Raw genomic sequence first — 72,089 nt, 5'->3', positions numbered from 1 at the left:
AACTTAATTATTAAAAATAATTAGGGACCAGGCCACCTCAGTGGCTCCGACTTTCTGGGTACCAGGTGCTTATTTATACAGGCTTCTCTGAACAGAAAAACAGGGTAACAGTTATCCAAGTGGTACAGATTACATGTTTTATTTTTCATTACACATGTCCAGAGTTCCCAGTTCAGTCACGATCGAAAAGATACACAGAACAGAAACTTTCTGAAGAGAGGAAGATATGATACTTATGTGGGGGTAGTTACCTCCCTCAGTTATTCAAACTCAAATTTTAAAATGGATGAATTCATATGTTTGTAAATAATCCACAACAAAGCTCTTAAAAATGAAGCTACTAAAAGTCTAAAAAGTGCCCTGACAGCCCAAACCTACTCTTTGGTGAAAGGTTCCAGGAAGCAGCAGAAATGAAACCCAGACAGGTTGAATTCACAGCAAGACTGAACAAAGAACTCTTGGCTCTGGGTGAACGCTATCCTTGCCTGTCCCCTGGTGGTCAGCGTGGGACAATGCAGGTACTTCATTTTCAACCCAGAGGTCGTGGTGCTCAGTGCCCAGCAACGGTATGAAAGAAGGGGAAACTTTACCAACCTGAGAAAACGGATGCCCAAAAAAGGCAGGACGGCCAGGCAGGTGGATGGGAAAGCCCCAGAGTCTGTATGATGAGGGTTAAGCCCTCCAAGAGATGGAAAAGAACACAGAGGCACAGTGCTATCCTCACACAATGAGAAGAGATACAAGGTAAGGCTAGTGAGTGGTACTTGCCTCATCTCTTTGGGGAGAGGAAGAAGTTGAAGGGTAAAGGAGAATAAAATCACTCAAGAGAAGGTTAGGGGACGCTTAAGGTCTGGAGACTGTAAGGGTTGTGAAAGGCGGGACGCCGTCTTTCTGCTCCCAGAGGCTCCCACGGAGCCAAGGTTACAACTTGGCTCCTGGATTCCAGCGACGCAGTTCGATATCCAAGATAACTTCCTTGTCAATGGGCAGTGATGGTGCAAGTGTGACAGTTACATTTTCTACAGGCCCAGAGAGGCATAGTGCCCGGACATGTGGATACTTCAGGCTGACCCCACTTGCATTCAGGTCTACATCCCTAACCAACACAAGCCACTATAATGTCACAGGGATTTACTGGGATGAGGACCATAAAGTGGGCACCAGGTACCCAATAAAGATTTTCATAGGACACCACAGATATCACTTGAGACCTATATCTTTGAGCTTTGCCCCAGGCATCAGGACTCCGTTCCAGATGTACTTGCTTTGAAAATGTGCTACTTGGGAGTGCTGGGGTCCACCGATAAAGTCCCCATCCTCTGCTTGGATGATCTGTGGTCTTCAGTGTCTCCAATGTATTCCAGCATCAATAGGTTACCAAACTCAGGAGGCAACATCTAACCTAATGGGATTAAAGAGAGGCTGGTTAGACAGGGTGGGAAAGCCTTGGGGTAGAGTCTGGGATGGGAAAAGATAAGAGAGAGGGAGAGAGAGGAGAGAGAGGAGAGAGGGGAGAAAGCTAAGTTCTAGGGTGACCTCACATACAGAAAGAATCATGGTTCAGGCCGTGTTTGCTTATTGGTAGGACATCTGGTGGTGATTTCTTTATTATTCACAGTTCCCAAGATCCTCCCCATCCTTTCTGTTATGTTCTATAGAACAGCTCTCAGGGTCTCTCTTTCTCTTTACTTCAGTGGTATCTATGTTCTAGGTGGCAAGGAAAGAGTTTCAAATTGGGGGTGGTGAATGAACCTGGGCTCACAAAGCCTTACCATCCTACCAGGGCTTCCAAGACATCAGAGGTAGAGATAGACTTCATCTTTTGGACTTATTTTATTTTTAATTATGTAACACACATACGTGTGAGTGTGGTGGTTTGAACAGTTGTCATGTTTGGGGTGTCTGTAGAACCCCACTGACAAAGAACTTGAAGAGAGGTAACCCTATATCCTTAGCACTGGAGTTTTGTTTGTCAGGCTGTGTTGTCTGGGAGAGGCATCAGCTCTCCATTTGTTCAGCTCCCATGTTTATGAAGCTTCTACGGTGGTGGCTTTTCATGTGTCACTTTCAAAGGTCTTTATTGTCAGGTATGCCACCCCCACTCACTCCTGCATCCTGCCCTTCCTCACCCCGTCTAACCATTTCTGTTCCATTCCCCCCTTTTCTCCTTTTTACCATCTGTGCTCTCTTCCTTCCCTTGACATTGTCCCACACGGTCCCCTACTAGTTTTCAGTTTGCTATGGTCACTCTAACTTAAATGTGTCTAAAGATCCAAAGCTAGCAAAGTAAGCGGTGGCATGCCACATTTATCTTTCTTTGGGTTATCTCTCTCAAATAAACTATTTCTGGCTCCATATGCTTACTTGAGAATTTTATAATTTAATTTTTCTTTCCGCTGAATAGTATTTCTCTATGTACACAGGCCACCCTTTCATTATCCACTCATCAGTCGGGGGAAATCTAGGCTGTTCCCACTCACTGGGTGTCGTGGCCAGAGCAGCAGTGAACACTCTGGCAAGCATCTCTCTAGTCTGACATAGAGTTTGCCGGGAATATGCACATGAATGGTTTAACTGGATCCTGTTTACGGCAGTTCTATTTCTAGCTTTTAAAAGACAGTGTCTCACGGTGTATCCTTGGCTGGTCTGGAGCTTACCATGTAAGCCAGGATGGCTTGACCTCACAGAGATCTGCCTGCTTCTGCAGCTCAAGTGAGTGCTAAGATCAAAGGTGTGTGCCACATTGCCTGCTCTTAGATTCATACTATTTTAAGCATTAAGTTTGAGTTTAATTTTATGCATGTGGGTGTTTTGCCTGCATGTATGTCTGAGCAGCACTTTCATGCTTGTGGTGCCTACAGAAGCTAGATGAGGGTATTAGATCTCCCCGAAATGGATCACGCGGGTGCTGGGAATCGAACCTAGGTACCCTGGGAGAGAAGCCAGAGCTCTTAATTCACGAGTCGTCATTCTATTCCTTATTTCTAGATTTTAAAAATTAATTAATTAATTAATTAATTAATTAATCAATTGAAGCTGTGTGTATGGGTGCTCTACCTTTACGGCTGTGTACCATATGCATGCAGTACCGCTGGACGCCAGAAGAGGGCACTGTGTCCCTTGGGACTGGAACTACAGACTATTGCTGCCATGTGGGTACTGGGTCAAACACCAGTCCTCTGGGAGAGCAGCCAGTGCTTTTAACTGCTGAGCCATCTCCCTAGCCTCCATTTTTAACTCTATGAGAAATTTCTACACTAGTTTTCATAGTGGGTGGAAACCACTATGTTTGCACTCCCACACGTACTGTATTCTCTCTCTCTTTTTGTCTTTCTCTCTTAAACTGATCTTCATTTTGATTTTGATAAGATGAAATCTCAAGGAACTTTAAATTTGCATTTCCCTGATGGCTAAGGGTGTTGAACATTAATATATATTTGTATTTCTTGGGTGTTTGTATTTCTTCTGCTTCTCTCTGTTTAATCCTAGGCTCTAACTTTTAACTAGGTTGCTTGTTTTCTTGTTGTTTAGTTGTTTTTGAGTTCTTTGTATGTTCTAGATACCAGCTCTCTGTCAGAGGTATAGCCTATTCTTTAGGCAGCCTCTTTATTCAAAGGATGGCACCTTTGCTATACAGAAGGCTTAATTTCACGAAGTTTCGTTTGGCAAATGCTGGTCTTAAGCCTGCACTATCAGGGTCCTGTTGAGGAATTTTTTTCCTGTGTCTCTAAGTACAAGTGTGTTCCTCTATCAGATTGAGGGTATCAGGTCTCATGTTGAGGTCTAGAGGAATTTATTGAAAATGCTGTCTTTTCTTCAATGTGTATTTTGTCCTTTGTCAAAATTCAGGGGGCTCTATGGGCATGGGTTTATATGTGGGTCCTCAATTCTATTATATTGATCAATGTGTCTATTTTTATGCCAGGACCATGCTTATTTTTATTACCATAGCTTTGCAGTATAACTTAGAACTAGGAATTATGATGTCCAGTAGTGTTTTTATTTATTACCATAACTCTGCAGTATAACTTAGAACTAGGAATTATGATGTCCAGCAGTGTTTTTATTGTTTAATATTGTTTGAGCTATCCTGGGTCTTTTCATGTGTCCATAGACATTTGAGATTGTTTTTGGTAGGTCATATGTATCTATAAATTCATCCATTAGTCTAGTGGAGTTTTGAGTGTAAAAATGCAGAAAGAAGAAGTCACAGGAACATTTAATTTATTATTTATGTGCATGTGTGTGTATGTGTACACATAAGCATGCATGAATGTAGGTGTGGAGGTCAGAGGACAATTATTTTGAACTTACCTCTTCTCTTGTAGGTTCCAGGAATTGAACTCATATCATCAGGCTTGTGTAGGAGGTGCCTTTACCTGCTGAGCCAGCTCACCAGCCCTTCCAAGAGCATTTCTCTGTGTATATCTGTGCATGCTTACATCCTTACATACATGTTCACACACATACACATACAGTATACACACACGTGTGTTTGGGTGCTATACATTCTTTTGGTTTGAATTTGAAGGTCCCTGTAAAGTTTTGAAAATATGTTTAGAACACTTGGCCTCCAGCTTGGGACCCTATTTCGAAGGCATCTGGACACCTTAGAAGGTAGAGTGTTATTCTTTAAGGAAAACATTCATATACATAAAGCAATTAAGTCTTAAAAAGTAGCCAAATCATGGGGAGAGGGGATAGAGTAAAGCTTGCTGAACAAATAAGTAACTGGTTTCAGATCCATTGCACTCATATGAAAGCCAAGCATAAGCCAGGCATGGCAGTGGGAACATGTAACCTCAGTGGGGACAGGCAGAGCCTGGTGCTAATGTGATAGCCAGCTTAGGTAGCTCTGTGAGACCCAGGTTCAGTCTGAGATCCTGTCTCAAAAAGTAAGTGGAGAAATAATTGAGGAAGACATCCTAGCATCAACCTTTGGTCCTAACTCATGCCTGCAAGAGTTAGTACACATGTTCATGCACACATGGGGGTGGGGGTGGTAGTGGTAGTGGGATGGGGTGGGGGCTAGTCAAACAAGAAAGGGATGGAGGTGTGGGTAGAGGGAAAAGGAATATTTAGGGACAGCGATGTGGTGTTACTCACATTGATGCCCTCACAGTGGAAGATAGTCACATGGTCAGATGGTCCAGAGGTTTCAGGGGTACTGTGAAGGGCATAAAGATACCTCTCTGATGAATAGGCCCCTTTGGAGTCAGGGGGTGGAACCTCTGTTCCTTGATGTGTCTGTATCTTCTGTTTCTCACCAGAACTCTACATCCAAGAAGGGTCTCCCAGATGACTCTCTCTGTAGATGTGCAATGGTCAAGTGTCTGCACGGTGTCTCATAGTGTCTGCAGACTTAATCACACCGGAGTAATGGCAAAAGACAGGACACAAGAAACCTGCCTGGGCCTTATTCATGCTCACCTGCAGAGTGGTTCAGGAATCAGCATCCTGTGTGCATGCCTAAAATTGCAACTTATTAAAATGAATCTAATCACTACTTTGGACAGAAATAGAAGAAGATAGATTTCCATATTTATTTATTTGGAGTCAGTGTTTGATATGTCACCAAGCTGACCTGGGATGGTGATCTTCCTGCCTACTTTCCTCAGTGCAAGGGTTACAGTTACAAGTGTATACCACACTGAAAATGAAGGGTATATTGCTTTAAGTGCCAATGGCAGATGGCATTCAACCTTCAGGGACAATAGAGAAAGCCTGTACCCTTTACATTCCCCGTAATTAGTGACCACAGTGCCTGTGGTCTCTGCCCTCATTACTAAGTGCAAACACAACCTCCACTATTATGGCATTAAGAGGGGTGTCTTAGTTAGGGTTACTATTGGTGCAACAAAACACCACAGCCAAAGCAACTTGGGGAGGAAAGGGTTTATTTGGCTTACACTTCCACATCACTGTTCATCATAGAAGGAAGTCAGAGCAGGAACTCAAACAGGTCATGAATTTGGAGGCCTCTGGAGCAGATGCTGCTGACTTGTTTGCTCTTCATAGCTTGCTCAACCTGCTTTCTTATAGAGCCCAGCCCAAAGGTGGCACCACCCTCCATGGGCTGGGCCCACCCCATCAATCACTAATTAAAAAAATACCCTCCAGCAGCATCCTCTGTGGGTATCTTCTCAGTTGAGATTTCCACCTTTTAGGTAACTCCTAGCTTGTGTTAGGTTGACATGAAACCAGCACAGAGGAGTCTGTGAGAGGTGAGCCCCACAAGGGAAGAATCCTCAGGAATGGAACTGGTACCATGCTTACGATTAGCTGATGCACGTTCTGCCCAGGCTCATGTGCTAGAGAGGCTTTATCCCATCTCGGGGGTGGCGAGAAGTGACGATTCTCTCCAAGGTGGGGTCTGGTGGCATCAATTAGTCCTGGAGTCACTGTTCTTCACAGGGATTAGCGCAGTTCCAATACACGCTGGGGTCAGGTTGTTAAACAGCAGGGAGAACCCGTGCGTTTCTCCCTTCCTGAACCATTTCCCTGTCTGATATCTGCTATGCTGTGAGGCAGTCCAGTGACCCAGAAAGCGAGGGCATCCAAATCTTAAGAGTTTTCTGCCTTAAAACAGTTTAAAAATATTTTTTTTTAAAAAAATGATTGTTTGGTCTTTTAACATCTATTTGAATGTGTGTGTGTGTGTGTGTGTGTGTGTGTGTGTGTGTGTGTGTGTGCATGCCCACAGAACCATGGAGCACGTGTGAAGGTCAGAGGGCAACCTGGGAAGTCAGTTGTCTCCTTCTACCATGTGGATCTTGGGGATCAGATGTGAGGCTTGCTGACATGCATCCTTAGTTGCTGAGCTGTTTTGTTAGCTCGGAAACTCTCTTTGTCTATGTTATAGATCTGTTGTTGTTACAAGAGAAGTTGGGCTCATATGAATTGTGCCTGTGGGAGCTTGTCTGCTGGTTTGTGGTGGGAGGAGAACGTTGGTGCACCATCACCAGAACTTGCAGCTTCCAGAACACATTGCAGAAAGACAAAACAAAACAAAAATCTGTTGTGTTGGAGCCACCCCATTGTGATAACTGGGTGATGGACCTAGAATTAACTCTGGTGGGCTTTAGTTTCTGATTTTTAAGTTCGTCCCTCTCTATTAGAATATAGGAGGATATAGAGGTGTGAAAAACAGATTCCATTAGCAAGGTTAGTGAGGGTCTCCCCAGGGACAGCGCTAATAGTCGAGGACCCGAGGAGAGGAGAGGAGGTGGGTAGAAGGGAGAGAGGAAGGGAGGTACTGTGTCTACTGTAGCCTGGAGGAAGATATTGTCTTTTGGGACTCACCTATCCATAGTCTCTTGTATGTTTATTGTGTGTAACAGAAGTGACTCATGTCAGGCTTAGCAAGGAACATACATCCTGTAGGGGAAATGTCATAATGGTCGAGTGTATGATCCTAATGACTATGTAAAAGTGTAGATCCCATGTCTCTTTTTAAGGTGTTTGGAAAGTTCAGAATAAGCCCCACTCCCTGCACTCAGGACCAACTACAATGCAATTCAGGGTGCTACAACTCTGTATGTCTATCCTCAATAGTTTTTAACTCCCGCATCTTTTCAGGGAGAGTCTTGGTCCAGAACTGCAGCCTTCTGGCCTTCAGGGCTCGGCCCACAGCAGGCTTGGTGTCCAGCTGCAGATACTGCTCATCACGGTCAAATGCAGGCCAGTAGGGTAGACCCTCACTGTTGGGGTTCCTGTGGATACATCTCCCAACAGGGAGAACAAAGGTTACTTTAGGCCCCACTGAACTCGGATCATATGGACTAAACAGTTAAGGAATTATGGGAACTTAGAGGCAGATGTATTGATGTAGGCAAACATAAAGATCTTATTCTATTGTCTTGTTCCCACAAGGCAAGCCCTATAGGTTAAGGAAGGGGAGTGCTCTCACCCGTGCCGTGCAAAGTTGGCCCAGTACTTCATCATCCTCCTGCTCAGCAGCTTCTCCTCCTCAGTGAGGTCAACTGCAGAGAGGAAGAAATTAAGGGTCCAGACTCTGGCTTCTCATGCAACTGTTCACTCCACCATCCCAGCAGCCTAGGCATGGCCCCTTCCCTTCACTTCTCCTCCCTTCCCCTCCCTTCCCTTCTCCTCTCCTTCCCTTCCCTTTCTTCTCCTCTTTATCCTTCTCTTCCCTCCCCTTCTCTTCTTTCCCCTTTCCCTTCCCTCCCTTTCCCGTTCATTCTCTTTTATCCCCCTCCCTTCCCTTCCTTCCCCTCTCCACCCTTCCCTTCCCTACCTTTCTACTCCCTCCCTTTCCCCTTCATTCTCTTTTATCCCCCTCCCTTCCCTTCCTTCCCCTCTCCACCCTTCCCTCCCCCACCTTTCTACTCCCTTCCTTTCCCCCCCCCCCACTACCTAGAATCCACTCCCTGCACCTGCACATTCGGTCTCACTCATCCCTGCCTCCAATTTCTACTCCCTCTGGCTCATTCATGCCCCAGAATGTCTTCCTTCCTTCTGACAAAAGGAAGTTATCTAAGGAGCAACCATGCCTTTAGAATACCCTTCTCATACTGGAGGTCACAGTGCTTGTCTCTAATGTCAGCACTCAGAAGACTGAGACAGGAGAACTCTGATTCATAACGGATTACACAGGGCAAACTTGTCTCAAAAAGTCAAAACAAGCAAATAAGAACTGTAAAATCACCACGCCTGATTCCCTGGCCCTCACAGGAAGGGCTAGCTGGAGGAAACAGTCAAGAGTGGGAAGGGCCTGAGTTTCTAATCTCACATCAGCCTTTTGTGATACACCATGATATACAAACCATAATAATGTCTTTACTCTCTGAACCTCAGTTTTCCCATCAGAACATGTCTGAGGGGCTTAGATCCTGGGGAATAAGGATCACTAACCTTGGGTGCCTCCCCAAAATGATCTGAAGATAAAGAGAATCTCATCACCATGGTCAGCCTTCACATGGGGTGGCTTGGAGTTCTTGAAGAAGTTGGGTCGATGTTGGAACTCATAGAAGTAGACAGGGGCGTGAGAACCTGGAGGCAAGGACAGGCTGCAGAAGAAGACTCTCGCCTGGGGATGCCCTTCCTCAACTCCGATGATAAGACAGCTAGCTGCATCTGGGGCCAAAGCTGGATAGAGTCTGAGTAGTGGAATGTGAAACTCCAGGCTGGACATGGGTCAAGGAAGGGGCTTGGTTAAATCACGATCTTGGAAATCTTGGCTATATGGTCTTATGATGTCATTGCCACCTGCTTTCTATATCAGTAAAGTCTGGAAGCCTTCCATATCTTAGACAAGTCCCTAGAATTTACTTAGACAGGGACACTAAGTGCCTGCTCTTGGAGGCCCAATATAGAGACATGGGTAGGGGTATAGACACCCTAGAGCTCAACTGGGCACCACAGAGATGAGCTATCCCCAGGCATCAGGTCTCAGTTCCAGATAAACTCACATTGGAAATGTGCCACTTGCAGTGCAGGGACCACAAAGGTGAAGTCTTCCATCATCTCCTTGAACTGCACTTGGAGAAACTGAGGGTCCTCATTGTCCCCCATGTATTCCTCCAGCAGCAGGTCACTAAATTCAGGAGGCCACATCTGGCCCAGGGGTGGGGGGGATGAGAGAGAGAGAGAGAGAGAAAGAGAGAGAGAGAGAGAGATATATGTTAGACGGGGCCTGGGGACAGTGAGGACACAGCCTCAGGATAAAGAGTAGAGCCTGGCACAGAATAAGTTAAATCAATAGAGGGCCGGGTTCTGGGGACACTCAATGCACAAGCATTACAGTTCAGCCTTTGTTCCTGCAGTTCAGTGCGAGATACCCTGAAGCTGCCCTCTGCATACAGTACCCCGGAAGCCTCACCATCTGGGCTAGCCTCCTCTGTAGGATAGCTTGTATCATCTGTCTGTCCATTTCCTTCTTGGAGTCAGTGGTGCTCATGCTCTGAGTGGGAAGAGGACAGTCTGTGTTGTGGCCAAGATCACATGGAAGGAGAGGATAGGCTTCCTGGAGACCAAAGGCCTCACTTGGACCCGGGGCCTCACCGAGGGGATGATCCAGCCATACTCATCATTGTTGACACCAATAATGCTGGGGACAGGGTGGAAGTCAGCTGAGGCCAGCAGCTCCTTGGGATGTCTGGGTAGGAAGATACCATCCACTATGCCAGGGATGATCTTGAAGGCCTGAAGGGACATTGATTGTTAGGGAAGAAGGTCAGGTCCTTGACAATTCTGACGTCAGGCCAAGTTTCCCACTCTCGACTGTCTCATCCGAGGATTGTCATACCCACCCTATGAGATCCTACAGCTGGTTTACCATGTCCTGGTCTTCAGCTCTCTACCTGGGCTCTGGGTTGTGAAGGTTGGAATGAAATCAGTGTCCAGGGGAGTTGAAGGCTACCTAGAGCAGGCTACCTTAGACTCTATTGCCCCTCTATTGTACCACCCAGTCTTACCTTGTTAATACCCATAATCTCTTCCTCGCTCTTGCCTCGTAGGCAGTTCACCAGGGCCTTGGAGTCCACCGGCTCACATCTAGACAAGTTGGCCACTGTCTATAAAAGCATCAGGTGGGGGATGACTCACCCTTCCAGCCAGGAAAGGGTTTGTTCTAAGGCCCCCACTTGGGTTCAGATATTTCTCAAATCTCATAAGGTACATAGGCAGGTAGATTATGACTGGTGTGATATTGTTTCTGTTTCCTTCAATCAAGCCTGATGACATACTTTTGTTTATAATGTTTCAAATCCTTCACACAGCTTTATGGGCTACAAAGACAGTATAAAGCAGAGAGGGGGTAGATTCTAACCTTTAGTCCTTTGGAAATTCTTGTACAGGAGGCAGTTGCCTGGTTACCTCCACAGTCCTTGTACACACTGGTCAGATGGAGAACCAGAGTTTCTAAGGATGAGAGCTGAGGTGGCAGCTTAGGGTTGGGGTGGTAGGGAACACTCACTCTATAGACTAGGTCAGAAGATTTTGAGATGAGGCTCGACATCAGGGCCACCCCACTCTCCATGATGGCACCGTGGAAGAGTCCTTGGGACATAGGGGACACAACATGTGAAGACACACTTGTGCCACCTGCTGACTCGCCAAAAATAGTGACACGGTCAGGGTTGCCCCCAAAGTGGGCGATGTTCTGTTGGACCCAGCGTAGGGCAGCCACTTGGTCCAGGTATCCCCAGTTGCCGCTGGCGTGCTGGTCTCCAGTGCTGAGAAGTGGAAGGGACAGGAATCACAGGGCTGCCCTTATTCTACCCCACAGCCAAGCATAGCTGTAGACTTACCTGAAGAAGCCCAGGACACCTAGCCGGTACTGGATAGTGACCACCACCACATTCTCCATGGCAGCCAGCATAGACCCATCATACAATGAAGCCATGCCTATAACCAGAGACCCTCCATGGATCCATACCATCACCTGAAGAAATCAAGACAAGTGTCATGTGTGTCCCACATAGCCCATCTGGGCTTCCCTTCAGAGTCAGTACAACTTAGGCAACTGTCTGCACAGACAAATGCTATGAATGAGGTGTTCTGCTGCAGTCACGGACACAACATAAGTGTTCTCTGTTTGGAGTCCTCTCAAGTGTCAAAGCCTGACTTTACTATCCTCAGAAACATTTGAGGGGAAAATAATAGGGATATTTTCTTCATTATGTCACATGAAAATTAATAAAAAAAGTTACTAAGTCTCATCGATTAAATGAACAATAATGGCTAGGTCTTTGGTGACTTCAAAGGGCAGCCATTGTGCACCTGATGGATCTTCTAGACACCATTTGGTATGTATGTTGGATTTCAGAAAGAGACTTCTCCTTAAGGTTCATGGCATCTGATCTTTTAGTATTTCTCTAGAAGAAATGCTTTCTTACCCCTGAATGAGCATGGCTTGACACTCACAGGCAGGTTGGAACCCTCGTGGGCATGTTCTGGTGTATAGATGTTGAGATACAGGCAGTCCTCGGACATAGGGATGGGAGGCAAGGTCAGCTTCAACAGCTTAAAAGCCTGCATATTCATTGCAGTGATGTCCTGTAGACACCTGGGGATCAACCATGCAGACAGTCAACTCAGGGACATAGGGTGCCCAGCAACAGATGCTCAGGCTAAATATGCTTTCAATTATGCACAGACACTTCCCTTCCACGATCCTCCTCTAAGTTCCTGACCATCAAGGCACAGACTGTGCAGAAGCTGAGATGGAGCCCAGATTTCCAGTAAAGCCTCAGGGTTATTGAGGAGCTTAGATCCTATACCTCCTGAAGATAGGGAATGATGATCTTTAGGAATCCTTTTGACAACCTTAGACTGCAGATGTTGACAATAACCATGTTTTCTTTTAGCTAACCAGTTCTGCAAGAGGACAGCTATGTCACACTGGAGTTCATGAATGAGTGAAGTCTAGTTTCCCACAGGGTACTGAGAACCTCTCTAATTCCAAGTCCAGATTCTTGGGGTCCTCATTTCTTTCATAATCTCTGGTTAGAAGCACATTGTGTGACATCTTGAATGTCAACTTGATGAGATTTAGAATCACTGTGGAAACCAACCTCTAGACTTGTTTGTGAGTGGGTTTTGAGGTTAGGTTACTTGAGATAGGAAGATGTAGCTTAGAAGCAGAAAGTACTGTTCCATTGGCTGGGGCCCTGAACTAAGCAGGAAAAGATAGTAAGTTGAGTATCAGCATTTCTCTCTCTCTCTCTCCCTTTCTGCTTCCTGGTGGGTCAGGCCAGAATGTGACAAACCACCCCAAGTACCTACTTCCACGACTTCCCCACCATGATGGGAATTACCATTGAATTATATACCAAAACAAACTCTTCCTCATTAAATTGCTTCTGCCATGAATTTTGTCTCAGCAATGAGAAAAGTACCTGATATACATAAATACTTATTTCTTGTCCAATGACATCTAGCCCCATAGAGCACAGTGGTAATGGAATATGAAGTTTTCATGGAGTTGTTCTCTTCAAGGGTCTAGTTTCTGATGCTGCTAGTTGAGGATCTTACAGGTTCTGGGAGTCAACTGAAACCTCTTCTAGAGACCCTCTTTTGATGTTAGAGAACACTAGAAAGAGCTTGATTCATGCCAAATCCTGAACAAAGAGGTTAGCAGAATTTTTCTACTCTCTTAATATTATAATTTTTTAAAAAATGAAACTACTCTCAGGAGTCCCCCTGTACCGTGGAAAAGTGCTGTGAAGTTGAGATGAGGAACCATGGAAGTTTGGCTCAGAGTTTACCACACTCATTCACCCCAGGGACTCAGAAGAACTTACATGGCTGGATGTGAGGTCCCATCTCTCACACCACTCCACGGTTCAGGTGGCTCAGGCGGTACAAAGCGCAGTGGTCCTACAGGTGGCTTGGCAAAGGGAATTCCCAGGAAAGAGTGGACACCCACATCAAGGTCCTTCATATGGATGAGGCTGCCCAATATCTTGCCTGTGTGTGTGGTCCTGATGGGACTGTTTGAGTGTTGGCCTGTGGATAAAGAGGTGACATCAGGGTTGGGTCTGTGTAATTAGCTGCCACCACAGTAAGGTTTTCCCACCAACTTTCTTGTTACCCTCAGCCCAGCCTTTCCCAAAGAGCAAGGTCGGCAAATGTTAGTTTCACACAGGGACCTCACCTTATCCCTGGTCATGACTTTATTGATTTGAATTTGAAACATGAAAGAGGGGCTCTGGAATACTGAGTGCTCAGATTTGGGGATACATCGGGAGAATTCTGCATACTGAAAAACCGCTGAAGTGAACTTTGAAATGGAGAGGATAGTTATGGTATTTTAACTACATCTCAGAAGCTGTGATACAATAACAACAAAAAGCCTAAAGAAAATCACAAGCACACATACAAGACAAAATATTTGAAAAGAGAATTGATTACTGTGAGAATCAGCTGTTGGCAAAACATCTAAATCTATGTATGTATGTATGTATGTATGTATGTATGTATGTATCTACCTACCTACCTACCTACCTATCTACTATCTGTCATCTATATCTATCTATCTATCTATCTATCTATCTATCTATCTATCTATCTATCTATCTATCTATCTATCTATCTATCTATTTATCTATCTATCTATCTATCTATCTATTTATCTACCTACCTACCTACCTATCTACTATCTGTCATCTATATCTATCTATCTATCTATCTATCTATCTATCTATCTATCTATCTATCTATCTATCTACCTACCTACCTACCTACCTACCTATCCATCCATCCATCCATCCATCTATATATCTATCAATCAATCATCTATCTATCTATCCATCTATCAACCATCTATGTTGTCTGTCAGTTTTCCTTCTCCTTCTCTGTCTTTGCAGAGAATATTACCAAATGTGAGAACTGAAGTTTGCATCCAACAATGGCACAAAGAGCAGAATGGATGCAGTCCAAGCACCTCTAGGCTGTGCAGGATCTGAAATTGATTTTGGGGCCCTGTTGCTGCATTAAATATTTCTTCTGGTTCTAGGGAATCTCATTTCTTCATGCCGTGCAGGCCTCAGGCAGCCCAGCCCCCTCTGTGCTTCATGGCAGGAGGGTGTATCCAGTGAGGGAGCCTCCCTTGCTGTTGCCTTCTAATTCTCTCACTTCTCTTGCATCTTCTGCCCTGTTTCCTGCTTCATCTGTATAGATCTGGCTGGTCTAAGTCAAGCTTTACTGGAAAAACAAGAACCCAGAGAGCTATTCCTAGACTACCCACCATGATACCACATGGACCAACCAGTTTCCAGTCACCTGCTACAGGAAAGGTCAGAGAGGGCAAGCTATTACTGTCTCTCTGTGTGGTCTGGAGTTTGCCAGATGTGGCAGTGCTGAGGCGGCAGATCTGTAGACAGGTAGGAGAGTGGGTGGTGATTGGTTCATGGCTGCCCAGGAAAAGGCGTTATCCTGGTCTTTTGCAGTTGATTTAATCTCACAGGAGTGGGCTACTTTCTTTGAGGTTGGCAGCAGCTGTAACCACAGAGAAAGCGTGTCCCCTCTCCACTCTCTTGTTTGATCCATGTCCACATTGTTCATCTATAAAGTGTTATTTCCATGTTTTGACAGAACTCCAAGAACACCGCTCATCATAAATTTCTTGATAGCCTTTGTTGCTATGAATGAAAGAAGCGATGTTTTTTTTATACATTATCCAGTGTTGGCTATTTTGACACAGCATTACAAAGCAAACTCAGAAAACTGGTACCAAGCGTGAGGTTGCTTCATAATAATCCCTGAAGATGTATGAAATGGGATTGGAAGACAATAGTGGACAAAGACTGGAAGGGTTTGGAGGGACAACCTGTAAGAGTCCTGTAAAGAGTCGCTGTAAGGAGGACATTGTGAGCTGTTACGGTGAGGGCTCTGATGACAAGACACTAGGGAGGATCTTAGACTTCATAGATGGTTTACACGGTTGTGTTCAGAATGCCAATAGCAGTGCTAACTGTAAAGACATATTAAGAAAGTTACATATAATAAAGGACCACCAGTCCAGGGGAGGCGTAATGAGCCGGACTCTCCCACATTAATTATTAATCAAGAAAATGCTCCAACAGACTTGCCCACAGGGTTTCTTAGTTTAGATTCCTTCCTCCCAGATACCCCCAGGATTGCGGCAGGCTGACAAAAACCAACTGCCACAAAGTATGCTTACTCCGCGTCTGTTTCAACATTAATTTTTAAACTGTCAAACTTGTTTTTTAAAAAAGACTCCCAGCTAGAAGGAATTTTCTTTGATTTTCAGATGGGACTTAGGACTCTGGAATCAAGTCCAAAGGATTGAAGGGACTGATAGTATGTTATGGTCTTATTTTGTACTTTGAGAAGGACATGGACCTGGGGGTTGGGACAGAATGCTGAGATGTGGGTCTGTTCTGTCTCTCAAGGGTTCATAGACTGGATGCTTACCATAGGGTGCTGCTGTTGAGGTAGCAGGGCCTTTAAGAAATAGTGTCTAGTGGGAGGTGCCTGAGTCATGGTGTCATCATACAGGGATTACTGCTGGAGTTTTAAAGCAGGTTAGGTCTTGCAGTGAGAGAGAGAAAGAGGAGAGAGGGGAGAGGTGGGGAGAGAGGGTAGAGAGAGGAGAGAGAGGAGAGAGGGGGAGAGAGAGAGAGAGAGGAGAGAGAGGAGAGAGGAGAGAGAGAGGAAGAGAGGGAGAGGGAGAGAGAGAGGGAGAGAGAGAGAGAGAGAGAGAGGAGAGAGAGAGAGAGAGAGAGAGAGAGAGAGAGGGAGAGGGAAGGAGGGAGGGAGGGAGGGAGGGAGGGAGAGAGAGAGGGAGAGAGAGAGAGAGAGAGAGAGAGAGAGAGAGAGAGAGAGAGAGAGAGAGAGCAGACAAGAATGACTCCAGCCGTTCCCGGGTGCATTGTTTCTTTCACCGTGCGTGCTCTCTTCCACACGCCCCTATTGTGAAATGCCATCTGCATGTTGTGACATAGAAGACCTCCACATAGCTTCACTGGAGTGAGTCACCTTTCATGGATTTTCAAACCCTGACCTGCAATCTAAACAAACTGCCTCCTTGACCATTATGAGGCTTCAGGTATTTTGGCACAGCTATCCAACTTGCTGAGATTTCTATGTGAAAAGGCACATGGCCCTTCCCTGTAACATGCTGACCACACAGGGTTTCTTGTGGAATGAGATTTAAATCCATTTACCAGCCACTGGGGTCTCATGCTGTGCTTGTTACATCAATAGATAAGAATATGCAACAATATCCATGGCCTTAGACTTGTCGCATTAACTAATTATTTTTAGAATGAAGCATTGTGTGGTATTAGGGAAATCTAACTTGCAGTACTGTGAGGTGATCTCTGGGTTAGGCAATGTTAAATTGTGGTGACAGAAACGAGAGGATCTGTACTTATTCAGGTTGTAATAAGGACCAGATTCTTAGATAAACTTCTGAGCCTTGTGTGCAAGTCCCAGAGACCTTGTTATCCTCTGCAGAAGAACCAGGAACAGATGAGACAGAAAAGGGCAGGATCCACATTTGTGTTCTCCTAAGACTCTCTAATAATGCTTTCTGATATGGGCTCAAGCCAAGGACCATTTAAAAGCGGAGCCATTAGAGAGGCTGAGCATATCTCTTGCCTGGAGGTGACTTCTGAGAACTGTATCAAATCATATGAGGGAAAAGGTCACTGGAGGTAAGGCGTGAAGGATAGACAAATGGCCTTCCTCCTGGGCAAAGTGGGAATGGGTGACAAGAACTAAGGCCTTCAGGAGCAGCCCTTGAGGGGAGAGGATAGGAATTGAAGGACATGCTCAGAATTTCTGCCCACTTAACTCCAAATAAAGTGGAAACTGGGAGGCACCCTTATAAGCTGAGTCACACCACTGCCTCAGTCAGGCCAGACATTTGATGCAAAAGGCATCCGGTAACCTCTCAGCTCCAATTTTAGCTGCAGAACTGGGTTCCTTTATTCCCCAAGAGTAAGTATTCTTACTCAAGTACCTCTTAGAAAGCCATGTTAATGCTCTGGCCAGGGAAATGATACATCAGAGTCAAATGGCCATGAGGGGGTATTATCATGTTGTTTAGTACCTGTGTATAGCTTTAGCTACAGGGAATGTCCTGACTCCCCATCTCAAGACTGCTGTCTGGTCTTGTTTATCTGCCATTCCTCAAAACCCTAAGGTAGGCATCCTTAGGTAGCCACATGCTCTTAGCTTCAGGTGGCCCACCTTGACACTTGTGGGGCATCATACAAGTGAGCAATGAACTCCACCATTTTAGCCCTTTCGTGCCCATTTCCTCCCTTACTCTCCCTTAGTCTCAGACATGATTCTTTGTCACTCCCACGAGAGCCTCACCCTGGACCTGGAGGAGAAGCAGGAGCCCACAGGCCGCGGTGGTTAGCTGAGCATGAATTCGTTCCAGTCCCATGGTTGCTACACAGGCGTGTGTCTGAACTTCTGTAGAGCAGGTCAGGCTTTACCAGAAGACACTTGAGGACTAGTGATGGAGTTTGGACCCTGCAGAGTGTGGGCAGGGCTCTGGGTGGGGCTTGCCAGGGTGGATACTGCAGGAGACTGACTCTGAGCAAACTGAGCTTGTGAAAGCCAAAATCAGAAGACAGGGACTACGGACACCTCCACACTTCCTGTGTTTCTTTTGGCTTCCTCTGAAGGTGCTATGTGGCATGGGCAGCCCCTTAAATACAGGGACCTGCACCTGAAACCTGCAGCCACTAAGTGTATGAGAGTCACAGGCCCAAAGAAGGTGTCAGAGAAGACAGAGCAGAAAGCTAAAACTGGAGAAGACTGAGGGCTTCTCTGAAGTCACACCCTCAGTGACCCACATTAGAGAATGATCACACCTATGTGGGTTAAAGGGCACTGGGAGAGCAAATACATGAAGCTACAACTGTTCCCGGAATCCTGAAAATTCCTTAGTCTCTGGAATCCTGATTTACCTGTTTCCCTGCCCTGGTAATCCCTGTAGTCATGGTGTGAAAATCTGCATGGATTCTTCTTTGGTCTCAGGGAGATTTTTGTTTGTATGCATGTACACACACACATGCATAGACATGCATAGATGTACACACACACAAAGAGAGACAGAGAGACAGAAAGAGACACACAGAGAGAGACACATACACACATACACACACACACACACACAGAGAGAGAGAGAGAGAGAGAGAGAGAGAGAGAGAGAGAGAGAGAGAGAGAGAGAGAGAGAGAGGGAGAGAGAGAGAATTAAAAAAAGGAGTCCAGGGAGAGCAGAAATGTTGACTAATAAAAATAGTCCCAGAACTTGGGAAGTCGAGGCAGGTGGATCCCGAGTTTGGTTACATTATGGTTATACAGGAAGACAAAATTCAAACAAGCAAAATCATAGTAAGGACGATAACAGTAAAAGCAACACTAATACAAATAAAATGGAAGTCCAGGTGAACATCTGAGACCAGGTATCGGTGCAGTTAGGCCCTACCTTCTAAGGGATCCTGCCTTCAAAATATTCTCCCAGCTATTCGCCAAACACTCAAAAGAAACTTCTTCTAAGTGTTACCGTTTTATTTTCAGACTGTTTAATCACAGGGAAAAATTAAATTCAAGGTCCTAGGCCCTAGGGGACCTGGGAACTTCCCAGTAGCTGAACAGCTTCCGTTGTAAACAGTTGTCTGAGTCCAGCCATCTTAATGCAACTTCTCTGTCTTGCTGGCAGGGTTAAACAAGTTCATGTTCCCAGGCTGAGGAATGACTCAGGTTTTTGTTCCCTTATCACTCTGAGCTCTGGACCTAAGACCTAGGAGAATGAATTGAGGATCTTGAAGCCAAGTGCCCTAGATGGGACCCAGTCTCTAACCAGTTGAACCCATAATGTCAAGATACAATTGGATAACGCTGCAGCCCCCCCTTGCTTTGTGTTCCCATCCTGTGAAAATGTTGCACAATCTCCCTTCGAGGACACAGTTCAGATCCCGTACTGGCCGCCTGCCTCCCTGAGCGCTCAGAAAATAAAGCTTCCATTTTAAGCTCCTCCATCTGTAAAGTGAGTTTTCTCTGCTTCCACCTGGAACCCAACAACATAAGCCTGTATGAATTTTAAATTCAAACCATAGCAACTACTGAAAGTCTAAAGAGTGCTTCGAGATTGCTGTTGGAGAAGTGTCCTATGAATTCAGAGAATTGAAAGCCACACAACAGTGGGTTTACAGCAGTAAGACCCAGTGATCCCCTTCGATGCAATGGAGTCTTGTCAAAACATGCTGGAGGCTTGGTCTTGGTACCAAGGTGCTGAACGATCAGGCACACAAACTCCTGACACCAGAGGCCAATGCTGGTTCCTGCCTCACAAATGAAACCCACAGGTCCCGAGTGAGAGCGAGAGTTAAAGTCTATCATCAGGGAGAAGACAGCACCTGAGAGTGAGGGGAAAGGGACGGTGACACTGTAGAGTAAGGTCAATGGTCACCAGGGCTCCCACCTGGAAGGGACCAAATAATCATTTACCATGTCCTGTTCTTTGCTTAGGGTATGAAAGTGTTTTGCAAAGAGAAGGGGGAAGCAGTGTGAGCTGCTGGTTGTCTGCCTCTGATTTTCTTCCTCTAGGAACCAGGAAAGACTTCAGCTGTATTGGGTGAGTAGTTGTCAGATGACACCAAGCGTTCAGCAGTGAAAGCCTTCAGGGTTGAAGCTCCCATATGATTGCCTGGTGGAGTCTACCCAACTACTGGTCTCACCAGGAACTCAACAAGACTAAGTAAGGCTCCAGTGAGAGTATCCCTTTGGCTGCTTCTTAAGGCTTAACATTAACCTCATATATTCCCTGGTGTCCTGGGCAGTCAACACAGAACAGTTCATGGCACATGATGATTGGTAGGCAATGCAGTGGTTGTGAAAGGGGGACTTTGCCCTCTGGAAACGGCTCAATAGGACAAGTTGGTGAAAGGTAGGGGGATGGGCTAGTCCTAAGACATAAGACACTAGCCCTTAATGACAGAGAAAGTGCTTTGGGGAAGCAAAAGTACAGACAGAGCAAGCAGAATTTGACACCTTTGTAAAATGACAAAGTGCAAGAGACTTTATACTGCTGGGGTTAAAATATTTAAGAAAATCAATCACATGGGCTATCAAGAAGATTAGGGGATGATGATCAAGGAGTCACGAAGAGCAGGTAGAAACTTCCATACAAGGAGATGCTTGTTCAGGGTGCTAGGGACAGGAATCTCTATTGATACCTACTGATGTACACTCCCATTTCCAGGACGCACCCCATAGACAAATGTCTTCTCAGAGCTGGCAGACTCATGCAAGTGTGGGCTCTACAGAACTCCTCGAAAATGGGACACTGAGAAACTCCTCTGGTCAATTCTCTAACTCCTGCCTCATTTTGAGAGCCTCATAAGCATGCCTAGTTTTGCATCCACAGGCATTTATAAGAAAAAAAAATAAAACTTAACATGTAGAAACAATATGTAGGGATTTTTCATCAGTTGACATCTTTAGTGGTGGATGTCAGAGATCTCTATGAGCTGTAATCTGAAAGCCATGGGGTCAAATTTACTTGCTGAAATCTAATTTCAGATCCAATGCTATTAAGCATTGTGAAGAGCTGGGAAGATCAAGAGTACCATTTTGGCTCATTCTAGCCAGTGAAGATGCAGTGTGAACTCTTTTGAGTCAGAGACCCAACTCTCACCACACAGAAATCTGATGGCAATTGACCTTGGATTTCTTGGTTTATAAAATGTCTATAATTTTTTGCTATTTATATTTATCTAGCTTATAATTTTTAAAAGAGATGTTGGTCTTGTTATGTTGCTTAGGCTGACCAGAAACTGCTGGGTTCATGTACTCCTCTTGTCTCAGTCTGTGAATAGAAGTCACAGATACCCACTGCAGAGTTCAATTTGCAAACTGTGAACTTTTAGAACAACAACTTGAACATGCAAAGATAATAGAACGTTGGATCATTAGGTTTCTTTATTGGCTACTTGCAAATAAGAAAGACATGAGAGAGATAACATGGGATTTTCACATACCCCACCCCATGTGGTTAATATTTCCAAAGCTTCTGTTTTATTTGAAGAGGATATGAGGCTTGGAGACGACAAGAGGATGAGAAATGAGGAGAGGAAGGAGGGAGCCTGGTCCCAGTGGAATGTGAAAAAAGACTGAGACACTTAGGAGATCACATATCTATATAATCATGGGACATTTCCTGAGTGGGTCTCATTAAAAGGGTCCTAACATGTTGAGTAATGAGTGACACACCAACAGTTTGTCATATATGTTGACCAAATGAACAACTTTAGAGGTTAGGGATGTTTATATTATTGCTAGGCTCTAACAAGGTTTCTCAGTGGGTTTTAGGCTGACCCCATGTATACTTAACCTTGTACACCATTTCTCTCACAGTACACTACAGATTTTTGTGATTTTCCAGAGACTCCTTTAGCTCCTGGATCTTCTGGGGCAGAGTCTTGGTCCAGAAATGATGTCTTCTGGCCTTCAGGGCTAGACCCACAGCAGGCTTGATGTCCAGCTTCAGATACTGTTCAACACGGTCAAACGCAGGCCAGAAGGGTAGACCGATGCTGTTAGGGTTCCTGTGAATATGCCACCCAGTAGGGAAAATGAAAGTCACTCTCATCCAAGACCCAATTTTTAAGTTGTGTCAGGTCAGTGGACCAATTAGGTTGAGGAGTCTGATGGGTAAGTATCCTTGTACAGGGATACAAGTGTCTGTTATATGCAGGGCAAGACTTCCTGACCAGTTTCATGTCTCTGTCTCAGAGGGAAATCTAAAGAACAGTTACCATAGTGCTAGCCAGATCACTGAAGTCTGACCAATGACCAATATGTAAAATATATGTAAGTGTGCCCAGGGGTGAGGAGGACTCTACCATGTGATTAATTATCTATGCTTGTTAATGAGGTCATCAATCACAAATGGAGTCCTAGATAGGGACCCATCACTGAGGAGTTTGGGGGAGGGGAGTGCTCTCACCCATGTCGTGCAAAGTTGGCCCAGTACTTCATCATCCTCCTGCTCAGCAGCTTCTCCTCTGCAGTGAGGTCAACTGTAGCCAATGAAAGACAAAGGTCTAGATCCCAGCCATGTGATGCAGCTGCCTACTTATGTTCCACAATATCCATTCTTACTGCAGCCTGACCCTGAACTTTAGATCTCTTTCCCTTCTCTCTTTACCACTCAGGATCCAGCCACCCACACCTCTAACTGAATTAATCCATGTTCATTTTTTTGCTCCAGTGTGGTTCCTTGAATGATATGATCTCCATAGAATCACATATTTATATGCTTGGTCCCAGTTAGTGGAACTGTTTGGGAAGAGTTAGGAGGTGTGGCCTTGTTGGGGGGAGATGCTAGGGGAGCTAACTCTGGAAGTTAGCTCTGAGGTTTAAAAAGTCCACTCTATTTCAGTTCCCTCTCTCCCTCCCTTTCTCTCTCTCTCTCTCTCTCTCTCTCTCTCTCTCTCTGTGTGTGTGTGTGTGTGTGTCTTCTATTTCTCTCTTTCTCTGCCTTTGCGTATAGACAGGATGTAAGCTTTTGTCCATTACTCCAGTATCCTGCCTGCCTGTATGCTGCCATTGCTCCATCCATGATGATCATGAACTATCTATTTGAAATGCAAGTTCCAATACATTCTTTCTTTCTTCTATAAGTTGTTTTTGTAATAGTGTCTCATCACAACAATAGAGAAGCAACTAATGTAATACTAGATTATACTTGGAAGGATTTAGATTCTAATCTGGGTGTGGCTTTTAAGCTGGTAATGGTACACTCTTAATCATGTCTTCTCCCAGAGCTTGATTTTTCTCAACTGGACTGGAAGCTCAGGTACCCTCAGGTACCCACCTAAAATCCCATTCAGCTAACAGAAAACAAGAATAACTCACGTTTCATGCCCCAGAAGGAGTTTCCAAAGACAAAGGGAACCTCATCTCCATGGTCAGCTTTCACATGGGGTGGCCTGACACCTTTGAGGTAGTTGGCCTCTTGACGGAACTCATAAAAGTAGACAGGGGCATGAGAGCCTAGAGGTGAGGACACAAGGTGACATGACATTCTCTTTCCTGTACCTGTCCTGCCAAACCCTTGGTACATTGGCATAAAGTTATCTAGTGTCACAATTGTCAGGTGGGTGGTTCCAGGCTGGAGCACTAATTATAAGAAAGTGCTTGGCCAAACACTGTCCATGACCTTCCCAGCTGAGTATTTTTGGCAAATCAATACAGTAACAGAAACCTGTTTGCTTATTTGTACGTGGATAAGATAAAGAAGTCGCTCTCTTACACCAGAAGGAAGAAATACTGATGTATTTATTGGTTCTTGGATATCTGGTACCAGAACCATGGACACTACAGAGTTCTTCTAAGACCCATGACTCTGAATCCCCCTACCCCCATTACATGTATACTCACTCTGAAAATGTGCTACTTGGAGTGCAGGGATAATAAACATGAAGTCTCCCATCATTTCTCTAAACTGTGCTTGCAGGGTCTGGGTATCCTCAGTGTCCCCCATGTACTCTTCCATCAATAGGTCACTACATTCAGGAGGCAGCATCTATACCAAGATCAAGAAGATAGGCTCTTGTTTTGACAGGTAGCAGCCTCAATGTAAAGAATGTGTTTGGGAATGAGATAGGTTATGGGGTTGGAAGATGTAATTTTTTGGGGAGCCCATCCATAACCCCACACACACAAACCTTTGTTTCTAGGCATGCTATTTATATAGAGGTACTTTTTACTGGAGGCACTACTCAAGGTGTCTCACCATCTGTGTTGTTGTATTCTTCAGAACATCCTGCAGGGTCTCTCTGGTTATTTCCTTTATAGTCTGCTCAGAGCCCAGAATCTGGGAGACAGAGGACAGTTCTAGTGTAAGTAGTGATGGATCCACTGCCCAAAATATGAGTCTCAAGACTTCTAGAGAATTGAAACAGTGCCTCACCATGGGGAGAAGCCAACCGTATTCATCATTATTGACACCAATGATGCTGGGGACGGGGTGAAAGTCCACAGAAGTCAACAATTCTCGGGGGTGATTGGGTAGGAACTCCCCATCCACTATAGCAGGGATTATCTTGAAGACCTGTGGAACATCCAAGGTCAGTGATGAAGGTCAAATCCATATATATTTTGTCATCTATTGAAAAAACTTAACCATTACCCCTTTTCTTTGTCTCAGGATGTTCCTCTACCCCTGGCAGAAAATCTACATATATACATACAAGAATAAGGATATCTTACTGTCCATTATACACACAGGAATAAGAGGATATCAAACCATGGAGCAAAGGTAATTTGTTTAGAGTAATAGGTACTGGCTCCCATATCCTGTAGACCAGGTTCTCCAAGACATACAATTCTCCCAACCTTGTTAATAGCCAGAATCTCCTCTTCAGTCTTGCTTCTCAGACAGTGCACCAGGGTCTCTGAGTCCATGGTCTCACAACCAGATAAGGTGGCCACAGTCTGTGAAGGGACCAGACAGCAGTTGATTCATCTTAGTAGGCAAAAAGAGTTTTCCTAATCCCCATTAAATGCCACTGTGCCCAAGTATCTTTGTGCTGTGCAGATTAGAGTAAGTATGAAATTCCCATTTTCTTGTTTCTCAGATGTGACAGCTAGAGGGGTCAGTCTACCTAAGCAGTTTAAAAATAAGTGTCTGTCTACAAGTGTGTGTGTGTGTTTATGTGTGACTTTGGGAGTGCCTGTACCATGGTTTGTGTGCAAAGATTAGAGGACACTGTTTGGTTGCTAGTTTTCACCTTCATCTTGTTTGACAAATGGTTCTTTTTTTTTAAAAAAATATTTTATTGGATATTCTCTATATTTACATTTCAAACAAGGCAAGTTCTTTTATCTACTGAACCATATATTCAGCTCATGCATGTTTGGTTTTGATGGATAATGGAAGTCACAAGGTTCTTATATATGCTTATTACACTTAGCCTCTATAACTCTGAGAGAAATGAATTCTAACCCTTGAGTTTCCTAGAAAGTACTGGAAAGAAGCTATTTCTCATGCTCCTTGTTTTCCCCACTGAGGAGACTTCTAGAGTATCAGAGGGTAAGTGCTGAAGCTGTGGAGTCATTGGTAGGATGGCTGAGGTAACTCACTGTGTAGATCACTTCAGAGTTGTTGGAGATAAGGTAGGGCATCAGGGCTACCCCACTTTCCATGATGGCACCATGGAAGAGCCCCCGGGACATGGGGGACACCACAAGTGAAGATACACTTGTGCCACCTGCTGACTGCCCAAAAATGGTGACACGGTCAGGGTTGCCTCCAAAGTGGGCAATGTTTTGCTGGATCCAGCGTAGGGCGGCCACTTGGTCCAGGTATCCCCAGTTGCCTCTGGCGTGCTGGTCTCCAGTGCTGAGAAGTGGCAGGGAAAGAAAGAGTCACAGGGTTTTCTTATTTCTGTCCATCCACTATTGTACTACATAGAACAGCCCTAGGCTCACCTGAAGAACCCCAGTGTACCCAAGCGGTATTGGATAGTGACCACCACCATATCTTCAACGGCTGCCAGCATGGAGCCATCATATATGGAGGCCATTCCCATAACCAGTGCACCACCGTGGATCCATGCCATCACCTGTGGAAATCAAGTCAAAAGCTAGGATGCTCCCAACTAGCTCTAGCTTTGCCTGGACTGTGTCTCCTACCTTTCTTAACGTGTTGTCTCCATGCACCTAGGCACATAGACAAAACTCCCTCAGGATGTTCTCACCTGGGCCACGGACAGAGCCCTGGCACTATAGGTATACTTGCTAATCTCCCCGCTTCCCTCAGGACCCAAACGTGCATTAATGGCTCTAAATCTGGAGCAAGGACAACACTGCTCTCAGACTTCTCTGAAATAAAATAAAAGGGGATGTTTTTACCAGCATTTCTTCTGATTATTAATAAAAAACCTCATTGACACATAGCTGGTCATGGTGATGTATGCCTTTAATACCAGAACCCTGGGACCAGGCAGGCTGCCTATGCACCTTTTCCACTCCTCTGCCCCAGATCCAGTTCTCAGGGCTGTCTCTAGAGCTGCAACAGAACACTAGCTGCAACTTCCCCTCCCCTGTCTTCATCTCCTGTGGATTCCTCAGACCATTTCTCACAGCCTTTTCCCCCAACCCAACAATGTTAACTGCACCCAGAAAAACACATGACATAATCTCATAGCAGCAAAACCAAAGGAGGGGAAACACAGACCAGACACAGACATACACATACACACACACACACACACAGACACACACACACAGACACACAGACACACATACACACACACACACAGACACAGACACATACACACCCCATCACAACCAGGAACACTGCATGAGAATAGATGCAACTAGAAATAATTGTTCTGAGGCAATTCAGACCCAGAAAGACTAATATAACAATATATGAGTAATATAAACATATTTTATATGTATTATATATAAATTAAAACCATTTTAATGTTTTAAAATAAATATTAAAACATATAATGTATTTAAAATTTTATATATATTATATAAATACATAACAAAAATATGTCAGAACTCTGGAAGCAGATGTGAAAGATCTCTGTGAATTCGATGCCTGCCCTGTCTACATAGTAAGTTCCAGTTCAGCAAGGGATACAACATGAGACACTTTCTCAACCAAACCAAACCAAACCAAACCAAACCAAACCAAACCAAACCAAACCAAACCAAACAAAACCAAACCTACACCCACATTGGCACAATGGGTAGCCCATAATCATGAATTGCCATGACCTCAGTGTTTAGCTCTCAGGTCTCTGGTAGGTAGAGATTTGAGTTGAGCAAAGAGCCACAACCTCCAGCTTCTTAGAGCCTTTAAGTCTCTGTGTCCCGTACCCAGGGTTTACTTTGTGCCAAGGCAGAGGAATTCTTCCTGGGCATGACAGAGAGAGCTTCTCATCAGGGCTCAGATTGATTTTTCTTTCTAGCCATCCTGAAGGAATTTGTCCCACCCCTCAAAGCCGGCCATGGCTTGTCACTCACAGGCAGGTTAGAGCCTTCTTGGGCATGGGCTGGTGCATAGATGTTGAGATACAGGCAGTCCTCAGATGTAGAGATGGGAGGCATCCCCAGTTTCACCTGACTCCCTGCACTTAGTGTTTCAGAATTTTGTAGACACCTGAGGACAATGACAGACAGGTATTCTAAGAGAGGTACAGTGGTCAAAACCAGACCCTGAGTACATATTTGCTCCTAGCTGTCAATATTTGGCTTTCAGGCCTTTGGCAGATAGTGTGAGATTTGAGTTGAACAAGGAGGCACAACCTCTCTCTGCCCCATGGTGTCTTGAAAACATGAGATCCTTCTCCCAAATCTCCTTGCATCAAGATAAAGGTCACAAAGGAAAACTGGTATGGATCTCAAACTTCCAGTTGGACTGTCAGATGGGAGGTAGCCTTGGATCCCACTTCTCCTTTGAATGGGAGATCGACATTTCCATCTGTGAAAACCATTGGCATATGTAATGATACCCCTCCTCTTTGTACTTTGAGACCTGATATTGGAGGGTTGTATGTGGATAGCCACTGCATTAATAAACAGTGGTGGGACATCCTTCTCATGTTCATACTGAAGGAACTGTCCTCCAGTATCTCCACTTGGAAGACATATATTTGTTTCTTGGTCAGTGGTGCCTATCACTTGTAGGTTGGTACCGTGATTGTGGAGGGTGATTTTGCCAAGAAACCATTGTTACCTTGGGCTTTCTCTGGCATCTGCAGAATATCCCCATCACATGGAGAATGCAGCTGAGGGGTTGAGGTGGAAAAAGCACTTCAGCCCGGCTCAGAGCTCTGAGTTCCCGCCCACTCCAGGGCCTGAAGTTCCCTGGGTCTCAGGAGAACTTACCTGGGTGGGTAGGTGGTCACGTTCCTCACACCACTCCATGGTTCAGGAGATTGAGGGGGTGCAAACCTCAGCTGGCCTACAGGTGGTTTGGCAAAGGGAATTCCTAGGAAGGTGTGGACGTCCACTCCGGTGTCATTCAAGTGGACAAGACTGCCACGAACCTGTCCTGTATGGGTGGTCCTGATGGGCCTGGCTGAGTCTTCACCTGTGAGTGACATACAGTATCAAGGTCAGGTCTACCCAATCATCCACCTTCAAACTACGGGTGTTGCTACTTTCTTGTTAGACTCAGCTCGGCATTTTCTAAGCATCCTGGTCTCCAAATACTGCTGACTGCCAGGCACCAGGTTATCTAACCACCTCGGTGTGAGCATCCAGTCCTATGAACCTGGTGTGAGCATTCATCTCAATGAGTAATACATTTTATAGTTGATGCAATTCAAGTGCTGTGAGAGAGGAATCCCTGGGAGTTTGCTGGCATCAACCTAGCTCCAGGTTCATTGAGAGACCCCGTCTGGAGGGAATGCAGAGAGCAATAGGGACACCCACAGCCTCCTTTGCCTTCTGTGTTTGACAGGTATATACCTCCTTATACAGGCATACACAGTAGGCACATATACATGTACATAAACAAATAAATATAATTTTAAAAACACCAGGTTGTGGTAGCTTGTGTCAGAGAGCAAACACATGATTGAAAGCCACCTGATGATCCCAGTAAACTTAGGCTGTTTGAGTCCTAGTGTTTGGTAAGATGGGAGATGAGCTAGGTCCTTCTCCTCAGCCTAGGTCCTGCCTTGGGCACCACACCAAGCACTGATTCTCCAAGCCTAGAGTATAGGGAGGTATACAGTGAGCTCCCTGAGTGAAGTTCTCATGTTCCCCCGCCACTCTAGTCCACTAGGTTCTCACTTCTCCACCAGCTCCCACTCCATGACAATCTGTCTCCACAGTATCGTGTTTCAACGTAGCAGATTTTGGCAGACCTTCCCTGTTTTCATAAAAGGTGTGAAGACCTTCCATGCTTGATAAACATGGATTGAATGTTTGGTGCTACTTGGTGTGGTAGCAAATAGCCAAGGCAGATGCCATTCCCAGGAACCAGAGGCTCTCATCCATAACCCCTGCCACATGCTGTCTACAGGATACAGGGCCACACGACATATCTGTCTACAGAGCTCACCGAGGAAATGGCCACTAATAAATGTCTCTGCCACAGCAACAGGCAAAAGCTGTTGAAATGGGTCTGGTGAGAGTCAAGCTACATCCAGGATGCTTCATTCTCCAAGAGATGCTCTTCATGGAATCCCATGTATTGGAATACTTTTTGTCAGGAGGTAGAAAAACACGACTAAGAAGGAGGTACTTTTTGACCAATAAGTGAAAAATTAAGAAAAAAAATCTGTGCACACATTTAAAAAAATGAAACAGAATCTAAGTTTAATAAGTAGAGATTTTAAATGTAAATAACATGTGTGGAAAGACTAATCACATATGTGGCCTTCTCAAGAACCACCTGTCTTTATAACAGTCATATATGCAAAAAGGGGGCTATGAAGAGGGGAAAAAAGAGTAGAAAATTACCCTGTAATTAAATCTCCACAAACATCATCTATGTTATATTTAAGACCAAAGAAGTCACCATCGGTTGGATTGCCACCTATTTGTATGAAGTTTCAAATTCCTGATTTTGTTAGGAATTTCTATCCAAATTTATTTCCAGATCTACTCCCACCCCTGTTTAATAATGATTCTGAAATTGTTATAGGATTCTGGTTTTACACATCTCTACATTTAACTTTTTAAAAAGTTTTTTTCTGAAACAGGTTTTTGCTATGTAGCCCAGGCTGTCCTGCAACTGAAAAGCCTTCTTCCTTTTCTGTCTTGCCTAGCATGCTGTTTGCAGGGATATGCCAACATACCAGCTCACACCATCTTCCTAACCATGTGTGAGATGGGGTGGGGCACAACTCTGTCCCTCTTACAGTTCTTAGTAATCTGAACTCAGGACCCAAATAAGAATGTTCAAATAAGCCAAAAGGGAGCCAGGTGGATTGTCCTGCGCAGACGGCCCTGATGACATTTCAGAGTCTGAACAACAGGCAAGAATCACAGTGTGAAGTCAATATGGTCTCCATAGGGTAGATCTGATTGAAGCATGGCAGGAGATCTGCATGGCTCACATTTGATCCCCTTTGTCTAGGAGGCATCAGACCCGTGCACAGCATCTTGCTGGCTCATATTCCTGTAAGTCTTTGCGGCAGGCCAGAGAACATGCCCTTTGCCCTGAAAGCCAAGTTATGCCTTTTCCAAAGGTCAGAAAATGGGCAAGGGAACCTGGGCCACTCAGTTTGGCAATTATTTGTAAGGCGAAAACTGAGTGAGGGCCAGGAAACTTTCCTAGCGTCTTTATGGAGTATACCAGGATGGTTTTTTGTTCAACATCTGGAGATGAATGACTGCATAAAGGTATGATTAATTTTGTTATTACCCAAGGTTCAATAGTAGCTACAGTCACAGGCACAGCCACATGCAGAGGAGGGAAATGCCCCATCTGCCCCTCCGTACTTCTTTCAGGTACAGTGGTCTTCAGAGCCTCTTATAATGAGCTGGTTCCTTAGGCATCACTGACTGTCTGTGTGCTCAGAGGCCACTTTCCCACTTGGTCATCTCTACCTGCTCCCCCTCCATACTACCCTCCCTACCACACCCTGAGCCCCAGGCTCTGCAAAAAATTGGCAGTTCTGGTCACCATCACAAATGTAGGGAGCCTCACCATGCACGTGTAGGAGAAACAGAAGACCACAGGTGGCAGCAGTCAGCCAACAGGGAAGTGGGTCCACCGGCATTTTCAGCTCTCAGGCCTGAGTCTGAGCTGCTATGGGAATTACTGCATGTCTTGCCCAGACAGATATTTAGACCCTAAGAGTTGTAGGCGGGAACTTGGTGGGCAGGGCAAAGTTGGTTCAGGAGAGTTTATTCACTTAGTGGAACTGGTAGGAGCCAGGGCTCAGCAGGTGTGGCAAACTTTCTTTTTCCTTTTTTGGTCTTGGGAGGCACAGCGTAGCTTCAGAAGCTATCCTAGATACCAGCAACCCCCACCCAAAACCTGCAGTCGTAGCATTTATTGTCCTTGGGAGTCACAAGTCCAGTGTGGGTGTTGGGTAGAAAACAAGGAACAGGAAGCTGAAACTGCAGAAGCCGGTTGTTTTCCTAATAAGGTATGTACTGTGAGCTTCCCACAGATGAGTGGTATAAATATTTGGGAATCGTGCTCTTGATAAAGAGAGAGTATGGGCAGGCACAGGGTCCTCTGAGCACACCCTTTGCTCCAAAACTCCTTGTCTTCTTGAGTCAGAGTCTGCATTCAGGCCCCTCCTCCTTCACAGTGGTGATCTTAAGTCTACACATACCCCTTCCTGGGATGCCACGACTCATTTTATTACATAGTAAATTTCTGTCATGACAATTCATACATGTATTTAATGTTTTAAAAACACATTCACCCCAGACATCTTCTGTTGTCTTATTCCGGCTCTCATCCACAATCCCCTCCCTCCCAAATAGTCTATATTCTACCTTCCCATTTTAAAGGGTTTTATTTTAATTTTTACATTTTATATATAAGGTTTTTATCTACATACATGTAGATGTACCTTGTGTGTTCCTGGTGCCTACAGAGACCCCCAAAAGGTGTTGGATCCCCTGGAACTAGAGTTAAGTATGGTTATGAGCTGCCATGTGGTTGAATGGAGCTCAGGTTCTCTGTGAGGGCAGCACGTGCTCTTAACCATGTCTCTTTCATGTTCTCTCTCATTCACTTCTTTCCTTCCCACCCACTTCCCCTGGATCATTTGTTTAAGGCAGATGTGACATACTTTATTCATCTGCACATGAGCCACCAGGTAGATGCCAGTAGGCACCCGTACATATTCTGGCACACGTGGGACTCAAAAAATAGGCACAGAGGTTTAGTGGTAGACGGTTTCTACAAGGCAAAAGTTGCTTGGCTGTGGCTTTAATTAATCAGCAAACCAGCCCCTTCAGATACTCATGGAAAAGCCATAACTCATCCCACAAACGTCTCTACCAAAGCCAGTAAATAGTTGGTCTTTTTGATGGATGGTTTGTGGGTAAAATCAATCTACTAGTCCTGGTCAGATATCTCTCTAGGACATTTCTGATAAGGGACAAATCTTCGATGAACTGTGAAAGGGGACTAGGAGTTACTGTAGCTCACATGGAATTGGTTGCAGAGGGTTGTTAAAATGGCAAACTTTTTTTCGGGTAAAATTATGTTTTCCACTTTTAATGAGCTAACCCTGATATAGGGATTTTTTTTCTCTTTCCTCAGAGAAGGAAGAAGAAGGTAAAAGGGTAGTGAGGAGAGGTTTATGGCTGGGAATTTAGTTCTTCTGTCAACCTTAGGATTTCCAAGGATAATGGTGACAGAATTAACTTCCTGGTGCTTCTGGAAATGGAGAGCAGCTGCTCACTGTGAGGAAAAGATAGCCTGTGAAAATTAAAAATTGGGATGCTACTAATGATAAATGATACCTTAGCAGTTAGGGTTTCCCCCAACTCCATGTGGGAATGAATGATACAGAAGGCATGTTTGGAGTTTGTGTAGATATTCACAAACAGATGCTTGGCCAAGGTTAATGCTCTAGTTCAGAAAGTAAGTTTAACTTGTTATGATTTGATCCCTGGTAAGAGGACCATAGCCCAATTGCCTAGTCAGTTATTATTATGCTTGGGTGGCTTCCTGTCTATAAACCATGTAATTCAAAGGGGCAAAGGAGAATCAAAGATGTTAGGGAAGGAGTAGGAGAGTGAGTTACTGTTCAGAACAGTTGTGAGGGGATGATTTCCTGGCTTTGAGGGATCAGGGAAAAGGGAATGCTGTTTAATTAATGTATAGCCATGCCTGGGGTTGGAGTGAGCAGCATGTAGATATGGGTGGGAAAAAAATCACAAATTTGCTTGATGGTTTTAGAGAAGGAGATGTATAGATGTGCTGAATCAGAACCCCAGACCTCAGTAGCACAATTGGCTCCATGGTGGAAGCAACACCCAGGCCATAAAACTCAGCAAGTAGACAGCACCACCTGTCAGAAAGAAAAGAAAGACCCAGTCCATCAAAGTCCATGCTTATGGGAAAGTGTCTAAGTATATTAAATTTGCTCTCTGGCTTTTGCAGTTCTACTTCTGGCTAGCTCTTCTTGTTAACTGAGTTATGTCAACCCAGGACATGGTTTTTGTGCTTAAAAGCTCACCCTGAGAAAGGCTCAGGAGCTACACGGGGTTCCACACTCTCAGTGTAGTTGCAGGATGGCTAATAAAGACTCTGTGTTGGCTTAAACCCATGTACTAGCAGTCTTTCTCCTGAGAACATTCCACAGCAATGTATGTAAGGATAAGGAATAAGTGTAAAAGTTTCTGAAATCATGAGAACAGGTCTCAGAAGAGCCTCCAAATGCTCTTATCTTAAGATAATTTTATTTAGCTGTTTGTGAAAATAATCGAAGATCTGAATATCAGGCTCATACTGTTATCCTAAAAGAGTCATACATTTTAATTTTGTTTTTGTTTTATTTATTCTTCTTTCATATAATACATCTCGTCATACAGTAGCCTCTCCTGCCTCCATTCCTTCCACACTCACTTCATAGATCTACTCCTCTGCCATTACCCTTTAAAGAAGAGCAGGCCTCCCAGGAATATTAACCAAACATAACATAATAAGATGCAATAAGACTAGGCACAAAACCTCACATCAAGGCTGGATAAGACAACCTAGCAGGAGGAAAAGGGTTCCAAAACCAGGCAAAAGAGTCAGAGACACTCTTACTCTGACAGTTAGGAGTCCCAGAAAAACCCAAGTTAAACCACTACTTATATGCAAGGATCTAGCATAGACCCACAGAAGCTCCATGATTGCCACTTAAGTCTCTGTAAAGTTCTCAAGAGCCCTGCTCAGTTCATACTGTGCGCTGTGTTTTTCTGGTGTACCCACAGTCCTCCCTCTCTTCTTCTCTGGAGTATTTTGAGTTCTGCCTAATGTTTGGCTGTGAGTATCTGCATCTGCTCCCAACAAATGCCAAAGGAAGACTCTGATGCTGATCTGTAAGTATAGTGGAATCTCATTAGGAATCACTTCAGGATTTTTTGACAGTCCTATTTGCTTCTATCCTCAGCCTCTGTCTATATAGTCCCTGGTTTTTGTCCATCATGGATAGTTTAGGACATGGGCTTACTCTCCTGGTGCTGGCCTCAAGTTAGAGCAGTCATTGGTTAGGCACTTCTACAAGCTTTTACCTACAAGATTGCCCCAGTATCTTGCAGGCAGGATAGAATGTAGGTGAAAGGTTTCGTGGCTAGGTTAGTGTCCCAGTTGCACCACTGAAAGTTTTTCTTGGTTACAGAAGATGCCTAGTTTGGGCTCCATATCTTCCATTACTAGGGGTCCTCACTAGGGTCATTCTCAGGAGTTCTAGGAAGTTTCTGCTTCATCATTTATTCATTTGTTACATATCAAAATGGATATACCATCTTGATTCTTAGGTCCATTTGCTTGGGAAATCTTTTCCAACCTTTCCTCTGAGGTAATATATATCTTTGATGTTGAGATGTGTTTCTTATATGTAGCAGAAGGATAGATACTGCTTTTACATCCATTCTGTTAGTTTGTGTCATTTTATTAGGAAATCCAGTCCATTGATAATGAGAGATATCAATGACCAATGGTTGTTTAATTCTTGTTAATTTGTTGTTGTTATTGTTGTTGCTATTGGTGCAGTGATGGTGGTGGTGGCTGTGGTGGCAGGGTGTTTGTGTGTGTGTGTGTGTGTGTGTGTGTGTTTCTTCCTTTTGTTTTGCTTGTATGAGATTAATTATTTCCTGTGTCTTCATGGGTGTAGTTTTCTTCCTTAGGTTGAAGCTTTCCTTATATTACCTTCTGTAGGGCTGGATTTCTGGATAGATATTGTTTAAATCTGACTAGGTTTCTACATCACGTCCCCAATTCCAGTAGTACTCTCTCCTTCCGTCCTTTCTTCCAATCTGGTCCCCGCTCCCCATCCCCATCTGCTTCCAGTCCACTCACAAAACCTTTTCTATTTCCCCTTCCCAGGGAGATCCTGTATCTCCCCTAGAGCCCTCTTGTTTACCTAACCTCTCTGGGTCTGTGGATTGTCTCACCATGCCTACTCTTCCTCCTTCCCTTTAGCCTTCTTTATATCTCGCTTCCTCTGGGAAGTGTTACCCACTGTGAGAGAGGGTTTTCTCTTCTCATTTAGTTGTTCTTGGAAATACCCCCATAGACCCACTCAGAGTCATTCTCTTAGCTGACTCCAGATCCAACCAAGTTGCTAATTAAGATTAACCATTAAAGGTCCAGAAAGATGGTTCAGCAGTTAAAAGCATTGGCTACTCTTCAAGAACACCCAGATTTAATTCCTAGAAACCACATAGCAGATCACAATAGTACAGTTTCAGCGTATTGGTTGCCCTCTTCTGGCATCTGTGAGTACTGCATGCATGTTGTGCACAGGCATTCATATAGAAAAAATAGTCATACATGTTAAAAAAAAGTCATCAAAAGTCTACCTCTTATTATTAACTAGAGATCCAACCACATCTTCTTTTATCATGCTCATTTTTAAAATGAACAAAACAACAAGGATCTAATTCTGTCTAATGTGATGAAAGTCTCCCACATTAAAAAAAAAATGAAAATATACCATTCTTCTCTCAGAGTAGACAGCAAAGTTTTCTGAAGAACGTTAGGTTTTTTAGTATACCATAAGTTAAATGATAGTATAGATTTATAACTTAGCTATTGATAGAGTCTCAGTGTTCTATTACATAGTAAAGAACTAAGAGAAATAAAGCACAAATACTTAGTAATATGTATGTAATTATACTCATCAATGTGCTATTATTTTGTACAAAACAGTACAAAAATATCTATGACAATGAAAACTACTGTTTCTGTAGTTGCTCACATGACTTTACCTAACATTTATACCTATCTTCCAACACAGTTTGTATCTATCCCACTTTTAGCAAGCACCTAAACAGGTCTTGGTTCTCTACATCATAGGCAGCCCACATCTTTGTTTATGCAGAATCTGGACCATTTATAATTCTGCCTGGATTGGGGTGATGTAGTTTCACATCGATCTCAATAACAGGACATGGTGTCACCAAAGAATTCCTGAAAGTATCTCTCCAACTCCAGTCATACTCTTTCATACCTCGGTTACAGAGAAGCATAGTTTTCCTTTGACAGTCTGGCCAACCATCTCTGCTAACACTGTATTCACAGGGGGAAAGTCTTAGAGTTTTGTCCAATGGAATGCTGTCCTATCTTCTGGCTTTACTCTGAAACTAAAACTTCTAGGCCGGCGGAGTATAAGGTCATGAAAACAGGAAGCAAAAATGCATCACTTAGTGGTGCTTGTGAGTGGAGTGATTCTCATTTCCATCCCTTGACTCCTTGACCTGTGAAGCCTGGATATGGGAGAAAAGTACAAAGCACATACAATCTAGAAAACTCTTCCCCAACCCTCTAAACCAGTGGTGTCTATTGCTGAGACCCTTTTGTACAGTGCCTCATGTTGAGGTGATCCCAACCATAACATGATTTTTGTTACTACTTCATACTTGTAATTTTGCTACTGTTACAAATAATAATGCTGTAACAGGGCCACCAACCTTAGCACAACTGACTTCATGGTGGAAGTACCATTCAGGCTGTAAAGCAGCTCATAGACAGCCCCACATTGCAAAACTAAAACAAAGGCCTAATTCATCAAAGTTCATAGTTTTGGAAATGGTTTCTAAAGGTACTGAACTTGCTCTTTGGCTTCTGTAGTTCGGCTTCTTGCTAACTAAAGCATGTCAACTCAGGGCATGGTTTTTATGCTTAAAAGCTCACCCTGAGAAAGGCTCACTGTTACATTGGGATCCTGAACATGCAGTGTAGTTTCAGGCCAGCTAAAAAAGACTTTCTGTGGGTTTAAGCCCATGTCTTAGCAGTCTTCTCTGGTGAATATTCCATAACAGTGTAAATATTTTAGATGCAGGATATCTGATATGTGACCCCTGTGAAATGGTTGACCCCAAAGGTGTCGTGACTCACAGGTTGAGAACCACTTCTCTAACATTGAACGTGTCTGTCAGCCCTGCAACTTCTTTAAGGTTAAACACATTTGACTTAAGGGTGAGTAATCCTGCTCTAGGTTTGAAGTCCAAAGATCCACTGTGACCATATGAAGTCATGTATGTAAATATTCATACATCTTTATAAAAAGCAGCTAAACCTGGATGGTTAGGATAATACGCTTGCTGTACTAGGGTGGATACCTGACTTCAGATCCCCTATACAAATAGAAAAGCTAGACATTGTGACCTTCATCTGCAATCCTAGTGCTGAGGAGTAATCCCAGGTGGACCAGGGGCTCTAACTGGCTACCTAGCTTGGTAAAACAGCACACTTCAGGTTCAGTTGGAAACCTCATCTCAAAAACGTAGATAGGTGCTTAGAGATACCATCCTGATGTCCTTCAACAAGGCCACACTTCCTTTTTTTAATCAATCATTTTATTCAATTACATTTCAAATGATCTTCCTCCTTTCTGGTTACCCCTCCAAGAATCCCCCATTACATGCACTGTCAACCCCCTTATTTTCCTCCATGAGGGTGCTCCCCCATTCATTCACCCACTCCTGCCTCACCCTCTAGCATCCTCCTATTCTGGGGCATCAAGCCTCTCTCCCCTCCCACTGATGTCAGAGAAGGCCATTCTCTGCTACATATGTATCTAGATTCCTGGCTCTCTCCATGTATACTCTTTGGTTGGTGGTTTAATTCCTGGAAGCTCTGGGTGGTCCAGTTAGATGATATTGTTCTTATGGGGTTGCAATCCCCTTCAGCTCCGTAAGTCCTTCCCCTAGCTCTTTCATTGGGGTCTCCAGGCTCAGTCAGACGGTTGGCTATGAGTATCTGCATCTAGATCGGTCAGGTGCTGGTCAACAAAGGGGAGACACAACCTGTAGAGACCACCTCTAGTAGGCATAGCCCTCAGTTGAGGGATGGGGCCACCCACACACCTCCAAATATTAAACCCAGAAATGTTCTTTTCCAAAGGAAATACAGGGGTACAAAAACGGAGCAAAGACTGAGGACCACACTTCCCAATCCTTCCTAAATGGTCTACCAACGGGGAACCAAACATTCAATTTTATGAGCACATGTGGGCCATCCTCATTCAAACACTACAGCCACGTAACAGTCTACCTCACAGAGCAGCAGAGAATGGCTTCTGACTCTTGAGCTCCTCAGATATTGGGAAGAAGGGGATTCCAATCATTGCTATTGTTCCCACTGAACGGAGCCAGTAGCAGACTAGGAAAGGACGGTATCAGTGGGAGAGTGCTGGGGTGGTGGAGGACGCTAACTGTAGATCACCTCAGAAATGTTGGCGATAAGAGCTTCAGGATCACCCATTCTCCATGATTCTTAGACCCATATCCTTGGGATAAGGAAGACACTATATGTGAAGATGCTACAGGTTTGCACCACTTGCTGATTCACCAAAAAAGGTGATATAGTCTGGGTTGTCCCCAGAGTGTGAGGATTCTGGATACCGAGTAGGGTGGCCCCTTGGTCCAGGTAGTCCCCTCTGGCATGCTGATCTCCAGTGCTAAGAATTGGCAGGGATGGGAATCACAGAGATGTTGTTTCGCCTCGGCACCACTACCCCAGTTTCAAGCTCACCTGAAAAAGTCCAGGACACCCTAGCAGTACTGGATCATGAGTGCCACATACTCAGTGGCTTCCAGCATGGATCCATCAATCACGACTAGAACCCAGGCCTCAAAATCCCACTATGGTTGGATCCATATTGTTACCTAGAAAAGTCAAGACAAAAATCTCACTTCCCAAGCTGGGCTGCCTCCTAGATGGTCTGATTTGCCTATGTCTAGTTAGACAGGTAAACAAAACTCCTTAGTGCCTTATAACCCTGTCAGAATAATCCAGCTCACCACAACCCCCATGAATCCACGTTTTGATTGATGTTTCCACCACTAGCAACTCTAGACTAATTTCACTATTCTCAGCCTCTCTGATGTAAAATGGAAGGGTTATCCCCATAAATATCTTTCTCTATTATTAAACAAAGGGTGATCAAGTCTCACTGGCAGTGTTGGGCTACAGACACGAGCCACCACACACATCTCATACCCACCTTCTTAAGTGATCTGGGCACCATGTGTCAGCAACTCTCCATGGATGAGCCAGGTTGGGAGGGATAAAGGAGGATGGGACACACCTCTGTGCCTTATTACTGTTATCAGTGATTCTAAACCCGGGCAACCCAGCAGAGAATGTTCAGTAAGAAAGGTAGACCTTCCTACCTAGAAAACCTTGGTGACCTCCCAGAGCCTGGGAATCAACATGCAAGGGTCATAGAGTAAGGTCATGGTGGATTACACTAGCAATCCAGATGGGAGGTTGTTAGAGTTCACACTTGGACACCTGGAATGATATATATCAAGGGTATATGTGTGTGTGTGTATGTGTGTGTGTGTGTGTGTGTGTGTCTGTCTGTCTGTCTGTCTTTAAGTATGTACAGGTGTATACGTATACGTATACATTCTGGATACTGAACCCTCCTGAGTAAACTTTTGCTAAGAGCCCAGGGGACATAACCTTTACCCTAGAAACAAACTCGTTCCTTTGCCCAAGGTGGGGTGCACAGGGGAAAAGAACCTGTGGACTCGTATTTCAGCAGGGGGTTATTGTAGCGTGAAATATTTAAAAACACAATCCACGCTACCACCGGCAAGGCACTGGTAGATTGGCCGGCCTGTTCTCAGCCTGGCAGACTCTCTGGCTCCCTAAGTTCCCAGGGAGGGTCGCTGCCACCCCAGCCCCACGCTTCCAAATTCCCACAGCAAGCTGGGGTGCACTTCTCGCAAACCCACGCATTGTCACCTTACCTTTCTTTCTGGAATCCAGTTGAATTGCTGTATGAAGGAAAACACCACACAAACTTAGTTTAGAATCAACAGGTAACACAATCACTGGAGCAACAAGCATCTTAATTTGTAGGCTATTCTAAGTTAAAAATCTTCTCTTAGCGGATCCCTACGGATCCGCCACCTGAACCGGGAGCCTCTGCTACCTACATTTTGGCCTCCATGTTCTCTCCCCTCCCCCTCTTCCTCTCTCTGATCTGGAAATCCCACCTACTTACCCAGTGATTGGTTCTTTGAGACCTTTATTCATTAGGAGATGGTTCTGCCACAAGATACGGATCTAGGAATTGTGTGCCTTAAGCCAGGGAACTTGCCCAAGATCCTCTTGGAGGGCAAAAGGTTGTTCCTACAGGCAAGGAGGTGACACTCAGAGCTCAATGGCACCAAGATGACATGGTCAATTTCATTTTTATCTGAGGGTCAGTGGCAGCTGCAGTCACAGGTACAGCCACAACCAACACAGAGGAGGGAAATGTCACACCTGTACTGTTTTGAACTTTGTGTCCGGCACCTTTGACCTGCAGGTTCAGCTCATTAAAGCCCTCTACCCAAGAGGCTCCTGAGTGATGAGTGTCTTCTGTCATTGATGACTCTCTGTAGCCTACAGAGGCCACCCATGGGTTTGGCATGGGCACTGGGTGGTGCACTTTCTCACGCTGTCATCTCTACTAGCCTACTCCTCCACTGCTCTTTTCACCAGCCTTTTCAACCTCCGACTTTCTGACCCCAGTCCCCATCTCCCCCATATGCACACACAGGAGGAGAAGCAGGAGCCCATAGGGCACAGCATTCATGAAACGGTTCTTGTCCATGCAAGAACTTGTACCCATAGAGGTGTAGGCACGCAGCTTGGTAGGGCAGGGCAAAGTGGTACCTCAGGAGAGCTGCACTGACTAGACCAGCATTTGACAGGTGGAGAAAGCCATATCTGCTGAGTTTGTTCAGTCTGGTCCCCTGGGAAGGCATAGTCACCATGTTTATGATCTGAAGTGGAAACTTAAGAGTTCTTTGGAAAGTTGGTTGGATGGTGTTTTGCTGAGACAAACATGTATAGGAATGTTTCTTTAAAGTGGATGCAGGTGTGAAAGGCTAAGGCAGACTCCTGAAGGAACAGTTTCGCTGAAGCAGACACAGGAGAGAGGATGTTCTGCTAAAACAAACGCATGAAAGGAGATGTGATGATAGAATTTTGGTTAATGACATGCATGTATTGGTCAATCTTACATTGTGTAGCTGAGCTATATATTTTTGGGATGCTATAGAGAGGGACACACCAAAAACCTTCTGGTGGTGAATTGCAGTTTCCTGTGTCTTCCAAGGACTTGGGCTGACTGGATACACATGTTGAGGCAAGACTGTATTGAGACAAGACCTGTGTTGAGGCAAGAGTCATTCTGAAGCAAGGCATGTGGAGGACAGGTGGTGTTTGGAGGGTATTTAATAGGATTCCACAGAGTGACATAAAGAGCTTGGGTTGTTGGTATAGCTAGATATGTAACACTTGTGGGTCTCACAGTTTTGTTGATCTTCGTTTCTCTGAGAGAGGCACAGCTGAGAACTTTTTTGGTGTTTCTGTTGGTCTGTCTTACTGACTTGAGCCAAGACTGAAGCCTGGTTGTCTTTGTTAGGTCATGCCATCACTGTTACTAACCAAACTCTGTTGAACTGGACTATTGGTATATCCATGAGGTATTTGTGAGTAGTTTGAGCTGTTGTTGTATGTTAACCATACATTAAATTGGTGATTTTTAGATAACACAGACAGGAGTTGTTCTAAAAAGCCTTTAACAACAAAAACAGGTCTACTTTCTTGTATCTTTTTTTTTTACTATCTCTGGTGGATGGTGGGTTATAAGGAAGGTTAAAACTTTTAAGAGATATCATTAAAATAAGATTAAAAAATTTAAGTTATAATGAACCTCACATTCACAGGCAAATGTTTGTTTTGTGTTGGAGAGCCTAGCGCAGAGAGCTGTAATTGCAGATTCTGGTTTCTCCAAGTCGTGTGTGTTGAGGAGCCCAGAGATGGAGAAGGGGCAGGCATCTGGCTTTTTAGTTTAGGCATTAGAGCTTGGAGATGCTCCTCATGTGTCCTGTAGTGCTTGGTTTGTTGTCTTTCCTTTTCATTTGATTCTACACATTTCTAAGGTTGCTTCTTGATTTCTTCAATGATCCATGCATGATGTCTAATCCCTACAAGACTGTATGTGCTCTATAGTTTCTTTTACTGTGGAATTAAAATTTTATTCTATTGTGATATAATAGATTTAATTACTTAAAATTTCCTGTATTTCTTAAAACTTATCTTCAGCTCTAATACACAATATATTTTTGTAGAAAGTTCTCATGGACTTTCAAGAAAAATGTGTTTTGTAGTATTTTTTTTAGACTTGCTTTTCTTTGTTTATGTGGTATTTCAATATTTTGTTTTTTTGTGTTTTATTAATTAATTATTTCATTTATTAACATCCCAAATTCTGCCCTTCCTCATGGCCCTCCTTGAGGAGTTCTCCCCTGCCTCTTTCTTGCCCTTCACCTCTGTGGAATGTTCTCTGGGTATCTATTAACTCCATTAGTTTTATGATATCTTTTAATTTGTACTTTGGGTCTTTCCATGCCCACCCCAGTTTCTGAATAATGACATGGAGGCTCATATCTATTTACAATGCTTTTAGCCTTAGCTTAAGCTTGCTCTCCAGCTAGCTCTTAATTTATATTAACTAGTTTATACTATTCATGTCTACTACATAGCTGGTTAGTTACTCCTCCGCAGTTTCAAATATTCAACTTCCTCCAAGTCCGAATGGTGAATCTCCCATGATTCTCTCTTTCCCAGAATTCCTTCCTCTCTCTGCCAGATGTCCCACCTGATTGTCCTGACTTTTGCTATAGGCCATAGGCTTTTTATTTTAACCAATCAGAAGGTACCTTAAGCAGGCAAGGAAAGACAAAACTTCATACAGTGTATAAAACCATAACTCCAACAGTACTCTATTTTTGTGTGGAATTTCTTAAGTGCCTTTTCTTTCTTTATCTCTCCTCTATGCTGTGGCTAGCTAGTGTGGTGGCAAACCCCTACTGAGAGCTCAGGTGATGTGAGCACTATTGTTTAAAAAGAACAACAAATGAACTCTTGTATGACTGTACAACCATGTTTTGGTTTATCGTAATAAAGATTCCTTCTTAGGTCAAACTACAAAATATTCTAACTACAATACTTTCATCAAGAGTGGACATTTGGTACAACATGATATTCTGGGGGAACTAGACTCGGGGATCTTAGTAACCTCTTCTTTTTTTTCTCTGTGATAATATTCTCTACTTTATAGTGATCAGGAAGCGATATTGAGATAATTCTCTCCTTGAGAGTCAACCTCTAAGTGTTTTATTAACCTTCTCATTAATGAAGATCTGTGACTTTCAGGACATGCCACCTGGTTTTTGACTCTCTCATTGCTTTCTGGATGGGGTTTAATTTGTATACCACCTCAAGATCCATCCTGGTACTTGATGTCAGCATTCATCTTCCTCCCATGAGTCCTGGATAGTTCATCTTCTACAGGTGGTAGGAAAGATGGAAGGACTTACTGAGGAAGTGGCTCTTAGACTCTTAGGGTTACTAGGCACCTCCACTCCTTCATCCTATATCACAGGTCTCTCTCACTCATGAACCAGTCCAGTAATTACCAGTTATCCAACTGACAAACATTTTTAGATGCTGATGGTTCCAATACTGGACTCTCCGAACTCTCAGAGCCTATGATAAAGCTGAAATATTGGACTATGAAGAGGAGTTTCAGGATCCCAGAGAACCCTGTCAAGATTCACCAAAGAGTACAGGGTCAGGAGCTGCCACTTGTCTAAGCCAGGCTTCATGGAGGAAATTGCACGGATGTCTACTTCACAGAGACATCAGTTTCAATTGGAAACCAGTCTCCTTCTTTCCAGCCCACAGTAATCTAGAGTACCCACAGCCTGGCACAGCAGGCTTACCTCCACAGTGCTTTTATGAATGCTTCCACTGGTATGGTACAACCATGTCTGTGCCCAACTCCCCCACTCAGCTAAAGTATGGTGTCAAGTGTCCTTCTTTCAAAGTCTTGTGCTCACAGTCCTGAACCAAGCAGACGTTCTCTCTCCCCTCAACTTGCCCATTGAAAGAAAAACTGGACTTTGGGAGATGGACAGTCTCAGCTCTTCAAAGCTTAGGGCATGGGACTAGATTTTTTGGGTTACCTAAGCAGCCTGATGAGTCTTAATTGTTGGCATTAGAAGCCCAATAATGAGCTGAGGCCCCAGTGTGAGAATTTGGCACCCACCCTCCTAGAGTTTAATCTTCCCTACCCCTGGTGTCCAGAAAGAACAATCAATAATCTTCACTGTGATCCCAAAGGCCATGTTCTCTTGCATTTCCTCACACTGGAATTTGAAAGGGAGACTTTGCCAACCTTGTAGGGCAAGGTAATCAGAGATAAGAGGATATGACATGTAGGGTCTCTAGCATGAAGTCTGTGGACTCTTTATGACAAGAGAACATATTTATTTGGAGGGGGTATTCAGGCAGCTTGAGCACAACTTGGCATCTTTGTATAGTGACATAAAGTAAAAGAGAGGGTATTTGTTAGAAGGTCCAGAAATGTCTAATAACAGTAAGGAGATAAGAATGAAAGTCATGCATATGGACCATGAAGGCAATGGGGTTTTTTTCAGGGGTCAGGAGGATGCAGTGGAACTGTGGAAGTCAGGAGGACACCCATAGATGTGAACAGATGCTCATGGAGACCGGGGACAAGAATATCTATTGTACATGTATGGACCTTTTGATCCTCCCCACTTTGTAAATAGGACTCACCCCACAGCCAGACATCTTCCCAGATGTGCTGTGATCATGCAAATATGGGCTTTTCCATGTACATAGAATTCTTGGAAATAGGGACAAACCTCAGCATGTACAAAGTACCAAGGTTCTCTTCCCCCCTACACCATCCTACATTTGAGGGAATAATAGATACTTAAAACTACTCATATAAAATTGTGCCACTGACTACTTTGGTATAGAACTATGTGAATGGGGTTGGATGATAGTGGAACAAAACAAAACAAATCAAACAAACAAACAAACAAAAAAACCCCGAAGAAATCAATATTGACGAATGTCAAATGAACAGATTATCTTAAAACAAATTGTAGGCAAAATTTAATTTACAAACACATTAGATATACTTTTAGATGTTTTCAAATCTAGTGACCAAGTTGGGAACCTCTATGTGCTGTGTTTTGAAAATATCTATGAATCATATTTCTGTATTGAAAAGTAATCTCCAATGTGATGATATTGAGTGGTAGGCCTATTGGAGGCCTGGGCTATGAGGATGGTTAACTATCACATCTACTCAGTGAAAACACATGTATCATCTTTGGGTTAGAGGGCATGTATAGCAAACCTGTTAGTATCTTAACCTTGAAATTTATGGCTTCCAAAAGTATGAAGCTGATGAGAGAGAGCATGTGATTTTGACACATCCCACTTCCATGATAACAGCTGTTTGGAGAGCCATATCAGCGTTTCCCCAAAACTTTTGCTTTACTTAAAGACTATTTTGGTCATAGAGAAAAGGACAGTGAGGGTGAGAGGTGAGGAGAGGGAAGAAGAAAGGAAAGACCTTAGTCCCAGTGGAGTGTGAAAGGAGATGGGGGATATTGGGGATCACAAATCCACTGGGAGGGGAGCACTTATTGAATGGGTCTAGCAAAAGATAACCCAGCAGGGTAAAGAGTCACATGCAGAGAATTTGTGATAAGTGGAGAAGAACAGACAAGCACAGAGGTTATGTGAATGTTAGAAACAAGCCAAGTTCCCCAGTGTGTTCTGGGAACCTGAAGCTGACTCCACCAGCAGCCAACACCATATGCATTCCTCACATAGGGTACTACAGCTCTTTGTGGATATCTTGAGATTTCTTTAGCTTCTCGATCTTCTGGGGCAGAGTCTTGGTCCAGAACTGCAGCTTTCTGGCCTTCTGCATTTGTCCCACAGAAGGCTGGATGTCCAACTGTAGATACTGTTCATCATGGTCAAACATGGGCCAGTAGGGTAGACCCTCACTGTTGGGGTTCCTGTGGATATGCCATTAAGCAAAGAAGGATGAGGTCACTCTGGTTCAAAGCCCGATACACTGATTTGGGTCAGGGCAGTGGTTAGACCAGTTGTTAAGGGATCCAACAGATGTCTTGATATGTGCATACAAGTGTCACTAAGGAGTTTCTGCTTCATGTGGGGGAGACTGTCTGACCTGTCTTATGTTACCTCTAAGTGGTGAGATCTAAGGAACAGTACCAAGCACTATAGCCCTACCAGCTAGGTCACTGTGGGATGACCAGTATCTGACACCTACAAAGTATCTGTATAAATGTACTGTAGTATAGAGAAGACTCTATCATGTAATAGAAAATCCAAGCATGCTAAGATGGACCCACATGTGCAAGGCTGAGTTCTCACCCATGACGTGCAAAGTTGGCCCAGTACTTCATCATCCTCTTGTTTAGCAGCTTTTCCTCTTCAGTGAGGTTAACTGGAGTCATGAGAAAAACAAAAATCTAAGTATGTGCCACATTATGCAACTGCCAATTTATTCTTCACACTCACCATCCCAGCTGTTGCCTGACCTCAAATTATTGGCTTTACTACCACTATTCTTCACTCTATAGTTTATCCAAGACTTATGAAAATCTCTAATTGAATTCCTGCCCCAATGTTCTGTTATTTTCTCCATTATAAGCTAACTGGGAAGGGTCCAGTTTATATATATGGCTATAGGTTTCCTCAAATGAACTGACAGCTAAGGAGCCAACTGGGACTTCATTCAGTTCAAGAAATATTAAGAAGACTCACGTTTCATGCCCCAGAAGAAGGAACCAAAAACAAAAGGAACCTCATCTCCATGGTCAGCCTTCACATGGGGTGGTCTAATATGCTTGAGGAAGCTGGATTGATGTTGAAATTCATAAAAGTAGACAGGAGCATGGGAATCTGGAGGTGGGAGAGAGTGACTTAGTTGTCTTTCATCTAGAGCTTTTTCGATACGCATTTGGTGACAAGATATCTTGATATAGTGTTACCTGGCATCTTAAGAGTTAAATTGGAGGGGGAGCTCCAGGCTGGAGCACTAGCAGTGGAAAATGTCTTTGGCTAAATGGTACTCATAACCTGCCCAACTGAGTGGTTTTGTTAGGTCAATAGAGTATCAGCAGCCCATTTTCTCCACTGTACCCAGATTTCACTTTCTTAAACTAGACATGAGGAGATCTGGATACCACACTGCTCCACAGTGCTCACCCTCGATCCCCATCTCTGAGCTGCTTCCATAAGCCTTGACACAGAGGTACTCACGTTGAAAGTGTGCTACTTGGAGTGCAGGGATCACAAACATGAAGTCTTCCATCATCTCTGTGAACTGTTCTTGGAGGGCCTGGGGGTCCTCAATGTCCCCCATGTACTCTTCCATCAACAGATCACTGCACTCAGGAGGCAACATCTATACCAGAGACATCAGAAAGAACCAGTTTAGGCATGTTATTGGTTAAGTAGGTAGTACACTTGGGTGAGGGGAGAATGGGGCCTGGGATGACATATAGTATGGGCAAAGATGTCATTTGAGGTGACTCCTCACAGCATCATATGTATATCCAACCTTTATTAACAGGGATGCTATCTGAGAAGGAGATATAAGACTCCCTTCTATTTAGAAAAGACCAGAGGCATCTCACCATTTGTGGTGCTGTATCCTTCAGAACAGCCTGAAGGTTCTCTCTGGTTATTCCTTTTATTGTCTGAGTAGCACCTATGACCTGGGAGGCAGAAGAGAGTCTTAAGTATTGGGTCTGAAGGACTTGGATTAAATATGTATTGAGTTTCCATTGCTTAGCATATGAATATCCAGGTTCCCAGAGGATTAAAAGTGAGCCTCACTTTGGGGACGATCCAACCATACTCATCATTGTTGAAACCAATTATGCTGGGGACAGGGTGAAAATCAGCAGAGGCCAACAGCTCCTGAGGATGCTTGGGTAGGAACTCTCCATCCACCACAGCAGGGATCATCTGGAAGTCCTAATGGGTATTAAAAATCAATACTGAAGGTTAATGAATTAACTATCTTGATGTTCACTGAGTAACCTCCACCTTTTTTTCATTTCTCACTAGTTTCAGGGTGATATGCTCACCCTGGAGGAGAAAGCTACACTTAGATTAGCTGATCTTGATATTTATTTTTGCACACAGAACTGAAAGAACACAAAAGCATAAAGATGAGGCATTTGGTTCAGAATCCCACACCATGAGCACCATGTTCTCCCAGACACACAGTTCTCCCAACCTTGCTAATGGCCAGAATTTCCTCTTCACTCTTGCCTCTCAGACAGCGCACCAGGGTCTCTGAGTCCATGGCCTTACATCCAGAGAGCTTGGCCACTGTCTGAAAAGGGAACAGACAGGGAGATTTCTCAATTCCAGGTCAATGCATCTAATTCCCACACTATAGTGTGTGTTGTGTGGATTGGAACAAGTATAAATTGTTCCTATTTTCCTAATGCTCAAATGTGACAGCCAGGAAGGACCCTTCTAACTGCATATCTGTTCTTTTTCTTTAGGGTAGTATTGCTTTCTCCATAAACCTTTGCCTGTTTCATGTATGAGGGAAGAGTAAGCGTGTCAAGTTGGTGTATGAAGGTGAGGGGACAAAGTCTCAATCTTCGCTGCCCCCCTTACTTGACAGTGTCTTTTTAATTTTTGTTGTATACACTAGCTGAGCTGGTCTCTGAATTCCAGGAATTCTCTCATCTCTGGATCCCACCTGATCACAGGAACTTTGGAATTACAGATAAATGTTACCATTTACAGTGTTTTATGAATTCTGGAAATTTGAACATAGATCCTCAGGCTTGTATGCCAATCAGTTGAAAAAACAATGACTCAGCTCCAAGCCTATACATACTCATTTTTTTCCAGTGATGAACCTTTCTAAGGGTAGCTTTGCTGTCTACATACTCATCCTGTATAAAGGACATCTGTGGATTCTAACCCTTGAGCCCTCACAAATAAATGAACAGATGCTGTATCCTTAGATCTTTGTTTATAACCACTGAGCACCATAGTGTCAGAGCTCTTATCTGTTGCTGTGGCAACAGATACAGGATTGAAGTGGTTCAGGCACTTACTTGGTAAACCATCTCAGAGAAGTTAAATATGGTTCCAGGCAAGAGAGATACTCCACTCTGCATGATGGCTCTGTTAAAGAGTCCTTTGGACATGGGGGACACAACATGCGAAGACACACTTAAGCCTCCTGCTGACTCGCCAAAAATAGTGACACGATCAGGGTTGCCCCCAAAGTGGGCGATGTTCTGTTGGACCCAGCGTAGGGCAGCCACTTGGTCCAGGTATCCCCAGTTGCCTCTGGCGTGCTGGTCTCCAGTGCTGAGAAGTGGAAGGAACATGGATCAAAGGGACATCTGGATTCTGATTAACTACCACTCTCCAGCTCAGCCCCAGGCTCACCTGAAGAAGCCAAGGACACCCAGGCGGTACTGTATAGTGATCACGATCACACCCTCAGTGGCTGCCAGCATGGAGCCATCATACATGGAAGCCATTCCGACAGTGAGTGCACCACCGTGGATCCACACCATCACCTGGAGAAGTCAAGAGAGATGCCAGGAAGCTTCTAGTGAGCTCAAGTTAAGGTTGTCTGCTTTCTAGAATATCAACTGCTGCATTTTTTGTGCAGCTACAGAAATACATTAAAAGTCCCTAGGACTTCAGGACCTTGGCCACAGCCATGGCTATCTAGTAGCTTGTATTCCCCATTCTGCCACATGTTGCACTTTGAATTAATGCCTCTATGTATAGAGTGATGTCATCATTACTCAGGCTCTTAACAGTGGAACAAAGAGGGGTGTCTTCATGGATATCTCTCCAGATTAAAAATGAAAAGGATCATCAACTCTCATTGTCACAACAGATAATCCAAAAGTTTGGGTGACCTTAGTGTTGAGGTCTTGAGCCCCTAGGTGGTTTTGCAGAGCACAAGTTGTAGAATGAGTTCTGGTTTTATCAAAGAGTGAGAGCCTTTGGTGGCTCAGTGCTCCAGTGCTCTGTGTCCCATACCCAGGTTTTAGCTGCATCATGTAGCTGAGCTGGCCTTCTTTGACCCAAGTAAGCTAAGAATTATATCAGCATCTGTCATGTAACAAAACTCAGGTTGTTTTTGCTCCTTCTAATGTTCTTTAAAAAAAAAAGCTCTCTCCTTCTCCCACGGTCTGAAACTCACAGGCAGGTTAGAGCCCTCATGGGCATCCGCCGGTGTATAAATGTTGAGATACAGGCAGTCCTCAGACATAGTGACAGGAGGCAGGGTCAGTTTCATCTCCTTCAGGCCCTCCATGTTCATGGTAACATTTTGCGGACAACTGTTAAAAATGGGAGATAGTTATTTCAAAAGATATATGATGAGTATATCCAAATGTGAGTCTAGATTTTATTTTCTCAGCTACCTTTAGCTTCTGCTCACCATGAGATGCCCTATTTACACCTATGTTCTTTCTAAACTCCTTCCAACCAAGGTAAAAGCCACAGGCTCAGTGAAAGACTGGGGTTGGTTGGATATAAAATTAACTCAAACAAATCAGTAGCCTTTCTCTGCTCAAAGGACAAACAGGCTGAGAAAGAAATGAGAGGATTGATACCCTTCACAATAGTCACAAAGAATATAAAATACCTTCGTGTGACCCTAACCAAACAAGTGAAGGATCTGTATGACAAGAACTTCAAGTCTCTGAAGAAGGAAATTAAAGAAGACCTCAGAATATGGAAAGATCTCCTATACTCATGGATTGGAAGGATCAACGTAGTAAAAATGGCCATCTTGCCTAAGGCAATCCACAAATTCAATGCAATTCTCACCAAAATCCCAACTCAATTCTTCATAGAGTTAGAAGAAGCGATTTTCAAATTCATTTGGAATAATAAAAACCCAGGATAGCAAAAACCATTCTCAACAATAAAAAAACTTCTGGGGAAATCATCATCCCTGATCTCAAGTTGTATTACACAGCAATTGTGATAAAAACTGCCTGGTACAGAGACAGGCAAGTAGACCAGTGGAATAGAATAGAAGACGCGGAAATGAACCCACACACCTATAGTCACTTGATCTTTGACAAAGGAGCTAAAAACATTCAATAAAAAAAGAACAGCCTCTTCAACAAATGGTGCTGGTTCAACTGGCAGTCAGCATGCAGAGGAATGCAAATTGATCCCTTTTTATCTCCTTGTACAAAGCTCAAGTCCAAGTGAATCAAAGACCTTCACATAAAACCAGGCATACTGAAAGTAATAAAACAGAAAGTGGAGAAGCACTTAGAATACATAGGCACAGGGAAAAAGGTTTCCTGAACAGAACATCAATAGCGTATACTCTAAGATCAAGAATCAACAAATGGGACCTCATGTAACTGTAAATCTTCTGTAAGGCCAAGGACACTGTCAAAGCACCAAATGGCAACCAACAGATTGGGAAAAGATCATTACCAATCCTACATCTGATAGAGGTGCTAGTATCCAATATATACAAAGAACTCAAGAAGTTAGATCCTAGAGAATCAAATAATCTTATTAAAAATGGGGTACATAGCTAAGCAATGATTTCTCAACAGAGGAATACCGAATGGCTGAGAAGCACCTAAAGAAATACTCAACATCCCTAATCATCAGGGAAATGCAAATCAAAACAACCCTAAGATTTCACCTCACACCAGTCAGAATGGTTAAGATCAAAAACTCAGGTGATGGCAGATGCTGGTGAGGATGTAGAGAAAGAGGAACACTCCTCCACTGTTGGTGGGGTTGTAAACTGGTACAATCACTCTAGGAATCAGTCTGGTGGTTCCTCAGAAAATTGGATATAGCATATACTGCAAAGTAGCTCTGATGTCTAATAAGGACACATGTTCAACAATGTTCATAGCTGCCTTATTTATAATAGTTAGAAGCTGAAAAGAATCCAGATGTCCTTCAACAGAGGAATGGATACAGAAATTGTGGTACATTACTCAGCTATTAAAAACAATGAGTTCATGAAATTTCTAGTCAAATGGATGGAACTTGAAGCTATCATCCTGAGTGATGTAATCCAATCACAAAAGAGTACTCATAGCATGTACTAACTTATAAGTGGATACTAGCCCAAAAAGCTCGGAATACCCAAGAAACCATCCACAGATATTATGAAGCTCAAAAAGAAGGAAGACCAGAATGTGGATGCCTCAGTCCTTCTTAGACAGGAGAACAAAACAGGGGAGGAAATACGAGGTCAAATAGAGGAGCAGGAATTGAAGAAAAGATCTACAGAGACCACCCCACCTGGAGAACCAACCCATAATAGCCACCAAACCTAAGCACTATTACTGATGCCTAAAAGTGTTTACTGGCAAGAAGCAGACATGAATGTCTCTTCAGAGGCTCTGCCAGAGTCATATAGATACAGATGAGAATACTTGCAGCTAAACATCAGACTGAACACAGAGACCCCAATGAAAGAGCTAGAGCAAGGACTGAAAGAGCTGAAAGGTTTGCAACCTATGGGAAGAACAACATCCTCAACCAGCCAAGGCACTGAGGTGGAGAGGGTGATTGAGAGAGGGAGCACCTTCATGGAAGCAAGCTGAGGGGGAGGAAGGATGGTAGTATGTGGGGAAAGGGTATAACATTTGAAATGTAAATACAGAGAATATCTAATAATATTGGAAAAAAAGAGACTGGGGTGGGGCCAAATTTCTATTGAGGCTGCCAGTGGAGTGGGGCCTGGAGGTTATTCTTTCTGAGTCCGAGGGGGGAGGGATTTGTAGGTGTCTCCATGGAAACGATTAGTCATCTGTAGTGAGATTCATATGTTACTACATTGTATAAAAAGAGAAAATCGAGCCAAGCATTAACAGGCATGTGTGTATTTTCTAGTCTCTGTTCCTGGGTACTGCTGTGACAGGAACAGCTCCTGCAGTTTTGTTTCACTGTGTTTCCCCCAAAATGATGGATTGCAATCTGGAGCCTCTAATAGTAGCTTTCTTCCTTTAGTTACTTTTGTTGGTACTTTATTACAGCAACAGAAAACAAAGATGCCAATATTGGAGTGTTGGGCTCACAGAGCTACTAGAGGAGTCAATGGACAATGCTGCTCTGAAAGGTAGTGAGTAGTCAGTCCTTCATCACATGTACAGACTCTTTTGCCTGAAGTGTCTCCACAGGGAATTAATTATGTATACTTGTTCCTGGTCAATGGCACTTGGCCTTATAGGTTGCCATGGTGACCGTGAGGGTGGGAATAGCAAGTATGGATCATTGCTGCACTTCTCAGTGATCTGAAGTATATTCTCCTGACTTCGGGGGCAATTGCTGCCCCATAGGTCCCATTAACTCTTACCTGGAGATCCCTTCCATTGTGGCAGAGAACATTTGGCATAATCTGAATCAGTGAACAATTTTATCTTTGCTCGTCTACATAGTGCCTGATGCTAACTTTCTATGAATGCCAAGCTCTGACCCAGGAGCCTGGCAGTTATTCTGTGCAACTTTAGCATATCAATAGAAAAAAAAAAAAACATGGGCACTCGTCCCCAAAGAGAGAAAACTGCTGCATAGCTCAGAGCACAGTCTCCCCCAGTGCCTGAAACACTCTGGGTCCAGAACTTACATGTTCGATTGTGAGGTCCCATCTCTCACACCACTCCATGGCTCAGGGGCCTCAGGAGGTGCAAAGCGCAGTGGTCCTACAGGTGGCTTGGCAAAGGGAATTCCCAGGAAGGTGTGGACACCAACTTTGGTGTCTTTCATCTGGACGAACTTGCCTTGGACCTGGCCAGTGTGTGTGTTTCTGATGGGGCTGGACTCAGGTGAGTCCTGACCTGGTGGAGAGATGCCTCGGGGTTAGTTTTTGTAATCAGTTGCCACCAGGTTCTGGGAGTTCCCATCTCACTGTTATAAGGTACAGGAGAAGGGAACCCATGCCCCCACCCTTCAGTTCAGCTGTAGGGCTTGAGTATGGAAGTTTCCTTATCCCACAGGTCCAGGAACCATTCCTATTCCCATTTTGAAGGGTGCCACAGTGTTTCCCTAGGCCAAAGGGGCCACACACTCAGAGCCATTTGTCTGTACGAATTTATGATTCTTATTCAAAGGTAAGTAGTAGCTATACACTGAGCAAAGAAAAATGACCTCTCATTTTCTCTTGAATTGCTTAGTGCTTTCTCTAGAGCTCCTCATTCTATATGTGCTAGTGGGCTCATAAGATCGGTTGGTTTTGGTCAGAGAATCTAGAGGCACAGGTTTCCCACCCTTTTAGCTATCATTTCCAACCCCCCCTTCCCTGTGCCTTTCTTCCCACAAGCTCAGCCTCTGCCATGCAGAACTTGGCTTCTCTGACTTCTGTCATTCCCCATTGCCACGTTAGTGAGCCTCACCCTGCACATGGATAAGAAGCAGCAGCCCAAAGAGCACAGCATTCAGCCAGCTATGCGGTTGGTTCCGTGACATGATCAGCTCTCAGGCCTGGGTCCGTGCTGCTAGGACGATCACGCTTCGCAAACAGGAAGCAGAATCTGTGAGCCTTGCCCAGGCAGGAATTTAAGCCAAAAAGATATAGGTGGAGCAAGTTCTCATTGTAGAACTGTTTAGTCAGAAGTGACTGGAGCTAATGGCCTGGAGGTGGGGCAAAGTCACGGTATTTATCTGGGCTTTCCAGAGTAGCAGGGCTTATAGAATGAATCTCTTTACAAAAATATACAGAAACTGGATTTATTAGAACAACTTACAGGCAATAGTACTACTAATTGAACAGCGGCTAGCTATGAATAAAATGTTTAAGAATCTAGAAGTTGCTCAGTCCACAGGACTGAATGTCTCATTTGTCCTTCAGTAGATACCAGAATCCTGGAGAAGTAGGCTCTAATGCCAGTGAAAGACTGGGCTTGCTAGCAAGGTGAGAGCAACCAGGCACAGAGCCAAATCTTTGGTTTTTTCCTGTCCTTATATAGGCTCTCAGCAGGTGTGGCCCAGATTAAAGGTATATTCTCCTGTTTTTTTTTTTTTTAAAGTACAGAATAGAGTTTATTCAGGTCATGGGAGAGTTAAGAGGGTGGTAGAGGCAGAGAGAGAGAGAGAGAGAGAGAGAGAGAGAGAGAGAGAGAGAGAGAGAGAGAGAGAGAGAGGAGAGAGAGGAATAGAGGAGTAGAGGCTGGCCATGAGCACGTGGAGAGAGAGGGGGTAAGGGAAGGGGAAGAGGATGGGTAGGGTTGGGAGAGCAAGAGAGCCAGGAGGCAAGAAAGGCCAAGAGCTATCTCCTCCTGTCTTAAGAGCTGAATCAGAGGCATGTGCTTTCTAACCTCAAATGTCCAGACTAAAAGTAAATTTTGCCTACTTCAAACCAAGCAAATAACTCCTCACCAGTGTATTCTCCATTTCTGGATTGTAGATGTAGCTAAGTTGACAGTAAGAATAGCCACCAGGGTCGCCTCTGCTGTTTCTGTTCCCTTTCTGGCCTCCTAGAAAGGCACATCATGGATCCTAGAGCTCATCTGGGATACCAGAGACACTGTGCCCTCACCTGGGCAGGAAGATGCAACAAGAGAAGCCAGACTGTGAGAAGGTCAAGATGTCACAGGAGATTCGAGCAAATGCAGGAGCTCTGAGTATGACATTTACCCTCAGGACTCCCCTGACCTTTGAAGACTCCGTTTTCTGAGTCTGTTTCCAGGGTCCCTGGTCCCTATGATGATCTTAGGGTGTACATGGACCCCTCCCTGTTTTTACCCTCTTTTTAACTGGATATTTTCTTTACTTACATTTCAAATGTTCTCCTCATTCTTGGATTCCCCTCTGAAATCCCCCTTTTCCATCCCCTCTCCCCTCGCCTCTTTGAGTGTGTTTCCCCATCCACCTAATCTCTCCCACCTCCCTGTCCTGGCCTTACCCTACACTGGGGTATTGAGCCTTCACAGGGCCAAGGGCCTCTCCTCTAGCTGATGCCTGATAAGGCCATCCGCTGCTACATATGTGGCTGGACATGGGTCTCTCCTTGTGTACTCTTTGGTTAGTGGTTTAGTCTCTGGGAGCTCTAGTGGGTCTGGTTGTTGATACTGTTGTTCTTCTTGTGGGGTTGAAAACACGTTCAGCTCCTTTAGTTCTTTTCCTAACTCCTCCATTTGGAATCCCATTCTCACTTCAATGATTGGTTGAGAGCATCCAGCTCTGTATTACTCAGGCTCTGGCAGAGCCTTTCAGGATTCAGCTATATTAGTCACCTTCAGCAGGCACTTCTTGTCATATACAATGTTGTCTGGGTTTGGTGACTGTATATAGGATGGATTCTCAGGTGGGGCAGTCTCTGGATGGCCTTTCTTTCCTTCAGTCTCTTCGTCACACTTTGTCTCTGTACTTCCTTCTGTGAATATTTTGTTTCCCCCTTTAAGAAGGACTGAATCATCCACTCTTTGGTTTTCCAACTTTTTGAGTTTCATGTGGTCTGTGAATTATATCTTTGGTATTCTGAGTGTTTGTGCTAATATCCACTTATCGGTGAGTGCATACCATGTGTGTTCTTCTGTGATTGGGTTACCCCACTCAGGATGATATTTTCTAGTTCCTTCCATTTGCCTATGAATTTCATAGTTATTGTTTTTAATAGCTGTGTAGTACTGCATTGTGTAAATGTACCACAATTTCTGTATCCATTTCTCTGTTGACATCTGGATTCTTTCTAGCTTCTCGCTATTATAAATAAAGCTCCTATGAATATGGTGGAACATGTATCCTTGTTAGATGTTGGATCATCTTTTGGGTATATGCCCAGGAGTAGTATAGCTGGGTCCTCAGTTAGTACTATGTTCAATTTTTTGGGGGAACCTCCAGACTGATTTCCAGAGTGGTTATACCAGCTGCAATCCCACCAACAATGAAGGAGTGTTTCTCTTTTTCCACATTCTAGCCTGCATCTGTGGTCACCTGAGCTTTTGATCTTAGCCATTCTGACTGGTGTGAGGTGGAATCTCAGGGTTGTTTTGATTTGCATTTTCCTGATGACTAAGGATGTTGAACATTTCTTAGGTGCTTCTCAGCCATTTGATAGTTTTCAGTTGAGAATTCTTTGTTAGGTCTGTACCCCATTTAAAAAAGGGTTATTTGATTCTCTGGAGTCTAACTTCTTGAGTTCTTTGTATATATTGGATTTTAGCCCTCTATCAGATGTAGGATTGGCAAAGATCTGTTCCCATTCTGTTGGTTACCATTTTGTCCCAATGTCAGCATCGTTTGCCTTACAGAAGCTTTGCAATTTAATGAAATTCCATTTGTTGATTTTTGATCTTAGAGCAGAAGCCATTGGTGTTCTGTTCAGGAAAATTTCTCCAGTGTCCAAGTTTTTGAGACTATTCCCTACTTTCTCTTCTATTAGTTTGAATATATCTGGTTTTATGTGGAGGTCCTTGATCCATTTAAACTTGAGCTTTGTACAGGGCAATAGAACGGATCGATTTGCATTCTTCTGTGTGGTGACTGCCAGTTTGACCAGCACCATTTGTTGAATCTTTTTTCCACTGGATGTTTTTAGCTCCTTTGTCAAAGATTAAGTGACCATAGGTATGTGGGTTCTTTTCTGGATCTTCTATTCTATTCCATTGATCTACCTTCCTGTCTCTGTACCAATACCATACAGTTTTTAAAGTCACTATTGCTGTGTAATAGAACTTGAGATCAGGGATGGTGATTCCCCAAGAAGTTCTTTTATTGTTGAGAATAGTTTTTGCTATCCTGTTTTTTTTTTTTATTATTTCAAATGAATCTGCAAATTACTCTTTCTAACTATATGAACAATTGAGTTAGAATTTTGATAGGGATTGAATCGAATCTGTATATTGCTTTTGGAAAGGTGGTCATCTTTACTATATTAATCCTTCCAATCCATGAGAATGGGAGATCTTTCCACATTCTGAGATCTTTTTCAATTTTTTTCTTCAGAGACTTGAGGTTCTTGTCATACAAATCTAACCAAGCATTCACTTGCCTGGTTAGGGTCAAACCAAGGTATGTCTTATTATTTGTGACTATTGTGAAGGATGTTGATTTCCTAATTTCTTTCTCAGCCTGTTTATTGTTTAAGTGGAGGAAGGCTACTGATTTGTTTGAGTTAATTTTATATCCATCCACCTTGCTGAAGTTGTTTATCAGCTGTAGGAGTTCTCTGATGGAATCTTTTGGGGTCACTTAAGTATACTATCATTTCACCTGCAAATAATGATATTTTGACTTAAAAAAGATTTATTTATTATATATGAGTACACTGTAGCTGTCTTCAGACACATCAGAAGAGGGCATCAGATCTCATTACAGATGGTTATGAGCCACCAAGTCTTTGCTAGGAATTGAACTCAGGACCTCTGAAAGAACAGTCAATGCTCTTAACCATTGAGCCAACTCTCCAGCAATATTTTGACTTCCTCCTTTCCAATTTGTATCCCTTTGACCTCTTTTTGTTGTCTAATTGATTAGTCTAAATACTAAGACTTCTAGTACTATATTGAATATGTAGGGAGAGAGTGGGCATCCTTCTCTAGTCCCTTCTTTAGTGGGATTGTTTTGAGTTTTTCTCCATTTAGTTGATGTTGGCTGCTGATTCGCTGTATATTGCTTTTACTATGTTTAGGTATGGGCCTTGAATTCTTGATCTTTCCAAGACTTTTAATATGAAAGAGTGTTGAATTTTGTCAAATGCTTTCTCAGCATCTAATGAGATGACCATGTGGTTTTTTTCTTTGAATTTGATTATGTAGTGGATTATGTTGATGGATTTCCATATATTGAGCCATTCCTGCATCTCTGGTTAAGATGAAGCCTAATTGATCATGATAGATGATTATTTTGATGTGTTCTTGGATTTGGTTTGCTTCTCAATCCCAGACATTTCTTCAGCCCACTCATGAAATCCCTGTTGGTTCTGCTACTCACTGAACCATCACGCAGAGGCCCCATATTGACGATGGCCATGGCCACAGTGAAATGTAAAATGAAGGAGACACTCACGTTCTGCTCTGTGGAAGGAAGGAGTGAGTAGGAAGATTGTGAGAGATAGGGACAGAGATACAAGAGAGACAGGCATAGACAAAGAGACAGAGAGAAGTAGAGGCTCAATTCTATGAAAATACCTTCAATGTCATACTACTATATGCTCATTTATATATTATATGGTCAAAAGACTTAAGACCTAAGTCAAGTGTTGGCAAAGACATGGAGCCACTGGTCCTCTCATAGAGACTGGATGATATCATCATTACAGATGACAGTTTCTTTACACATTCAACCTAGGATTGAATAATTCCACTTGCAGGTCTTTAGCTCAAAGACTTGAAAACACCAATCACAAAACTCACACTTTAAAAAGTTCATACAAGCTTAATTAAAAGTAGTCAAATTCAGGTCATTTAGATCATCAACTGGGGAGTAGCTGAAATGTGTTATGTGCATATGTGGAATGATACTGTTAACAAACGACATACTTGAGCCTCAAATAGACTTGATTTAGTTACAGGACCAGTTGCAAAGATGTCCTTTTTCCTGACAGGACATCTAGAGCTCTCATGTTTCTGAATTATATGCAACTTCCAAACTATAGCATCAGAGAATGGTTGCCTGGGAGAAGAGACTAAGCAATGATCGACATAAAGGAGCCCAAGAGTACTTTTATCTGTGAATGAAATAGTCTCATACTTAAGGGTATGTGGCTGCATAGCTCATATTTTTATGCAAAATGTGTCAACCTATGCTGGGAAATGGGAAATTCAGTTGCATACAAATCATTAAACAACGAAGATTTTAAAAAAAATATAGATTCTAAAGGCGATTGGTGAAGTGTCCCGTGTGTCAGCAGAAATGGAGACTCGTGCAGATGCATGTGTGCAGCAGGAGCTCCACAATGCCTTGAGATCCCAATATGTCAGTCCCTCTGCACTCAAAGGAAGAGCTCTTCTCAGCCAAGGCTAAAATAAAGCCTCATCTCTCTCCTGTCCCTGACGTTTGAAGTGTGAAATGTAAGAACCCTCATTGGATCCTTCATGTTTCAGTGTTTGGGCTTCAACCAAGTGAAAGGAAGAAAAAGAACTTTGCCAAACCAGGAATGAACACTTGTACCCCAGGGAGGCAAGTTGGTCATACGTATGGATCTGGGGGCCCATCAGAGTCTCGAGAATGAAGTATTCAGCCTCTTAATGACAGAGGGAGAATACTTTGGGGAACATAGGGGTAAGTTGAACACAATTAGTCACCTTTGTAAAATGGCATATAGCATGAGAGTTTAAGGACAACAGTAAAAGAAGTACAAAAATGAAATCAAAGGAGATAAAATAGTAGCAGTGCCAGGCAGATCCAGGAGGTCTCAGGGGACAGATGTGTCCTCACACACATGGCCACACTCAGGGAACAGGCATCTCTTTCTGTGGAACATTTCTGGACTCTCTGACACCACTTATACCTTCAATATTTATTTTGTTACATTATTGTAATCACATCTAAAGATTCAGAGCTATGATCCAGAAATAAGAAAGCCCATTGTATTTTGGGTCTGGGTTACTTCACTCAGTATGTTTTCTTGTTCTATTCATTTTCCTGCACATGATTTTACATCTGGTTAATACTGCACATAAAATTACAATACTAATGAGAATATTTAATAAGTTCATGCTTCAGCCTCTGTAGTGCTACGCTGAGCTGGGAATACAGGAAAGTGACACACCACAGCTGGGGGAAAATAAGATATGTAGGGAAGAGAGTGGGGGCAGACAGAGTCAGACAAAGAAACAGAAGGAGAAGCAGAGTGGAGAAGCACTGAAATGGAGAGAAACAAAGAAGAAGATGGAAGCAGAGGTTAAAAGTCTCGGTCAAGTGGGAGTGTTTGTAAACTCAAGTAGTCCTAGCATTGGAGAAGCAGAGGTTGATGGGGCTTGAATTTAATGCCAGGCTGGAATACCCAAGGGCAAGACCCATGCCCAAAGAAAGAAAAAAATGCAAAATAATGGCAACAATTAAAAAAAGTAAAATCAAAGGTCCAGAAAAATAGCTACAGTGAAACACAGTTACACATCCATTCAATGCAACCATATTAACAATTTCCAAGTCCTAGTGCAGGTGGAGCTATGCAGCAGCTGGCACCCCTCATATGTCTAAATGAGTTGAAATATGAAGCAGTCATTTCAGAAGACAGTTTGGCACTGTATTCTGGGAATAAGTTCTTTATTTCTACTGTATGGGTCCTGGGAATCAAACTCAGGTCATCAAGTTTGATAACAAGTTTCTTTACCCCACTGATCCATCTGATCGGCATGTATAACCTTTCGAATTTAAGTGTACACATGGCTTAACATATATTTTCATCAAAAGAATTGGAAGCTATTGGTCACATGATGTTATGTTTGAAATGGTCTATAGCATATTGCTTAGAAATGCCTGGTGATGTTTGCCTACATACGACCCCAGTACTCCAGAGGCTGAGGTGGGAGAATGGTGAATGGGACCACAGACTTGGCTACATAGTGAGAACCTTCTCTCAAAAAAACATTGCATCTCCCAACCAAAGCATAGTCTTTACATAGAAGTGACTCAGATGTGCAGCTGCTGAGAGAATAAAAGGAATCAAAGATTATATACCTGTATTAGAACTCTGCAAGGACTGAAGGAAGAATTGCTTGATTTCCCCTCAAGGACATTCTGCTGAATGGCAGTTAAATACCAGTGGTTCCTCTTATAGGATATGACAGGAAGTGATACAGTGCTCCCTACCCATCTCCAGGTGTAAAGTACAGCAGCAGAAAGCAGAGCTTGAGGGCACGTAGGGATTCTTAGGATGGATGAAAACTATCTATGGTCTCAGCCACTGTGCCAGGGCTTGGTACACCCTTCATATATGCCCTAGTGTCCAAGAGAGGCAAGGAGGAGCCTTCACTTTCATCCAAAGGTGCTGCAAATGAAAAAGGCTTTTGTCTTGGAAAAACAGATGCCCAAAGAAGGCAAATTGGCCATAGGTAGAGGGGTAAGAAATTCAGTGATCAATAGAACAACAGGACCCACCCTCTCAATGACAGAGATGCTTTGGGGGAAACAAAAGGTATAGTTTAGCACCATTGTAAATGACATAATATACAAGAAGTCTTGAGTTTTTGGGGTTGAGAAGTTCAAGGGCAACAGTAACTTAAGAATGAAAATTAATCACATGGTCTGTCAAGAAGAATCAGGATGTTACAAGAGGATTTCTTTAAAACAAAAAGACACTCATGTACATGGTGAAGCCATTAGTCAGGGTTCCAGGGACAGGAGTGTCTTCTGATAGACATTTTTGCATATTCCTACCTCCTCCACCTCACACCCATGGCACAAACAATAGCAAAAGATCTTCACAGATGTTATATGTTCATATAAGTGTGAGCGTCGTAGTGTCTACAAACACCCTAGGAATAAGAGAATATGTATCATTAGAGGAATCCCACCCAGGCCTTCTGGTCAACCCCACTCTTGGCCTTGCTTGAGGAATTTATGAACATATGAAGTTTAGTTTCTTACAAAAGTGGACAATTGCTACTTGGGAAGGAAATTGATGATATTTCCACTATAGGAACAATCCGCATAGAGGTTTTCAGAGGTTGGCATGCTCAGTGGCAACTATCAGAGAGGTCTAGGAGAAGCTGAGCTCTAAAAGCCTGTGTGGCTCAAATTCATTTGTGGGAACTTAATTCCTAATGTGTTAATATTAAGAGTTTGGGCCCTTAGTGGGTCCAGAGTGCTATAGTTTGCACATCCTACCTGGAGAGGACACAAGTGTAACCTTTGGGTCAAACAGCTAGTACTTGCTTCACAGTAGATCTGCTGGCAAACTTACCCTATATTTCTCAGTCTACAGAACTTCACATACATTTCTGCTGTTTACAAATTATACAGCTTATGATTATTTTTAGTTTATAATATGTAGGTCTTACTATGTTGCCCAAGCTGGTCTGAAACTCCTGGACTCAGACAGTATTTTTTTTTTTTCAGTTTCTGAGTAGCTGGGTCCACAGATACCTATCACAAGACTGGGGGAAGTTTGTTATCTGACTATAATAGCAGCTTAAACTTAAACAAGAAAACAACAGGACTTTGGATAATCAGGCCACTTATAAATATGTGGAAACATGGGATTTATTGAGAGAAGGGTGTGTGGTTTTGATATAGCCTACCCTGTCAACATTCCCCAAAGTTTCTGGGGTCTTGGAGAAGAAATGCAGATGGAGAGGGGGAGAATTGAATAAAGTCTAGTACCAGAGGAGTGTGAAAGAAGATGGGGGCACATTGGCATTTTCACATTCACACACAAGAGTTCTTTTGGAGAAGGTCTAATAAAAAGTTTCCCTAGAATTTTGAGTAAGAAACAACATGTACAGTGCACAAATGTTGGCAAAATAAACAATAGTATAGGTTATAAATGGCTGTGTCAATGTTGGAGTTAACACAGTCTTCTAAATGGGTTGTAAGAATCTCAGGCTAACTTCGGCTTTACTGAAGTTCACATACCTTTCCTGGGCACTATCCATTCTTGATTTTGTCATGACCTCCTTTTGACTCTAGAATCTTCTGGGGAAGAGTATTGATCCAGAACTTCAGCCTTCTGGCCTTCAGAGCATGGCCCACAGAAGGGTGGATGTCCAGCTGCAGGTACTGATCATCTTGGTTTGATGCTGGCCAGTAGGGTAGACCCTCACTGTTGCCATTGGGGTTCCTATGAATATGCCAAACAGTAGAGAAAAATGAAGGTCACTTTCACCTAAGACCTGACCTCCCAATGTGAGGCAGGGCACTGGACTAAGAAGACGAGGGCCTGATGGTGCAGACATCCTGATTTAGGAATACAAGTCTGATCTACTAGTTTCTATTCCCTGTGAGGTAAAGTTGTTTTGTTTCTCCTTCTCAGAGAACAGTACCATAGTACTGTGACCCACCCACAGGTCACTGTGAGATGAGCAGTAACCAGTACCTACAAAGTATCTATTTCCGTATGCCTTGGGTACGGAAGACTCTATCACATGGCAAAGAATCCACGAATGCTAATGAGATCACCAATCACAAATGGTCCCTACATGAAGACATAAACCTTAGGAGGTTGAGGGAAGGGCATTCTCTCACGCATATCGTGCAAAGTTGGCCCAGTACTTCATCATCTTCCTGCTTAGCAGCTTCTCCTCCCCAGTGAGGCCAACTGCAGAGAGAAGACAAGGCCCAGCCATTTGATGCAGCTGCCAAAGTCATGCTTCACACCCACCCTGCCAGCTATACCCTAAAACCAAACTCCAGGTTTTGTTCCCTCCCTTCTTTATAACCCAGAATCCAAGATCCATCTAGTCCCCTAAGTAAATTTCCTCAGGCTCAGTCCTCATCCAGGGAATCCTCATTTTCTCTAACATAAGCTAAACTAAGAAAGATCCAGATCCGGTGTAGGTTTTGAGCTGTGAGATGGTACACACTTGTCTCAGAGCCTCGGACTTCTAAATTGGGCTCAAGGCTCAGACATCCTTCAGGTACAATTTTGCTATCCTGCTCATGGAAAATAAGAGAGACTCACATTTAGTGCCCCAGAAGAAGGATCCAAAAATAAGGAAGAGCTCATCACCATGGTCAGCCTTTACATCTCGTGGCCTGAAATTCTTGAGAAATCTGGACCTGTGTTGGAACTCATAGAAGTAGACAGGTGCATGGGCACCTAAGGGCAAGGATACATAGTCACATAAGCACAGCCTGCCTGATAGAGTCCTGGCCCACATTTAGTAACAAGATAACTTGGTCTCAAGTTATTTGGAATCAGAACAGTTGAGTGTGGAGCCCTATCCTGGAGCACTGGCTGTGGGATAGCCCACTGTTAAATAGTGACTCTGTCCTCCCCGAGGGAGCAAGTCACAGATACCACTCAGCTGTTTTCTCAACTATACCCAGATAAGATGTCACCATCTTATACTCAATATAAGGATTTATTAGATAAAGACTCTTAGGGTCTGGAACCAGAGATCCAATCTAGACGTGGGTCAAGCCTGGACTCTACAGGACTTATCTGGGACCGATAACTCTGAGATTCCCCCCCTCAACCTTGTTACAGATTCACTCACGCTGAAAATGTGCTACTTGGAGTGCAGGAATTATGATCATGAAGTCTCCTATCATTTCTCTGAACTGCATTTGGAGGGTCCGGGGGTCCTTAGTGTCTCCTATGTACTCTTTGATTATCAGGTCACCACATTCAGGGGGCAGCATCTACAACATTGTGATGAGAAAAATGAGGTTGTGTGGGAGACATCCTTAGGGCAGGGGAATGCCAGTGAGGTCTGTTATAGGGGAAAGCTCTGGGTGACCTCAACCAGCCAACCCTCTCTAACCCCCCACTTCTAGGGATGCTCTCTGAGCAGGATATTGAGAGATCCTCTCAATGGAGGCAGGTCTCAAAGATTCTCACCATCTGCACCATTGTGATTCTCAGAATAGCCTGTAAATTCCTTCTGGTTATTTTCTTTATTGTCTGAGCAAATTCAAAGACCTGGGGTGTGGAGAATGTTTTGAGTTTGAAGTAGGTTGGATGTGCATCAAGGAATCCCAGAGTTCCCATTTGCCCACCATATGAGACCTCAGACACATAGAAGATTAGATCTGGACCTTACTATAGGGAGAATCCAGCCAAACTCATCATTGTTGACACCAATAATGCTGGGAACTGGGTGGAAGTCAGCTGAGGCCAGCAACTCCTTGGGATGTCTGGGTAGGAATTTCCCATCCACCACAGCGGGCATGATTCTGAAGGCCTGAGGGGAACATTCAAGGTTAGTATTGGAAATCTAGCATTTACACACACACACACACACACACACACACACACCCATACACACCCACACACACCCCCCCACATGCACACGCACACAGGGGACAGTTAGGCGTTATCCATTATTTTCCCATTTCCTAGCTTGTTTCAGGAGAGTTATTCATACCACACCTGTCATCCCTGAAAAGACCCTACATTTAGACCCTACCTACAGGATTCTGTGAGGCAACCTGTACCTTTCATTTTGCACCCAGGATTAAAAGGATATCAAGCCATGCAGATAAAATAATTTGTCCAGAGTAGCAGGGACTTTCAGTCACACACCCTATTGCTTAACATCTTCCCAGACACACAATTCTGCTAACCTTGTTAATAGCCAGAATTTCTGCTTCACTCTTGCCTCGAAGGCAGCGCACCAGAGCTTCTGAGTTTGAAGTTTCACAACCAGATAGATTTGCCACCGTCTGAAATGGGAGTTGGCATGAGAGAGGAGTAACGTTCTAGTCTCAAGTTGGTGCCTATCTCTAAGTAGAACATCTTATTGTGAGTTATGTACAGGTGACAGTAGAGTGTGAAATTGTTTCCATTTTTTCTGTTGCTCAGAATTGATAGCTGAGAAAGGAATTATTCTGCCTGCCTTTGTGTGTGTGTGTGTGTGTGTGTGTGTGTGTGCTTATGTTCCTGTGTAACAATGGGTATTGTGTGCCACATTTTGCCTATGAAAGTCAGAGGACAACCTTGCTATCATTTGTCATATTTCTCCTTATTTGTGACAGGTTCTTTTGTTGTTTGTTGCTGCCCACACCAGTGCAGTTGACCTTTACCCTTTAGAGAACCCCCGTCTCTGAGACTTGCTTTACCAGAGAAACACTGGGATTACAATAGGTATGGTCTTATGTGGTTTCTGGGGATTTGTGCCTGGACACAGCAGGCTTTCTCATCTACTGAATCATCTCCCAAACCTATGCATACTTATTTTGTCCAATAATTAAAGCTTCTGGGAGGGGCTGTGCAAGCCACGTAATGTATTCAGCATGTATAAAATAAAGGGAAATAGAGCCTCACCCTCAAACCTCTTAGAGATTGTTGGAAAGAAGCTATTTCTCATGGTCCTTGTTCCCCCCACTGAATACTGTACTAAGGTACTAGAGTCTGAGGGCAATGGCAAAAATTCCGGGCTGGGGTGATGGAACACTTACTGTGAAGACCATCTCAGCAGAGTTAAAACTAAAGATAGGCATCAGGGACACCCCACTCTCCATGATGGCTCTATGGAAGAGTCCTTGGGACATGGGGGACACAACATGGAAAGACACACTTGTGCCACCTGCTGACTGGCCAAAAAGTGTGACAGAGTCAGGGTTGCCTCCAAAGTTGGCGATGTTCTGCTGGATCCAGTGTAGGGAAGCAGTTTGGTCTAAGAATCCCCAGTTGCCTCTGGCATACTCGTCTCCAGTGCTGAGGAATGAAAGGGACAGGGATCAAAAGACTGTATAGGTTCTGTTCAGCCTCTGTTTCCCAGCCCAGCTCTATGCTCACCTGTAAAAGCCCACTAATCCCAGGCGGTACTGGATAGAAACCACCACCACATCCTCACTGGCTGCCAGCCTGGATCCATCATGCATGGAAGCCATTCCCATAACCAGTGCACCACCATGGAGCCATACCATCACCTAGAAAAGCCAAGAGATTCAGGAAACTTCTATACAACACAAGCTCAATTAGAACTGCCTCCTAGATTATTGGCTGCTGTGTATCTGTGCGGATAAATACACAGGACTCCTCAGCATCCTAGACCTAGGCCACCAATGAAGAACTATAGTCTCATTGGCATATTTTCAAACCCCATTGTGGCATCAATAATCTATTAGCCTGGATTAATAGATTTAAGTCCAGAGTAATGAATGTCTCCACCACTTTCAGACTCCTCAAAAGTGTGGAGAATGATATCTCCACAAGTATTTTTTTCCTGATTATGAATCAAAAGGCTCACCAACTTTCATCGGTACAACCAATATCACAAAGCTAGAAATTTGACTTAACTTTGTGTTTAGCCCATGGATACCTGACTGGGTCTCTAGGGCTCAAGTTTGTAGCGTGTGTCCTTAGTTAATCCACAATCCAACTCCCAGGGCTTAAGTTGTTCCACATGGTAACAAAACAAAACTAGAAACAAAACCCTAAACCTTCTTGGACCCACTAGGGGTAAGGCTTCTTATCAGGATCCACATGGCTTTGCCCTCACCCAGTTGACCATGTTTCAATTCTTACAGGCAAGTTAGAACTCTCATTGGCATGAGCTGGTACGTAGATGTTGAGATACAGGCAGTCCTCAGACATAGTGAAGGAAGGCATAATCATTTTTATTCTCTTCAGACCCTCTAAATTCACTATATCATCATTCTGTAGACACCTGTTGACAATGACAGATGCTGATTCCAAGAAATGTTCTGCAATCAAAACATGTGTGTCCTAGTTATATCAGATGACACACCCATAAAATCTCACCAACAGTAAGGCATAAATAGGAGCTGAATAATAATGACATACATAAGCATACAAAAGTAGATAGGCAAAGCACATGAGGCCTCAACCCTATACAGAGCTAGGGGTAAAAAGGAATACTCAGTGTGGGAGGAAAATCTTCCCTAAGGTAGAGCACTCATACAGGCTATCCAATACTACATGGTTGGCCATAAAATACACACACACACAGTCACTCACTCACACTATTAAACAGACTAAACAGGTTATATTTAGAAATATTTATCTGTCTGTCTCTCTCTCTGTGCGTGTGTGTGTGTGTGTGTGTGTGTGTGTGTGTGTGTGTATTCATGTAACAACAATCAATAACAAAAGAGGTCATGAATTTGAGAGAGCAAGAAGGGATATATAGGAGTGCTTGAAGGGAGGAAAACAAAGGGAGAAACAATGTACTTATAATCTCAAAAATTAAAAGAAAATAAAAAAGCAGACTCAGGATTTTCTTCTAGTCACCCTCAATACCTCCTCTAACACAGGATTACTCTCCACAGTCTCCTCCTATCAAGGTAAGGGCCACTGGCTCTGTGGAGCTGAGAGGTGTCCAGATCTTCTCTCTGGTTGAGTGGAGTCAACAACCTTCATGAGATTGAAACTTTGAGATTTTTTGGGTTCTCTGTGGAAATGATTAACTGCTGGTAGTTCTGTTCACCCTCTCTCCTTGTAGTACTTATTTAGAATCACCTAGGAAGAGAGTCTTAAGGACGGATTGTCCAATATCAAGTTGGCATGTAGGGCTTATACAAATCAAAGTAGGAATACTTGTTTATTGTGGGTGTCACCATTCCCTAGAAAGGGTCTTCTGAACTGACTGACTAGCAAACGTGAGCTGAGTATTAGCAAGCAATCATGCATTCTTTGCTCTCTCTTCCCAATTACAAATGCGATGTAACCAGATTTTTTTACTGGGGCCTCTACTAAAGAGCCTCCCCACTATGATGATTATAACCAGAATTGTGACCTGTGGTGAATCCTTCCTTCCCTAAGTTGCTTTGGTCAAAGTATTTTTCTTCAAGGAACAGGAAATGAAAGTAAGGCACCTGGATACTTGGGTGCTGTGTCCACAATGGTTCTGAAGAATGAATGAACAATACTGTATCATAGGAAATAAGAAATCCTTCATTTCATGTCCACACTCTCAGGGGATCTCTTTTTCCTATATATTCTCCATGGAAGCTTTCATTCATGTTCCTTGGACAATGGCACTTAACCCTCTGGGTTGTCACAGTGATTCTGCAGGATACTCATCACTGCTGCTCTCTTGAGAGACTTGTGCATGACACCAGACGCAGGGCTCTTTTTGCTTAATATAGACACACTGAACATTGCCCATAAACCTCCCCATGGTTAGAGAGTTCACTTGGCACTATCTGATTCTGGACAAATTTGGTTATGTTTCTTACTGTACCAGGAGCTATATGTACCAACCTCTAACCCAGGAGTCTAACACAGTTGTTCCATTCTAATCATTGGCACATGCATCAGAAAAATGCATGGAAGATATCCCTCATCACAGGGAGAAAACTGCTCTGTAGCCAAGAGAGAGGAGACACGTTAGCACGGCTCAGATCTTAGAGCATAGTACTTTCAGTCTAGTACTAGAAACCTTCTGGGTCCAGAACTTACATGGCCGGCTCTGAGGTCCCATCTCTCACACCAGTCCATGGCTCAGGGGCCTCCGGAGGTGCAAAGCGCAGTGGTCCTACAGGTGGCTTGGCAAAGGGGATTCCCAGGAAGGCGTGGACACCAGATTTGGTGTCTTTCAAGTGGATGAGCTTGCCTTGGACCTGACCAGTGTGTGTGTTTCTGATGGGGCTGGACTCTGGTGAGTCCTGACCTGGTGGAGAGAGATGCCTCTGGGTTACCTTTCTATAATCAGTTGCCACCAGGTTGTGGGAGTTCCCATTTCATTGTTACCAGAGCTCACAGGAAGGGAACCCAGGGTCCCCCCAATTCAGAGTGCAACAGCTTCCCTATCCCTCACACACCTTTCCTAGTACCCCTTTGAAGGGTATCACAACATTTCTCTGGCCATTACTGTTATGATTACCCAGAGTTAGGAACAGTCACAGCCACACACAGATGTGGGAAATACCCCTTCTGCTCTTCTCCTGACCTTCATGTCCACCTCTCTGGAGCCCTTCACACTGGGCTGGCTCCTCAGCATGCAGTAATCTTAGACATCTCTGACCCTCAGTGTGCTATGGCACCCACTCTATGAATTCTAGTGGACACATTGGGTGGCTCACATTCCCCAGTGATTTCATCTGCCATCTGGATGAGCTCCTCCTTCCCTGGTGCCTTCTTCCCACAAGCTCAGCCTCTGACTGACCTGGGCAGCTCTGACCCCATTTCCCATCACCACTTAGGGAGTCTCACCCTTCACATGGAGGAGGAGAATCAGGACTCCACAGGTCACAGCACTCAGCCATCCAGGAAGTCTGTGCAGTGGCATGATCGGCTTTCAGGCCTGCCCCTGTTCTTCTACAGACTGACGGTGTTTCAATAACCGAAAGCAAAATATATAGGCCTTGTCCAGACAGGACCAGAAGGAATGTGGGCGGGCCAGCATGTGGGGCGGGGCAAAGTTTTTTCTTCCTGTCAACTAAAGGCAGAAATGATAGGAGCCAGTGACCAACTATAGGAAAAACAGACACCTGCCATTTCTGCTCTTTGGTCTCAAGGCACAGTAGCTTCTGCACTTCTGCAGTTCTTCTGGATACTAGAACTCCTGTCTTCAAATCTAGATTCACCATGGCCAATGTTCTTGTGCTCATTGGCAGAGGTCAGTGCTGTCGCAAAGATCAGGGAACCAAACGCTTTTAACAGGAGAAACCAGGAGGGCTTCTCTGAGTAGGTAAATATGGAAGATGGTATAGATGGTGAGAAACTTAATGGTGGGAGCTCAGAATGTGACCATTACAGTGATCATAGGACCTCCATGGGCTGCTCCCAGAAATCTTGGCTATTTCATTGAAACACTGAAATTTTGGCAATTTTTAGTCACATCCCCTTAGTCAAATCCATTCCATCTTGTACTGTGTCTCCTCTGGTGGGTAGCTCCTACAGAGATCAATACACAGCCCTTTATTCACTGGGGGAAACTCTTTTTAAACTGTTTTTCTTATTGTTTGTTTATTCATTCAATTATTTACTTATCGTGTATGAGTATATGTAGGTATGTGAGTTCTGACATGCCATGACATGCATGTAAAGGTC

At 43.8% G+C, this 72,089-nt stretch overlaps 3 protein-coding genes across 5 annotated transcripts; all 3 read right to left on the bottom strand.

Moving 5' to 3' along the window:
* Positions 1-7,525: 7,525 nt before the first annotated feature.
* On the bottom strand, positions 7,526-17,884 carry CES2 (carboxylesterase 2; the record flags this gene model as incomplete). Its single annotated transcript, XM_080937421.1, has 12 exons — positions 7,526-7,712; positions 7,910-7,982; positions 8,875-9,012; positions 9,432-9,576; positions 9,842-9,922; positions 10,024-10,164; positions 10,437-10,535; positions 10,937-11,195; positions 11,271-11,404; positions 11,887-12,028; positions 13,266-13,470; positions 17,812-17,884. The coding sequence occupies 12 exons, from the start codon at positions 17,882-17,884 to the stop codon at positions 7,526-7,528; spliced, it is 1,677 nt and encodes a 558-aa protein (XP_080793547.1).
* Positions 17,885-21,868: 3,984 nt separating this feature from the next.
* Positions 21,869-31,234, bottom strand: LOC308436263 (acylcarnitine hydrolase-like; the record flags this gene model as incomplete). Its single annotated transcript, XM_080937132.1, has 12 exons — positions 31,136-31,234; positions 28,360-28,564; positions 27,496-27,631; positions 25,945-26,078; positions 25,597-25,855; positions 24,850-24,948; positions 24,425-24,565; positions 24,248-24,328; positions 23,893-24,037; positions 23,368-23,505; positions 22,457-22,529; positions 21,869-22,055 (listed from the first exon to the last, which is right to left on the bottom strand). The coding sequence occupies exons 1-12, from the start codon at positions 31,206-31,208 to the stop codon at positions 21,869-21,871; spliced, it is 1,671 nt and encodes a 556-aa protein (XP_080793258.1). The 5' UTR covers positions 31,209-31,234.
* A 14,865-nt stretch (positions 31,235-46,099) lies between these two features.
* Positions 46,100-71,325, bottom strand: LOC308436484 (acylcarnitine hydrolase-like; the record flags this gene model as incomplete). Of its 3 annotated transcripts, none has more annotated exons than XM_080937418.1 (12): positions 46,100-46,524; positions 46,907-46,979; positions 47,300-47,437; positions 47,798-47,942; positions 48,175-48,255; positions 48,377-48,517; positions 48,783-48,881; positions 49,624-49,882; positions 49,964-50,097; positions 50,736-50,874; positions 70,497-70,707; positions 71,250-71,325. In XM_080937418.1, the coding sequence occupies 12 exons, from the start codon at positions 71,323-71,325 to the stop codon at positions 46,338-46,340; spliced, it is 1,683 nt and encodes a 560-aa protein (XP_080793544.1). In that variant the 3' UTR covers positions 46,100-46,337. The 3 variants fall into 3 exon arrangements, with proteins under 3 accessions (XP_080793544.1, XP_080793545.1, XP_080793546.1); XM_080937419.1 differs by lacking the exons at positions 70,497-70,707; positions 71,250-71,325 and adding exons at positions 54,153-54,363; positions 54,919-54,991; XM_080937420.1 differs by lacking the exon at positions 48,783-48,881.
* Between the last annotated feature and the right edge of the window lie 764 nt (positions 71,326-72,089).

The sequence above is a fragment of the Micromys minutus genome, assembly GCF_963924665.1.
Source record: "Micromys minutus genome assembly, chromosome: 24".
NCBI classification, from domain to species: Eukaryota; Metazoa; Chordata; class Mammalia; order Rodentia; family Muridae; genus Micromys; species Micromys minutus.
This window is presented reverse-complemented; position numbering and strand designations above follow the sequence as displayed.